This window comes from Triturus cristatus, chromosome 1_1 (assembly GCF_964204655.1).
Source record: "Triturus cristatus chromosome 1_1, aTriCri1.1, whole genome shotgun sequence".
NCBI lineage: Eukaryota > Metazoa > Chordata > Amphibia > Caudata > Salamandridae > Triturus > Triturus cristatus.
The window spans coordinates 263,625,347-263,697,435 of record NC_140579.1 but is presented as its reverse complement, the minus strand read 5'-3'; positions in this window follow the sequence as shown (position 1 = coordinate 263,697,435).

Sequence of the window (72,089 nt, the reverse complement as noted above, 5' to 3'; positions counted from 1 at the left end):
ACGCGCGCCACGCTCCGCCGGGCTTGTCTTGTTTAGGTCGAGCCTATCTCTTCCTCCGCATCGCTGGCCATTAGTTTCACTTTCCAAAAAGCATCACTGTGTCACACAGTTCACGTGACTTGCGCCACAAGTTCCAGTTTGTGGAATCTAATTCCTATATTAAGCAGGGCACGGAATCTTTGCAAAGCGTTTTCGGCTGCATAGTGCAATCCGATTGAGAAAAATCTTGGAAAGATTTCACTTCGGTGCTACATTTATGAACCACCCAAAATATGGGCGCGCGCCTGCTTCGGAAAGCGACACTGCGGTCTTCCTAGCAGGCCCTTAATTGCGCAAGCTCTAACCTATTGCAAATTAGACAGCGAAATCGATTTCCTTTCAGAGAGCACTCGGCCCATCAAAGAGAACATGTTATCACCGAATATAATGGCGGGTTCAGCGCGAGGCTTCTTTTCTCATTTCCAATTATGTGGATTTAGTTGCTTGTTTTACAAGGCAATCCGTGGGCATGAGAGCACGGCGATGGGCGTCAGGAATAATTAGGGTTTCGAGAAATGCAAACCTGAGGGACATGAAGGGTTGCGCGTTACTAACGGTGTACATTACCGACTGCCAAACTACATCTCCGATCTCAGGACAGATTAATCCGTTTGTGTCAAGCACAGGCCTGCAAGCACTCGACAAGCACGGCAGACTCAGTTGACTCGCAGTGTCATGGCACTTTCTGATTCCATGAAATAGACAGGTACGTAGTAAAATTGACAGTCTAGTGATTTAAATGCTCACTGGTCATGCATGTTGATACAGGGATGTACCAACTTTGAATCCTCTTAAGGGATAACTCAAACTTTCACACTCCCCCAACTCGCAAATTGCATTCTGTCAAAGGGTGCTATTAACACCTGTTATTTCGTGTGCTTGGAGATGCCAATCCTGTATTGGTTTTTGCCAAATGCTCCTGTCATCCGAAATGTCTGTTTTTCCAGGTCTGGTTTCTCTCCCTTGCCTTCTGTTCACCCCTTGTTTAGCTTAGCATCTTTGTATTCCTTTCTAAAAACAGACACACCAAAGGTTTCAATCAAAATGTAAGAGTTTAACAATGGATGTGTGTGTTTTTTTTCCCCTCCCTCACCCACTCCCTCTTTCTTTTAAAGGTTTTGTGCTGGCTAGAGCTATTGTCATCACACACACTAGGCATGCACAAAGGCACGTACAGGAAAGGGCTATTAGAGAGCTCTTTTCAGCTGTCTGTGCAGCTGGTTTTATGCAGGGGCTAAACGGCTTGACTGTCGGCACTGGTATAAACCCAAACCATATTGTGGATGTAACTATCTATACATGTATATCTTGTGCTCTGCCTGTTACCAACATCCTAAACTATAGTGACATTAACAAAGCCACTTTTACCATTTGTTTGAGATTACAGGAGACTCGTCTAGTGGCGTCTTGTTTTGCACAGCTAACATCCAAGAAGCTTCTAGCAGGCGACTGTGAAGCCCATACACCCCCCCTTTCAGTGTGAACACAAGGGATTGTAAACATCAAGGGGCCTTCATGCGGAGCTCAAAGACCTCATAAATCAGGTGCTTATCTCTGGGAAGCTCATTCCTTAGCTGCCCTCTAAGCATGGACAGGAAGGCAGGATTACGGTTCCAGCAACAAACAAGCATTTGCAATGCAATAGGTCTCGTATTTACGCGAGTTTAAGCTATAGGCATTGTAAATGACAATGCCTTTTATTTAGGTTTAAAATACAAAAATAAAAGGCATTGTCATATGCAATGTCAATACCTCAAACTCGCGTAAATGCGAGACCTATTGCATTGCAAATGCTTGTTTTAAAGGTAGACAGTCATAATTGTGATGCAGTGGGTCCCCCAAATCCCTGGGCCCCAGTCCTGCTGCATCTGCTCCTTTATGATAACCAGCAGTAGCGACTTACCCACTTGGCAGCAGTACCAGCTTCACAAATGAATGACCCTTTTAAAAAAAAAAACACTTATATTGTCCCCTTCTTTGGGGTATCTCTCTGAAGAAGCAGTCTCTGGCCATTTGTAAATATAAAAATGAGTCCGCATACAGTGCTCCCTATTCTGGGCCTTCTCTTTGACAATATCTATGAATCTCGCTCCTTTCCTCTGTCTCCTAGACCATTACTGTGAGGCCCCAGGAATACAGAGGATTAGAGCTCTGCATCTGAATGCAACCCTGCTGGCCTTCTACCTGCCACCCCATGGACTCAGCTTTCACAAAAAAACTGCCCCTGAATGGTTAATACTGACTTTGAGATGCCTCTGCCTGAAATCAAAGTGTGGGTGGTAGTGCAGAAAATTAAAAAATAAACCATGAAATTATGAGTTTCTGCAGCAGCGTTTTCCACATGATTATCAGTGTACTGCATTTGCTACATAATCTGCAGATTTCAACAAAAAAATCTTGATTCTAGCTCAAACGGAACAAAATGTACTTAAAGCGTGACAAAATGTTCCGGAGCAGTGGAAGGCCCTTTGCAAAGATTGACTGGTAATCTTGTAGTTGCTGACTGCTATATTTGGGTGCTACACTGGTACTAATGAGGTGAAATATTTCCCCTAACAGAGTTACCGTGAGTTAAAATGACAAAATAATGAAGTAATGCTAACCACAAAATGTGGCGCATTGTGCCGCATAATTTACCTTTTCTTGCTGCATAATTTAGTCAAACCTGCTGCATAATGTTGTCCTCTTCTGCTGAATAATTCCAGTGGATCTGCTTAAAGCTTTATGGTGGCAAAGATCTATTCTTTTTAAGATGTAATGTAAGGGAGTTATCAGCTGGGATCTGAAATAGTGGATACACTTACAAAAATGTCTGCATTAGATACAGTAGGATTACTTATTACTAAAAAGTATGTTTCGTAAGAACTTGTTTTGTCTCAATCACTGCATCATTTTGCAGCAGCCTCGCTTAGAGAATGTAAATACTGTTTTAAAATAATGACTTACATATTCACAGTGCTTTCTGCCACAGGCTGGGACCTCATAGCACTATAAACAGGGCCATTGGAATTATGCGGCAGGAGAAGGCAAAATTATGCAGCATGGTTGACTAAATTCTGCAGCAAGCAAAGGCGAATTATGCTGCATATTTTGTGATAGCATTACTGCACTATTTTGCTATTTTTACACTTGTTAACATTTTCCTGGCCTTTATTGCCCTTCATAAGTACCACATTAACACCCACATATAGCAATAAGCAACAGAAAGGTGACCAGTCAACCTTTAGAAAGGGCCTTCCACTGTGAGGTAACGTGTTGCTGCATTTTTTAATCTGCAAATTATGCAGCAGACGATGGATTATGTGGTAAATGCGGGAAAACCATAACTATGCGCTGAGAGTGCAGGGTGAGCGTGAAAGTGAAGGGTGAGAATGAGGAGTGAGTTGTCTGAATGCAGGGTGAATTCCCAGACACTTTAAGTTAATCAGCATGTTATTGACGGGGTGTAGGGTTTCAGATATAAGTTAAACTATTGCTATTATGGAATTAATCAGGGAATCGAGGGTGAAGGAAATAAATAATGTGCTGATCCTGCAACAAACTTTCAGTCTAATCATTAGGGTTGCAAGCTCATTATTTTGATGTTGCAGACGGTACAAAAATAAACAGTCACCTAAAGCCCTATTTTCAGCACTTATCTGAGCGTACTTCGAAAAGCAAATATAAAGCACTTTTAAATGTGTTCTAGGGCTGCCTGAATGTTTCATGACTGAAAATAAAAGGAACAGACAGAAAATCCAATTACAAATTAATGGATACGTTTTTATTTAAGCCCCTATTTAGTGTCAAAGCAAGGTCTTTGCAGGCTCTTTAAACATACATATTCAAAATCACAAGAGCAACCCTTATGTCCCTGCGAACCGGGTAAGTACAACGTACTGAAAAACAATGTTCACAAGGAACTCATTTGGAATTCATTTCCTATCACAAACAACAACAATAGTCGTCTTTGAATGAATCTTTCACCAAGTTAACAAAAAGTTAACAAATCTTACAATAAGCCTACACACAGTAATTATTTTACAAAGCCTCAGCCGAGGTCTTTTATTGGACTAGAAAATTGTCAAAACACATATAAAAACATATCATATATACAATATTCCTCTCTTATTCTATTGTATTTACAGTGCAAAGTGACCCCAGTGAAACCATAACCATACAGACACCAATATACAAAATAGCAAAAGAAGGTTATTGGAGAAATTTAAACAAGGACAGTTTTGTAAATGTTATAATGATGCAGTCAGAACTGTCTCTTATTGTGTTTGTCGACGACGTTTCGACCCACTTCTAGATACCGGGTCTCATCAGGACTGTTAATATGGGGACTAGTGAAAGAAAAAGAGAAGGAAGTGTATGACTATATTGGGACAGAATAAAAATGTTTTCAATTAAGCACTATGAGTGTTTTATGTATAGTTGTAGGCTTACCTAGTTTATGGCATACACATGTCCATGTTGGATCCGGTATGCAAATTAAATAATAGTATCCGCACCTATAGATAATGAATATATATTTATTATGGGTCAGAGTTCACAAAGAAATTTAGACAATTTCTTATCAGTACACCACAGAGTGCGATAGTCAAATATACTCACTTAACCAATAGAGCGTCTATTTTTAGCTTCCACTGATATGGATAAATTGGTCGGAGTAGGACAGAATTCCTATTGTATGGGGAATAGGGACAGTTAATTAAGGTTAAATGATCTTTCACATTAGCACCATGGTGTCAAATATCCCGGTAAAACACTTACTTGGGATTCTATGTTATGAGTATCCCTTATTTTCGTGAAGCCCCATCATTCTAAGGAAATGCGACCCGTTCTTTTGGCGCTTTAGCTGTGATGTGTTAAAAACAAAATCATTATGATGTTCTATACATCATTTTCACAACCTTTTGCCTCTGCCACTCGATTGCAGATACTCACATAATGCTGAGTTGTAATGTCACAGCAAAAAGGGGGGTTCCGTGATAATAATGGCAAATAAATTGCACCTTCAACACGCTGTTAATTCATGTTGTATCTGCAACGGACCGAATCACGCTGGCTCCTAGACTCGCAGGGCGCGCCCCGCTCTCTATTTATGTCCGATTCAATGAAGGAGTTGATGGCGGCCATCTTATAACGGCTAAAAATAGCGCGAAGTCTCTTCGTGATATGGTTCCAATAACCCATCCTTACCTTCCAATATACAATCGATATTATGCCTCAGTGTTAAATAATCTATGACAATCTGTGTCACTACATGTGTTAGATCGAAAAAGGACTGTTAATATGGGGACTAGTGAAAGAAAAAGAGAAGGAAGTGTATGACTATATTGGGACAGAATAAAAATGTTTTCAATTAAGCACTATGAGTGTTTTATGTATAACTTTTTGTTAACTTGGTGAAAGATTCATTCAAAGACGACTATTGTTGTTGTTTGTGATAGGAAATGAATTCCAAATGAATTCCTTGTGAACATTGTTTTTCAGTACGCTTTAAACATACATGGCTGGCATTTTTTCTATTGGCAACCCCTTTTTATATTCCATTTTATGAAATGCATTTTCACACTACAGCAGTAAATTTACAATGCAAATGTAAGGAATAGGCAGAGTCAGGGCCCAGGGGGTACTGGAAAAAGAAAAAAAACTAAGCCTCTGTAACCAGTTTCCAAAGGTATGCAAATGGTCTTTAATGACCTGTGAAAAACTCGGGCGTGCTGGAGTCTTAATAAGACTACAGACACTGCCCATCCGAGCCTTCAGCAGCACACCCAATGACCTCTGGCCCCACGGCACTCTGAGGGCTTCCGAGTAAATGAAGAGAGCCTGGAAATGCAGCAAATAAACATCGCTGCACTTCCAGGCGTCTTCATTTACATGTGCTTGCAGAGGCCTTTGCGCCACCTGGGAGGGCGCGCCCCACAGTTTGAAGACCTGTGGTGTAGAGTGTAGCCCCGGCCGCACCTATGCAGCAGCCCACGTCCTGGCAGTGGATAGGAGGGGGCCAAGACAGGGAGGCTACCCTGCACTACGCAGCGTACTTCCTTGAACTTGGAGAGCACACGTACACTCCACTTACTTCATATATCAAAAGGCAAGGCTACTTGCCAACTTCTCCCGGACGTGGTGGCTAGTAAGTAGAAACCACATCAGCCCACCATGAACGACATCACACTAGAGACCCTACTGAACAAACTTACTTCTATTAAATCGACCATTGCATTTATCAGTGATGACATGGAATTTACCTCCAGCTACATCTAATCTATGCACTTTCCAAATACGCCTGGATGCAACTGAATGAAAGTTGGGGCACTAGAGGATAGACTGGCAATGTTCGAGGTCCAACCGGATAGGGGGGCACAGAACTGTGGTCCTTGAAGAAGAAATTGGTGTACATGAGAAACCTAATTAGAAGGAAAAACGTCTGCTTTATAGGTATACCTGAGGGAGTGGCGTCCAACGGAGTGGCTACCTTACTTATGTCTTTTCTAACTGAGCTTACTGACCTTATGCTTGATCCACCCTTGGAGGTCCGTGTCCACTGTCTTCATATGCATGTGAATTGGAACCAGCAGGCACCACGTCCAATCATACCTTGTTTCCTTTCCCACCAACAGGCCAGGCAACTGGTGATGGCAGCTAAGCATTGGAATGGTCCTTTTGCCTATAAGGGAATGATTGTCTTCATCACAGCGGATTTTTTGCAAGACATCATGGTCTGCTGGAAGAAACTCCCGGCAATGAGAACCCTACTTAGAAAATTGGGGATCTGATATGGGCTGCTGAAAGCGTTCACAATGTTTAACATCAATGGTGCTCATGGGTAGTTTAAAAACCTGTCGGAGCTCCAACTGTTTCTGGACTTGTTGGAAGCCCCAGACATGGTTACCTCTCCTTGAAAGGGCACACCTGAAACTTCACATCTGTCAGCAATGACCGGTACCCCGATCACAGATGACCCACTCCCCCTTCCGCCTTCCGGGAACTCCCCCCTCAGAACGTCAAACTGGAATCCGTGCTGAAACACATGGGAGATGAATATATGAAGGACTCCTATATGTAGACCGGCAGGGGGAGAGACCAGTTGTACTCTCCACTGAAACTTAGACACTAGTCTGGCAGACCCAAATGAGTGGATATGAGGAGGTACTTGCTGTGTATTACTTTATTTTGGCCAATACATAACCATTAAAGTACAATAAAATGACAAATCATCAAACATCAATCTTATAAAGTGACTAGTGCAACAGTCCTGTAAGAATCACAATTAGCAAACAAAATCAAATTTGGAAGAAGCAGCCAGACAGTTATGAAGTTACTAGTGCAACAATCATGCAGACACAGCATAAGCAAGCAAGCCACATATGAAAATCCTCTGTCAGCAGATAAAATATTCTCTAAAATAAACTAAGCCAAAGATTGTGTCACACGATTGACTTTTTCCACACACTTTTGCGTCGATCACCATGCCGGCACCAATGTCCTACTACTCGGCATTCACCTTGTTCTCCCGAGTAAAATGATACCTCACTTGTGTGGGTGTATCAAAAGCCTGTGACTGGGACGGGCCAAAAACATAGGGATTTAAGGGTATTGCACCGCAAATTCTAAGCGATGCATTTAAAAAATAAAATACGTTTTTAGCTGGTTCTGCGTTAGACAGCCACACAAGTGAGGTATCATTTTACGCGGGAGACCAAGGGGAACGCTGGGTGGTAGGACATTTGTGCTGGCACAGTAGTCCCACTCACAAATGTGTGAAAAAAGTGACTTTTACAGCTACATTTGAGGTTTGCAGGGGATTTTGGGTAGGAAAACTGGGGATCCACGCTAGCCATACCTTCCTGTACTCCCCAGGATGTCTAGTTTCAGAAATGTGTGGGTTTGGTAGGTTTCCCTAGATGGCCGCAAGTCCTGACCAAAAAACCAGGTGCCCACCCCGCAAAACCAGGTAGTTCTATGATAGGTAATTTTGAAGTCACCACAGTACGATTTGGGCCATTTCCAGTTGCAGCCATTATGCCTACCCACACAAGTGCGGTACCATTTTTATCGGGAGACCTGGGGGAACGCTAGGTGGTAGGAAATTTGTGTCAGCCCAGTGATCCCTCGTCTTTTCCCTTCAGAAAAGTGAGGAAAATGTGTGTTTTCCAGCTAAATTTAAGGGTTGCAGGCTATTCTGGGCAGGGAAACATTGGGGGATCCACACAAACTATGTACCGGCAGACCTAGGGTTAAAAATCCACAGCTAGGCGCTTTAGAAAAAAAATTGGTGTTTTTTTTGTAAAAATGTGGTGTCCACAGTGCGTTTTGGGCCGTTTCCTGTCACGGGCACTAGGCTTACCCACACAAGTGAGGTGCCATTTTTATCGGGAGTCTTAGGGAAACAAAGAATTGTAGAGCAACTGTTCTTACCTATTGACTTTCGATGCATTTCTGCCTTTGTCCTCCTCTGATCTTGCACAGGTACACAGGAGTGTTCTAAAGTGGGTGCCTAGAGATGTCACATTAATGCCTAGCACGAGCTAGTGTGTAGGAATGGCCACTGGCGACACCCAAACCAGTGGAATAGACATTCCTGGGGCTGGCCATACCCACAATGGACACTTTCAAGATGCTCTAAGTTTTCAGCCTCACTAAACTTGGGCTATGATGGCTGGGGGAGTGTATGAGGAGTGTGCTATTGTAAACCTAGTGTCCTCCCACATTTAAGAGGCAAATCCAGTTTTATTCATTGTGTCCCCAACAACCAACTAAGGGCCATATGTAGGTAAATTACAGTTACCGATTCTTAAATACCGAATTTTACCGATTCGGTATTTATGAATCGGTAAATGTAATGTAGGTAAAAAAATACCGATTCGATAAGTGTCGGTATTTTAGAATCGGTATTTACCGATTCGGTAATGGTAACTTGTATCCCATTGATTCCTATGGGCCAGGAGGCCCATAGGAATCAATGGGAAGCCAGTTACCATTACCGAATCGGTAAATACCGATTCGGTAATGGGGGGAGCACAATCAAGGGTGGCAGGGTGTCACAGTGACACCCTGTTGCACCCCTGATTCCTGCATGTGTGCACATGTGGCACACATACATGCCTTAAGGGCATGTTTGTCTGCCACATTGCACACATCTAAGGGCCAAATAATGCATTAACTAAGACATTTGTCATTTACCACCAACTTTCAGTTGGTGGTAAATAACGAATCCACACTACACCCACACACTCCCCCTACATCTCATTTCAGGAATCGGTATTTACCGAATCGCTAAAATTACCGATTCGGTAATTTTACCGATTCCGTAAATTACCGAATCCTGAAATGTCCCCCCTACATACCGAAAGCCTGAATACCGGTCGGTAACGTGATTTTTACCGAAAATCGGCCGTTACCGACCGGTATTGGGCTACCTACATATGGCCCCAAGTCTGGTAAAACAAAGCTGAGTTTTCAGGAACCAGACAGCAGATCTAGACAAATGGTTTTGGTGTTCTGTTTCCCTCCTTTGAAGTGCTTCCCAAATGCTTTATGTAAGCCGGGGCCCTGGAATTATGCAGCAGGAGAGTGCAAAATTATTGAATAATTGTGTTTTCAGAAACTGCAAGTTATGCGGCATAATGCAGCACATTATATATTAGTATTACTTCATTAGTAATTTTTAAACTATGTAACACTGTCTGTGCATTGGCTGCACCTCGTTAGTACCAGTTGAACCCTCAAATATAGCAAAATGCAACAGAAAGATGACCAGTCCAGCTTTGAAAAGGACATTCCACTGCGCTGCAACACAACGCTGCATTTTCTGTATGTTTTGAACCGTTTGAGCCAGAAACTTCTTTTTGTTAAAATCTGCAGATTGTGACTGATGATGTATTATGTGGCAAATCTTTAATTATACGAAAATCGCCACAGCAGCACAATCTAATAATTTCAGATTCTAATGTAAGCCCAGCAGACCTGTCAAACAGTGTGTGTGTATGTAAGTAAAAGGGAGTCCACTGTGGTTTGGGGCCTGACTGGTTGGGGAGGACAAAAGAAGGGCCCTGACCAAGTGTTGGGTAACGTTTGCCTGTGACAGAGAAGGCATCTGAAGTCTGCCCCAAAGTCATGAAATACAGGGGGCGTGGGGGGATGGAGGGTATGTGGGGCAAAGGAAATCATCTAAAAGCTACTTTTCCACTACTTTTTAAAATAAATAATAAAAATAGTTTCATTTTTAGGTCGAGGACTACCGGTCTGCCGAAAGGCAGAACCGGAAGTCGGAGATTTAATGACTTGGAGAAGAGGGGCTTGAACCAGCCCCTCTTCTCCCCTGTTCTCCATTGGCTGGCCTCGTAAATGCTGGCCAGCCACTGGAGAAGAGGTCAGTCACTCTGATTAGGCCCTGTCCTTTTCGGATCGGGGGGCGTGTTTTTTGCGAGAAGTCTCAAGGAGGAGACAACAGCAAAAACACGCCCCCGAATCCGAAAAGGACGCTGCGTTTCTCCGAGGCATTTCTGCTCTGCCTCGGAGAAAGGCGGTGGTGTCTTCCGGTGCCTTCGGCTTGTTTCCACATGTACGCGCGCTGATCAGCTGTAAATTTTGCGCTGATCAGATCCGAGCAAGTGTCTGCGTCGGCAATTTGCACACATGTAAATGATACGAGTGCCGCCATTGGATGTTGAGCGCTAGCCGGGCACCTGCCTATTAAAGCATGAATGATATCACCTCTGCACCTATAGCGCTTCTTTCTAAAGCATCGCCCCTTCCCCTCGACCCCAGCCCACGCACCCCCTTTCCCCACTGGCTGCTGAGGGTCCATGTCAGGGAAAGGCTCCACCCGTATTCTTACCCTTTGCCAGACGCCACTAATGACCCTACTACCTCCTTCCCGACAGTTTTCAAACCCAATCTTGCGACAGACATTGTGGCATGACTGCACGGGATACTTGGAGAGTTGGAATGAATCCCCGTGCTCCTTCTCTGCCCCCCCGCCCGCGCCTTGGGGCCACCCCACCAAATAAAAAAACACAAGAATGCTACGTTCTTCAGTATTCTTAACACCACCCGGCCGCATCGACACCGCCTGGACTGAGTGGAAATAAACTACCAGGTGCACGAAACGCAACTACGCACGACGCACCCATGCAGGGAACGCGCGTCCTAAGCATCTGAAGAATCAGATTCTTTCCATTTCTACACCCAGCCCTCCACAGCGCCCTGAGTTTAAAGCATGCCCTTTGATGCGCCTCCTTTGGCGTGAAATCGCCCTTTACTAAAGCAGCGCGCTGACGGCAAGGCGCGCAGTTACAGGCGCTATACCTGATGTATACCTGAAGTTTCCTTTAGGAGCACCGAGTGCGTGAGGTGTCCGTAGAGGGCTGCGCGGCTCTCTCAGCCGTCTCCGACTGATAAGATGGGCTAAGAGCCCTCACCGACCCATAGCCGCGAGCGGTAACACCCTGCCTGCTACTGCTAGTGTATACACGGTCCGGAGTGTGTGGGCGGCCTTGGACCTCAACAAGACAGGCTCAACGATGTGCAGATTATGGGTGCCTAAATTAGCAGGTCCTTGACGTTGTTTTTGTTGCCGAGAGATGGGTCGCATTTAATGTTACACGTAGACTGTTGCATTTTACTCCCACACCATTTGTGTGATTGTATTGTGGACCCCGAGATACTCATCGTTTTGTGTATCTCCAAATTAGGCAGACAAGTCAGTTTATTTCATACAAGAATCTTCATTTTCACTCCCTCCACCGCCGTGTTTGTTTGGCAGGTGTCTACTACGTTAGATGCTCAGTTTACCTCTTGATTTTAGGTTTAGTCAGTCGGGGTGTGGAGTGAGATTGGTGCAAGCACACGGTTTCATTTTTCTCCGTGGTTGATGGAAGCGTGTGCTTTTTGTTTTGCTTCGCAGTGGGCTGGCTGGCTCGCCAGACGTGGTTTGCAGGCCAGCAGTGCGTCGTGTTTATTGATCGCCCCACCCCTAGTGTTCAGTGAAGGGGGCTCTGCAGACCAGGTCTGCAGCTTGCTACCTGAATTTTTGGTAATTGTGCTTGGGGAGGGAGTGGGGGCGCACATATATCCCCCGGGGTGTGGCGTTTCTCGCCCGTGCCCTTTTATTCTGTGTATTTGCTGTTACGAATGCAGCGAAATCGAGGAGCACCCTGTTCTAACGTTTTGTATAAACGATGATGCGGGCATCTGGGAGCCAGTGTTTTCTCTCCCAGACCGACAGTTCAGGTGCACGCTGGAGTGCTGGCCATAAATGCCGTAGTGTCCCGAGCAGTGGGACGCCAGACAGGGCGTGAGCAATGCCAATAGCTCTAACTTTAACAATGCCGAGACCGTTGCATTGTAAATGCTTGTTGTAGTTAGTACCATTCCTGAGATACAGTATTAGTATTTAATATTGCACCCCAGTGCTTTCCTATGGAACAGCAAACCCTACTATAGGGCAGATAGTTTTTAGGGCCTTTTCACTGTAAGACATGTTTATCATTAGAAAAATGTCTGTCAAAGTTTTTTCCCCCCTGAAAGGTCAAATTTGCAGTTAAAACACCCACATCCAGGCTGCTAGTGGCCACCCTGGGGTCATGTTTACATTATCAATGTACTGGATGGCATAATGGGTACTGCAGTCCACTGGTAACATTTAATTTACAGGCCCGGAGTACACCTTGGTACCATTTAGCAGGGACTGATAATCAAGTTAAATTTGTCTGAGGGGCGTATACCAGTTTCTTTATGTTTAAAGGATAATCACAAGCACTTTACCTCTGTTTAGCAGGGGTAAAGTTCAGAGAATTCTATAGGCAGCAAAAGAATTCAGGGTGACACTGCAGAAAGGTCAGATTTCAAAGATAGTATACTACACTGTACATTTTGGACGTGAGAAAGAGCCAATTGAATTATATCATCAGTAATTGCTCAAGACCAATGGGTACTAAAAAATAATCAAGATGAGGGCGTATGCGCTGAAGCCTCCTTCAATTCATCCTTCATGCCCTCCAAGATTTCTTAAGTCTTCGTCATAACATATGGAAGACATTCAAAAACATCTGTCTCTAGGAGCAGTTGAGCTAGTGCAGGAGAACCTGGGGATTTTCTGCGGTTACAATGGTGCGCCCTAGAAGTCACAGGGCTTCAGATCAAATCTCAGTCTTGACAAATTGAGCAGTTTTCCTTTGTAGAAACCTTTAATATGGTCATACTAGGCCAGCTCTTGAAGGCCATGTGGATTAGAAACTACATCCCTTCGATGGATCTTAAATATGTATGCAGTGTATTTCCATCAGGGACAACAAGCAAACCTGTTTTCTGAGATTAGGACTAGAACGCCAGTGCACTCTTCAGCACTCCACTCTATGCCAGTGCATTCTGCAGCACTCCACTCTATGCCACTGCACTCTGCAGCACTCCACGCGACTCTATGCCGCATCACTCTATGCCACTGCACTCTATGCCACTCCATGCTACTATGCACCACTGCACTCTGTGCCGCTCCATGCTACTATGCACCACTGCACTGTATGCCACTGCACTCTAGTATGCTCCACTCTAACCTACACCACTGCATTCTACTATGCTGCATTTTACGCCACCATACTCTGCAAGACTCTATGCCAATGCAGTCTACACCACTCTGCGCTGCTTTGCTCTACACTGCTATACTCTGTTATGTGCCACTGCACTCTGCCATGCCAGCTTGCCCCTGCACTCTGCCACGCCAGCTTGCCCCTGCACTCCATGCCACGCCAGCTTGCCCCTGCACTCCATGCCACGCCAGCTTGCCCCTGCACTCCATGCCACGCCAGCTTGCCCCTGCACTCCATGCCACGCCAGCTTGCCCCTGCACTCCATGCCACGGTGGGCGCCCCTGCACTCCATGCCTCGCTGGGCGCCCCTGCACTCCATGCCTCGCTGGGCGCCCCTGCACTCCATGCCTCGCTGGGCGCCCCTGCACTCCATGCCTCGCTGGGCGCCCCTGCACTCCATGCCTCGCTGGGCACCCCTGCACTCCATGCCTCGCTGGGCGCCCCTGCAAACCATGCCTCGCTCTGCGCCCCTGCAAACCATGCCTCGCTCTGCGCCCCTGCAAACCATGCCTCGCTCTGCGCCCCTGCAATCCATGCCGCGCTCGGCGCCCCTGCAATCAAAAACATTCCACTCTACTCTGTGCCATGCTGAGCAGCTGTCCATATATAAAAAAAACAAATTATTAATATCCTTCTACTTTAATGTAATTCTTTTGCCTCTGCTGTAAACAAGAGTTCCTCAACTCCATATGGACAATGTGGTGTATCTTGATTTGAGGTATCTGATAGAGACATCTAGCCGCAGATTCCTTAACTTAGAATGTCCCCAGGCGTCCGACTGGATCCGGAAAAACTTTGCAGCAGCACCTCTGCGCGCCGGGGGACGGTGCCACACGACCCCGCCCTGACGTCGTCCACGCACGTGACATCAGCGAGGTCATATAAGTCCCTCCCGGCGCGCTGACGTCAGTTTCCTCCTTTTTCACGTGCAACTCTGATCCGGAGTGAGCGGTTCCTCTGGCCTGTTTATAGGCCTTGACGCTTCGCGTCGGGGAACAGTGTGTGATGCCTTTGGGCTTTAAAAGTTGTAATTCCTGTTCGCGACAGATGTCCGCGACTGACCCGCATCTTATTTGTATGTGGTGTCTGGGCGAGCACCATGACTCCACGGACTGCGAAGCGTGCCAACACCTGAAACCGAAGTCTCGGCGCGAGCGCCGTATGAAGCTTTTCTCGGCACGGCTGTCCAGGTCGGAGCCGTCTCGCCCCCCCCGGCTTCTTCTTCAATGGCAGGTCCCTCTACTGTCCGGTCCCGCCGTCGTTCAGCCTCCAGGGTCTGGGGCTGCCGTTCGCCACATGGTAAGTCGAGGCGCTTGTCGCCAAGGTCTTCGACCTCCCCTTCTTCTGTGGTCAGGAGCACTGGTTCTCGGACGTACGCTCCAGACAGTTGCCCTACCCACCCTTTCCGGGTGTGGGGGCTACTCGGGCCCAAATGGATGCATATGCCGCAGCTCTGCAAGCCTCACTTGGGCCTTCACCCGTTCCTGGGGCGTCCTCGGGGGCCTTCGCTTCTTGTGGGATCTCTGACGGGCTCGCTGGCGGGTTTGCCCCTGGTGCAAATTGAGCTTTTGCCTCCCAGGGACGTCGGAGATGTGGTGCCATTAGGGCGCGGCCCGGTTGGGTCCCCCTCTACGACATCCCCCCCATCCCCGCTGAGCTCCCTGCGGCACCGCAGGTGGTTGCCGGTGCTCATAGCCCTGCTTTGAGCACACCCCGGGCTCCTGGTCAGGCGGTCGCCTTTCCGGAGCCTGGTCGGTGCCGTACTGGCGCCAGAGGCTCGCCTCCTCGGCTCCAACTTCGTTCCTTTCTCCGAGTCGGAGCCTGTCCGGGGTCGGCGTAGTACCGGTGCCGGAGGCTCGCCTCCTCTGCTCCGCCTCCGCTCCTTTCTCCGGAGTCGGAGCCTGTCATGGATAAGGTAGAGTCGGCGCCGGGGCGGCACCGAAAGCTTGCCTCGCCGGCTCCGGAGCCTGCTCCTTCCTTGGAATGGGAGCTTATCATAGTCTCGGCACTGGATGCAGCCGAGTTGGCGAATGAAGACGCGGGGTTGGCGCTGACGCTTGTCGCTTCGGCGCCGTGTCACCGCAGATTTATGGACTCTTTTCCAGAGGCCTCTGGAGAGAGTTCGGCGCCGTCCGCTCGCCCAGCGTCACTGGATGTACTGTTGCCAGTGCCCCCCTTGGAATTTGTTGAGCTTCCTCAGGAGCTCCCAGATCCGGCAGGCTCTTCGCCTCCCCAGGAGCCACGTCAGGATCCTCATTCTTCAATGGGACTCCCTTCTGTGGAACATTGGTCGCACCCTCAGTGTCTTGGGAGGGTCAGCTTACAACCCTCCAACACTGACAAATTGTTGTCCCCTCCGCGGAGGGCTACCGAGGCAGGTGCAGCTTTATTTAGGGTGGTCTCATTGGCCAACCACATTTTAAACATGCAACCCCCTTCTGCCCCCTTGTCTGTGGACCCCTTGCTTGAGGTCCTTCATCGGGGTCTGGGACTGTGGAGCCGCTTCTACCCTTTGAGGCTTCCATTTATGATACCCTTTTAGGTACCTGGGTCTGGCCTGCTTCAGGTGACCCGTTCAGTTTTGCACCGCCACCGTCCAGCTCCGCATGATCCTGTTTGTCTTTTTGTACACCCGGATGTCCAAGGGTTTGTGTTGCAGACTGCTTTCCCCTCCCTGCCTCCTCTAATGCTTCCTCCCTCTCAGGAGTCTAGGTGGCTAGAGTCACGGGGAAGGAACATCTTTGCCTCCACTAGTGCGGCCCTACGGTCCTTGAATACAATGTATGTTTTAGCGTGGGCTACTTCTGCCCTGTGGGACTCTGCTGAGTCTTTGCTTTCAGCCACCTCTGAAGGTGCTCGGGTTGATCTCCTTCGGGATGGCCGTGACTTTGCGGAATTCACAATCCGCTCAGCCTTAGATACTGCAGATTCTTTGGGACGTGCTATGGCATGCTCTGTTGCCTTAAGGCGTCTCGCTTGGTTGCACGATACTGTCTTCCCCGAAAATATCCGGGAGCGACTGGTTGACTTACCCTTTGGTGGGGTTTTGCTGTTTGATGCTCACGCCGAGTCGGCGGTTCACCGGCTCCTTGCGGGCCTTCGTCCTCCCACTTAGGTCTTCTTAGGCCTTTCTTCCGTGGTGGTACTTTTTCATTTTGCATCCTTTAGCTGCGCTCTGTATTTTACATGGGCGTCTTCTTTTTCTGTGGTCAAGGGTGATTACCCTTTTATTGGCATCCCTTGGATGCGTTTTGCTCTGAGCTGCCTGTTGGCCTGCTGTGGCCGTGTTCCACAGATTGCTGTGTCTGGTCCTCTGACTGTGGTATTGAGCCAGTGGCTCTGCTCGGTAATGTCATACGGCTCGGAACTCATGTTCACGGGTTCAGTTCGTTACTGCGCTCTTTTAACTTGGCTTTTGCCCTAAAAGGTGTTGCCCGTTGTTTGGGGTATGCATACTCCATGTGGGGTACTTTTATGCTATTATATAGCTTTGCTTATCTCACCTGGGCCTGGATAGCCTGTGGGCTCCATGTGTCGCTTGGTGGTCCGTTTACGGTGTTCTATGTTTTTCCTTGGTGCTATCTTCTCACTCCATGGTCATCCTGCCTGCTGTCTGTTCCGCCTCCTTGGGAGGTTTCTTGGTATTTTCTTCAAAAACTGCTCCTGCCTGCCCTTACTGTACTAGGTATGCTCTGGTATGGACATGTTCATGTTCCTGGCTTGTTCTGTCCCTACATATTTATATGTTTATACATTTATGTATACGTGCCGGTTGCTTTGGTATTCCTCTTCCTACGTCGCCACCTCTTTTCGGGACTGCGATGTGTGGAGGAGCTCTGAGTTGTTGCAAGTTGCCCATAGGTTCCTCCTTGCTTCCGCTTACTGGGGGTGATTTCCCAATTTGACAAATAATCCCTTTTTGGTGTTCGACACTGTACGTGTCTTTTCTGGAGTGTTTGGTCTCGGATTCTGAGGCTCTTTCCAATTGTTAACGCTATGCCTGCGGGCCAGCTCTTCTGATGACAGTGGTTCTTGACTACTGCCTGCAAGTCTATTGTGGGTTGTTTCTCCCTTTGGCTTCATACTGTTTCTTAAGCTTCTTAAGGACTCTGTGGCCGTTTGCCTGCTGCATGTTTCTACCTGCTTCAGCGGGTTTAAAATTGATGCTATTTGCCCCTATTTCCCCTTTTTGGGATTGGGTGTGCACTTGGTGTGATTCTTGTCCCGCCGGCTATTCCAAACGCATTGCTCATGTTCTACCTCTTGCCTTTGGGCTCTTGGCACCGGCTCCTTCAGCCTTCCTTCTATGGGCTAGTCTTTTGGGCTCTGGTTGCATCTCTTCAGGTTCTTTTGAGCTTGGGTCGGTGCCCTCATCGTGCACCATTAAGCAGAGAGTGGTTCTCTCTCTCTCTCTCTTTCTCTTTTTTTCCTTGCTCTGGTATATGGTTCAAGCCGTTCTACCTGCCCCTTTTTAATACGGGTATGATGTGGTGCCATTCTGGCATTTTTAGGATGTCTACCATCCTGTTATTTCTGCTCTTCCGAGCTGCTTGGGTTGCTGTTGGGCTGTTCTGCCACAGCCATCCTCCCCGCCCCCCCTTTATCCGTCACTCTGTTGCCGGATCGGATGCTTGGCGCTGTCTGTTCTGTCGCAGATGCACCTCCCCTTTGGGGTATGGCTGTGGTATCTATTCTAAGTTAAGGAATCTGCGGCTAGATGTCTCTATCAGATGTAAGAGTTGCTTACCTTCAGTAACGATGTATCTGATAGAGACGTTGTCTAGCTGCAGATTCCTTAACGCCCACCCAGCCTCCCCGTTCTGCGAGGACCTTGCCAGGTGGGGTTCTCCGCTGGCCCCCCATTACAGTTGGCATAGATTTTTTCTCTCATGGGTGCTCACATTGTTGCGTCCCTTTGAGATTTGCCATAATACCACTGACAACCTCTCATGGGTTTCTGTCACATTAATACCGTTGCCTCCCTCTCAAGGGTTTCTTACCTGTAAAATGAGGCCCTTTTGATTGTCCTTCACCAGGAGATTCCTCTTCATTTTCTTCTTCTCCTGCTGTCTTTCCGCCTTCTCTGTTGGCTCAAGGTTGTGGGCTCCTCTACGGTACCCTTCTTTGGGGCTCTGTTCGCCTTTGTTTCAGACCTCCGTTATTATAGGGGCAGTGCCAGCCTTTTCATTCCTGCGGTGGACTGTTCTCTCTGTGCTCCGTTCTTGCTGAACGGCACAGTTCTACATGGTGCTGACAGTCTATTTTTGTCTGTTTTTCTGCATGATACAAACAGTCTATTTCTGTCTTTTGAGATGTTCTTCCCTTCTTACACTAGGGAAGGGTCTTCACTTAGCTTGCGAGGTTCTTTCTCACAGCTTTTTCACCTATATGTAGGTAGTGTCTACTTCTTTTTTTACGATGGTGTCTTGCACCATCCTCCTTATTTCTTCACGGATTTTCATCCATTACACACTGTTCCCATACTTTCGCAGTTTTTTTATTGGTGGCTCCGCTTTGTCACGGAAAGGTTTCTCTGAAGGAAACTGACGTCAGAGCGCCGGGAGGGACTTGTATGACCTCGCTGACGTCACGTACGTGGATGACGTCAGGGCGGGGTCATGTGGCGCCGTCCACCGACGCGCAGAGGTGCTGCTGCAAAGTTTTTTCCGAATCCAGTCTGACGCCTGGGGATATTACAAGTTAAGGAATCTGCGGCTAGACAACGTCTCTACCAAATACAACGTTACCGAAGGTAAGTAACTCGTACTATAAGAAATTAGTTCCAAGTCAAGTGTTTGGGTCCCTTCAGTTTAATCTTCTTCATGAGACTCCTTTCATGCATGACAACTAAGTATACTCTGACCACAGACTCCTTTCATTATGAAGTTGGGGAGGAAGGGATTTACTGTGGGGGCCATTGTACTGATGTCTTGTGAATGCACACTCCAGGACAGACCTAAGGGCAGTTCTCTAAGCCAACTATTTCTTTTTGCTGCTCCATGAGAAGTTGTCTTGGCTTATGCGGCTGTAGATACACATTCTCTGCATACTTTTGCCATTTTTTTTTTTCTCTCCACCATCTGGGTCAGACTTTCACCGTGGGGGCTAGGAGTAAATTGTGTACTTAACATGTATTTCAGACCCACATCATTTGTTTTTGATTCTGACACATCAGGATAACCAGTCATCTTCTCGTGACCATTCATAATGCCTCCTTCTCATGTACCTCCAAAGACACCAACAACCAATGCACAATGTTTTGGATCCCGTGGGTGAGGAAACAGATGCCCTTCCAGCATTGCCTTCTGTGCAATTCCAAATATCTGTGGTCTTCCCATCATGATGTCTGTAACTTATGTCTCTCCCCGACCATGACTACTGAGAGTTCTGCCTCTCCTTCTGTTCAAATAATACCGTAAGGCATCAAAGGAATATGGACTTGGGCTCATTGCAAGATGAAGCGGCAGGTGGCGTCCTAAACTCAAGATATAGGGATAAGTTCCTTTTGGTGCTGAGGAGGGTGGAGATGCCGTCTCATCAGTAATCCTGGCAGTGCAGGCGACTCCCAGTCCCAAATCTAGATCTTTGAGTTCATCACACTACAAGGTTTGAACTGGAACTGAAGACCACTGGCACCCGTACAAAGACCAGGGCCATAAGTACACATCTGGCCCTGTAACCCATGCCTTCAAGAGCAAACAGACCCATGCCGAGGTAGAGCACTGGGCCAGCGTGAGTCGGGCATCAAGCCCTGAGCTTTGACACAAAGGATTGCTCCTTTCAGGGCCACCACCGCCTTATGGCTCTTGACACCTAGACAAGGCTTCATAATCTGTCATGGGCTTGTACCCCTATCAGTCCTTGGGTCCTACTTGCACAAACAACTTTATGAACCTGCTCAGTAGCATACATAGTCAGCTAGCGGGAACTCCACCTGCAAGTCCTATAAAGGTACTTCCAGCACAGTGGTACCTTACAAAGAGACTAGTTCGCCACCCCTAACAATGAAAAATGCCCAAACTTCACCTCCATATACCTTTACCCACAATCCATGGGCAATATACTATGGATGATTTGGTCAGGTATCTTTGCCTTTGCTTTGATTTTTTTCCTTTTGGCCCTCCTCCTGTTGAGGAAGATGAAACAATCTGACACTCATCTTGTTGGCTCCCACCTGGGCCAGACAACCATGGTACTCCTTACTTCTGGATTTCACCCCCTTCCCCGCCATAGGAATTACTGCTCTGGCTGCATTGTCACACACACAGCCAAGATCAGATCAGGCATTCAAACCCCAAGCAGCGCAACTTAGAGATCTGGCACCTGGGGTCTTCCAATAGTTAAGGCCTTTATGGATGGAAAGTCTTAAAGGTTATACCTCCTACCCCTGTATGGAACCTTAGCATAGTCTTCAGGAGACTTATGGGGCTACCCTTTGAACGTTTATGTTCATGCCCCTTCCAGTTCCTTTCCTGGAAGGTACCTTTCCTTATGGGTATTACTTCCCTCAAATTCATTAGTAAACTACAGGCTTTCTTAGGCCACTTACCACTAGCTAACATCTGCAAAGGGGCCACCTGATGCACCCCAACACATTGACACTGTTGTGTGGACATATTAGCCGTCAACAGACTGTGGTTGGTCAAATGGTCTTAAGGACTTTATTTCAGACATCTTCATAGAAAACATGCTAGCCACTTCTTTTAAGGTGCTCCTTTTCAGTCTATGAAGAACATGTTTATCGCCAGTCACACATGCTACAAATGGATAATGTTACTTAACATGTAAGCATCTATTCATAGCATGTAGTGCTGTAGATTAACGTGCGCCCACCCTCCTATGGAGCCTGTGTTCATCACAGATCTCTTTTATTATTAACTAGTTTACTTTGGACAATGCGCATAGTCACCATGCTTTGCTCACTTAATGCTCCATACGCGTTCTTATCTGCTGTGCAAAACAAAATCTAACAAGGAGTCTGTGCCCATGCACATTTCGCATTGAGAGAAGTCACAGCACTTGTTATTCAAAATACTTCTTTGAAGAAAAACAACTTGCAAACGTCTGAACCCAACACTAGATGGCAGCAGTATGCAGGGCATCTGAATCTACAGCACTGCACACTACAAGCAGATGCTTATAAGTTAAGTAAGACTGTTCTTATATTCTTTACAACAATGCCATAGTTTTTAGGTCTCGCGCCTAGCGTTGCAGTGTGCAGCGCGAGACCTCTTGTAAAGGGGTTCTGAAAGCTGCTCACACGCTCGTGCGTGTGAGCAGGCTTTCGCCGCCCGCCATTGGCTTTAGCGTGTTTTTTTTGTTGTTTCTTTTAAATAGCACAGGATTGGGCAAAGGTGGGCGCATGTCCTGCCTTTGCTCCGCCCATTCCCACCGGTGGCCAGCACGCACAGCAGGGCGCGTTCTGGCCACCGGTGGGAATGGGCGTGCTTTTACCCCCGCTCCTCTGTGGTGCGCGCTCACCACTGTTTTTTGTTTGACAATAGCGATCGCGACGGTATATTCGCAGCACCCGCGCTTTACTTTTAATGTTATAAGTAAAGCGCGGGTGCCGCGATGATATCAAAAGTTTTTTTTTCATTTCACTCTGCTCATGTATCAGAAAAGTAATTTATATTATTCCTGCCTTATCTTTCCCTTCCGTCGCTGCCTCTTTGTTTTTGGCTTTCGCCCTCCCTCCTCGCGTTAGGAGCCCCCCATCCTCCTAACACAAATGCAGCTGTGGGTTTCTTAGTATATAGCGAGAGCCAACACCAAGACCTCTGATTACGCACCTCTCCCAACACCAGCACCCAACCTTTGCCTTTCTACATTTACTTGGGTGGATGCATGTGCAGGTCCGGTAACCATTACCCCCTCTGCTGATACTTTCGACAGTGTGCAGTTAAATGTAGCGTGCTGCCGCTTAAAGTTTTCCCTGCATCTAGTTAGCTGACTTTCTGCTGTTTCCAGACCACCTGACATTCGATAGACTAACAAAAACTAGCAATATGGCATAAACTAGCAATATGGCAAATCCATGTATTCGAATTTGCACACTGACTTTGTGAAGCAACAGAGACGTAGGTGAAATGCGGGGTGTCAAGCCTACTTCCACCCGTTCCCACCCAGACTCTCGGTCACTGATTCGGTAGCACACTAATCCGAAGGGAGCCACAAAACTGACCTTGATGTATACATTCCAAAGGCTTCTCAAGAAGGAGACATACAAACTTTATTCCACGGTACTCAGAATTTAATGTTCGAGGCATATGAGCTGCAGATTATACACTGTGCATAGATCGCCATCTGGTGTTGGGCCCGGATGTTTGCAGTTTGTTTTTCCTCTTGGAAAGTCTTTGGAAGTCACGAGTTCGGTGACTCCTCCTTTGGTTCGTGTTGCGCATGGGCTTCGGCTCCATCCTCAGATTGTTTTTTTCTGCCATCGGGCTCGGATGTAATACTTCGCGCTCCGGTTCTGAACTTTTCCAGTTCAACGATCGACGAAAAAATCCTCGCTCATCTAGCTCCTTCAGATAATAAATCATCTTAATCACCTTCTCTTCGACACTTCTTCGATTCCGGTCGACGGCGGCCTTCGGGCCTATTCCGGCTCCGGTCTCGGCTGATCGAAAGAACTCCCTTCAAGAAGTGCCCTCGATGTGGGTCCAAGTTTCCCCACACCGATCTTCATGAGGTGTGCAACCTCTGCCTCTCCCCTGAACACGAGGCCCGAGACTGTCCCGCCTGCAAGTCTTTTCGCTCTAAAAAGACTATTCGAGATCGAAGGGCTAGACGCAACATGGCGCACTCCTCGACCTCCGCTCCAGTCGACATCTTCGGGGACGACGTCGAAGCTCCGGGACAGCAGAACATCGAAGAAGAGGACGACGACCTCGTCAGTGCTTCCGAGGCCGACGACTCAGATGTGGAGGACATCACCCCGGCGCAGAGGGTCGAGAGTACAATACCCCCTCCCACACCCACGCCGATACCCAAAAAGGCTTCGGTCACACCTTTGCCTTCGGGCCTAGGCAAGACCAAGGATACTGCTTCTCACACCCCACCTTCGGGCCCGGTAAAGAAGCCTATTAAGCCTTCCGGCAGCTCGGGCTCGAGCCAGCCTACCAGCGGTACCGAAAAACACCCTTCGGCACTGAAGAAAAGATCGGCCTCCATCTCCACACCAAACCCAGTACCAAAGCCTTCGGTGTCGAAACCTGCCCTTCTGGTGCCGACCAAACATCACAAGGCCCTCAGCACCGACACTCCCGTGCCGAAGCCTTCTGTGGCACCCACCAAAAAATCGGAGGTCCCAAAGAAGCACGGCTTAGACAAGCCTAAAAAGCCGTCGGCCCCGAAAACTTCAGCGCCGACCGAACAACCAGTGTCGCAAGAACTTTTTACACCGGATCCTCTCCAAAAGACACTCACCAAGGATCCAAAAACTGGACATTTGACATTGTCTTCAAAAAAGAGACACTTGGACAAACCAGCTCCACCTCCACCTCCAAAGAGGAAAGACACTGCTACCTCCCCTTTCAGAGTGCCTTCCCCACCTCCTCCACCTCCTCCACCCTCCCCACCTCCACCCTCTCCACCCCTGCCTCATCGTTCCCCAACCATGTCTCCTGTCCCAGACGATTTAGGAGATCCTTATTATGATCCAGCAGATGTGCCACAAGACCCCACCCCTTCTGGATCTCCAGACCCATGGGACGACTATAACAATCCGGACATCCCAGATGTCCCACAGGATGACCTTTACCCATCTAGGCCATCCCCACCTGAAGATTCCTTAGGCTTTCACCACCTATTACAAAGGGCGGCACACTACCACGGGGTGGAGTTACATACTGACCCAGTGGAGGAAGATTTCCTCCTAGACACCTTTGACAATGCACATAGGTCTACTGCCATTCTACCTATGTTAACTGCACCGGAGGTTTTTAAAGACACAGTCTGGGCCAGGGTCCTAAACCCCCGTATAGAGAAAAAATACAAAGCCGCCCCCACAGACCCTTCATACATTAAAGGCCCTGCACCATTGGATTCCCTAGTGGTATCTACAGCTAGGAAGCGCTCAAATTCTCAGGCGTCAGGCGAAGCACCACCACCTGACAAAGAGTCCAAGCTCCTAGACGCGTCAGGGAAGCGCACTGCGTCACAAGCCGCCAACATATGGCGTATTGCCAACACGCAAGCGCTCTTGGCCAGATACGACAGGGCGCATTATGATGAGTTGGAGACCATCATGCACCATCTCCCTGAAAAATACAAGAACAGGGCTAATGAATTGATCCAAGAGGGAAAAATAATAACTAATACCTCTATACGCTGTGCCCTAGATGCAGCGGATACAGCCTCCAGGGCCATAAACACCAGTGGCCTTCTCCTTCGCCATGCCTGGCTCAGAGTTTCAGGTTTTAAACCTGAGGTCCAAGCCTTTATATTGAACCACCCATTCGACCAAGATCATCTATTTGGCCCAAAAGTTGATCAAGCCCTCGAAAAGATGAAAAAAGATACTGACACAGCGAAATCCATGGGAGCCCTACAGTCACACACTCCTAGGCGCTCCTTTCGCCGCTCTTCCTTTCGGGGCACGGGCAGAGGCTACTCCTCGGATAGTGCATCCACGTCCTACAAATCCCCTCCTCAATCTACCTTCACAAAGGGTTATCAAAGAGGCGGATATAGAGGCAATAATAATAAGGGCAGAGGCAAAACACATACCGCCCGCTCTGCCACACCTACTACCCAATGACTTTCCCCCGCTCTCTCCAGACCATTCCACTCCGGTCGGGGGCAGAATACAACATTTCCTTCACGTCTGGGAGACAATCACCTCAGACAAATGGGTGACCCAAATTATTCTGTCAGGGTATTGCCTAGAATTAACATCTACCCCCCAAACATTCCACCCAGGCAACACGCTATGTCTCAAGAACATACTACGCTACTGAAACAGGAGGTGATCTCCCTCCTGCAAAAAGAAGCCATAGAGCAGGTCCCCATAAATCAACAAAATTGAGGGGTCTACTCCCTGTACTTTCTGATTCCAAAGAGAGACGAGACTCTACGACCTATCCTAGATCTCAGACCTCTAAACACTTACATACATTCAGACCATTTTCTCATGATAACCCTTCAACAGGTTCTTCCACTCCTCTCCCAGAACGATTTTCTCACCACTCTGGACTTGGAAGACGCATACTTTCACATCCCAGTACACCAGTCTCACAAAAAGTACCTCAGATTTGTGGTGGACGGGCAACACTACCAGTTCAAGGTGCTCCCGTTCGGGGTAACAGCACCAAGGGTATTCACCAAGTGCCTAGCAGTAGTGGCTGCACACCTCAGAAGACAGCACATTCACGTCTTCCCGTATCTGGACGAGTGGCTAATAAAAGCCACGTCCTACGAACAATGTGTGCAACATACCGCCGCTACAGTCCAACTACTTCACCAGCTAGGTTTCACGGTGAACCATCAAAAATCCCACCTGGTACCATCACACACAAAACAATACCTCAGTGCCACCATACACACCTCAAAAGCCATAGCCTATCCCAATCCTGCCAGGATTGCAAATATACAGGCTCTGCGTCAAAAATTCATATGTCAACACTCTCTCCCAGCAAGAGTGTTTATGCAACTGATACGGATGATGGCCTCTTGCATCTTCATAGTGCCCCAGCAAGACTCCAGATGTGTCCACTCCAAGAGTGCTTAGCACGCCAGTGGAACCAGGCCCAGGGACAACTGACAGATCTGGTAATGGTAGACAGTCGCACCCATCGCTCTCTGCAGTGGTGGAACACCACAAACCTTTCCAGAGGTCAACCGTTCCTGGACCCGGTCCCACAAATAATCCTAACAGACGCATCGCTCTCCGGCTGGGGAGCTCATCTGTTACATCTCACAGCACAGGGCACATGGACGCCGCAACAGAAGTTACTCCACATCAACTATCTGGAGTTACTGGCACTCTTCCTCGCCCTAAAATCCTTCCAGACGCAGATTTCAGGCAAGGCAGTCCTCATTCGTACAGACAACATGACTGCCATGTACTACATTCAAAAACAGGGGGGCACACACTCTCCACAGCTCTCTCAATTAGCACAGAGCATATGGAGATGGGCAATTCCGCAAAAAAACTTTCTCCTGGCCCAACACGTCCCAGGAGTCCAAAACACCGTGGCAGATCTGCTCAGCAGACAAACGCAGCAGATCCAGGAGTGGGAACTTCACCCACAGATTCTTCACCCGTTCTTTCAGAAGTGGGGCATCCACACATAGACCTATTCGCCACCCACGAAAACAAAAAATGCAGATATCCACACCCATTGTCCAAAGGCAATGCGATATGGATGAACTGGTCAAACAAATTTGCATACGCTTTTCCACCTCTCCCACTAATTCCATTAGTGGTGCGAAAGCTACAACCGCATTCCCTAACACTGATTCTAGTAGTTCCAACATGGGCCAGACAACCGTGGTACACCACACTGCTGGAACTCTCAGTAGTACCACACCAAAAGCTACACCTCTCACCATGCCTACTAACCCAGAACCATGGAGAGATCAGGCACCCGGACCCAGCTCAACTCAACCTTGCGATCTGGCTCCTGAGGTCCTAGAATTTGGATACCTTAACCTTCCCCCTGATTGCATGAACACTATCAGGGAAGCTAGACGCCCTACTACTAGGGCGTGCTATGCATCAAAGTGGAAAAGATTTGTTATTTACTGCCACAGCAACACAATCAATCCTTTAAATATGTCCATACAGCACATTATATGTTACTTACTCCATCTACAAAGGTGTAACCTAGCATATACTTCCATTCGGTTACACCTCGCTGCAATTGCCGCTTATTTACAGAACGGGCAGCACCTATTACTTTTCAGAGTGCCTGCCATCAAGGCCTTTATGGAAGGCCTCAAAAGAGTAATTCCACCCAGAGTACCACCCTCACCTGTCTGGAACTTGAATATAGTTCTCACAAGGTTAATGGGACCCCCTTTCGAACCATTACATAAATTTGAGCTCCAATTTCTCACATGGAAAACAGCTTTTCTAGTGGCCATCACTTCCCTCAGAAGGGTTAGTGAAATACAAGCACTCACTATACAGGCACCTTTTTCTCCAAATGCATCAGAACAAGGTTGTATTCCGCACCAACCCAAAATTTCTACCCAAAGTCATTTCTCCATTCCATCTAAACCAGTCGGTAGAATTACCACTCTTTTTCTCACAACCTCAAACCGTTGCGGAAAGGGCTTTACACACACTGGATGTTAAAAGGGCTTTACTTTACTACATCCAAAGGACACAACCTTTCAGGAAAACCAAACAGCTATTTGTCTCCTTCTCTCCACCACATAAAGGCAACCCTATTTTTAAATCAGGGATAGCTAGGTGGATTGTAAAATGCATACAGATTTGCTACCACAAAGCAAAACGAACGCTATCTGTTCCCCCTAAAGCCCACTCTACAAGGAAGATAGGGGCTTCTATGGCTTTTCTAGGAAACTTACCACTAGATGACATCTGCAAAGCAGCGACATGGTCAACACCGCACACTTTCACAAAACATTACTGTGTAGATGTGCAAACCATGCAACAAGCTAGTGTGGGCCAGGCTGTACTAAAAACACTGTTCCAAACAACTGCAATGGATGCCGGTGGTCGCCGCTAGGGTTGGGTACTGCTATATAATCTATGCACAGTGTATAATATGCAGCTCATATGCCTCGAACGGAATATGCTACCTACCAGTATCCATCTGTTCTTGGCATGTAGAGCTGCAGATCTATACACGCCCACCCGCCTCCCTGTATCCGTTCCAGTTTATCTTATTTAGATACAACACACATGGGTTTCTTTACTGTTACTACTACGCCCCATCTTTCCCTGCTGGCAAAAAACAATATGAGGATGGAGCTGAAGCCCATGTGCAATACGAACCAAAGGAGGAGTCACCGAACTCGTGACTTCCAAAGACTTTCCAAGAGGAAAAACAAACTGCAAACATCCGGGCCCAACACCAGATGGCGATCTATGCACAGTGTATAGATCTGCAGCTCTACATGCCAAGAACAGATGCATACTGGTAAGTAGCATATTCCTTACTAATGGTTAACAATTCCGCTTTCCATTGGTGCACTTGCATAACTTCTCTGTTCTGTCCTTCTTGCTCTCATCTTCCAGGTATCTGTTTACAGCTTTGTGTGCTGGGTAGGGTTTGGGAAGATCCGGTAGCTAGTCGAGTTACATAGCGTTTTATGGTTGAAGTGCCAATGAATAGTATGATGTATTGCTGAATGCTGTGATTTTAGTAAGATGGTGTGATATGGCTGGAGGGTTACATTCTTTTAAATGATATGCTATGGCTTTGTGTGGCACGAGGTGGTGTGCATGTTATTCTACTTTCTGGTGTTATATGATGTGGTATAATGTTCTGTGGTGCAGTATGGTATGATGTGAAGTTTGGTATGATTAAGTGTGATTTGGGGACGTTTTGTATGGTGCGATATTAAGTTATGTTGTATGGTATAAGGTGGTATATGCCGTAGAGTAGTGTGATGTAGTGTGTTTTGTTAAGCAGGATGATATGATTTTGGATAGTGGTATGTCGTTCTATGATGAGACAGTGTAGTTTTGTGTGGGGTATCTTAGATGCTTTGATTGCTTATGGTCAGGTATAGAATGAGGTGATATTAAGTGTTGCGGTGTTATGTGCTTTTGAATGGTGTCTTATGCATTGAATGGTATTACATGTGTAAGGTGTAAGTTTGCTGGTTAAATATGATGTGCTGTGGTGGGGTATGTTACTGTATGGTATGTGTTGCGATGTACAATGACATGATGGAGTGGTGTATGAGATAATGTGGCATGACCTGTTGCATGAAGTATTCTGTATGTTCTGGTGTTCTAAAGTGAGACTGGTGTGGTGAGAGACAGCTTGAAATTTTGGATGTTGCAGTATGGCCTGGTGTAGAATTGTATGTTGTATGGGTGGCGTAATATGATGACGTTTTGTAATGTGTGACATGAAGTGTTGCATAGTCTGGTATGATGTGATGAAGTATTGAATTGTGTTGTATGGTATAATGTGGTATAGTACCTGTAATTTGACTTACTATGATGTTGTGCGGTGCTGGATGGTATAACATGGTGTGAATAATTTGTTGTGTGGCAATATAATAAATGATGATACACACTCTTGTATATATGTGTGACTTTTGTGGCACTCCCAACATGTGCTCAACATGCCCAGAAGGTGTCCTACATCCCACATAAGTTTTGTCATGTCACAAACTGCATTTCATTAATTTTGCATGCAGATTACAAGATGTTTTGCACAGCATGGGTTAAAATGTTTTGGGAAGATTGCCTCTTTTTTTGTGAAACTTATGTACAATGTTTTGGACAGCTTTGTAAGTTGTCTGAAGGTTGCCAATGTTTTTGGGAAGAGCTTGGTTCAGTCGCAGAACTCTCTACCTGCAGCGCCACACAAGTGCCACGCAATCCCACACAAATGGACATAGCATAATTCCATTACACAACACATTTCAACACCTCATAATTCCACACCACACAATGCAATTCCACATCATTCCACTCCATGCCATATAATCGCAATCCATCAAATTCACTCCAAACATTTCCACTCCGCTCCATGCCACATAATTCCACTTCACATAATACCACTTCATGCGGCTTAATTTCATTACACTCCACACAACACAATTCAACTCCAGATAATTCTACTACACATAATTACACTCTAACCTACATAGTTACAATTCATATCACATATTTACACTCCACATAGATCCACTCAGCTCCAAAACACATAATTGCACTCTCAATAAAATTCAACTCCACAATATACCCCATATTTACACTTCACCACACCATGCCAAACAATGCCACACCACACAATTCAGTGCCACCCAATTACATCCACACAACATAATTACACTCCATAGCACACTATCACACTAATTTCTCTCAACATAATTCCTCTCAATGTCACACATTTCCATGCAACACAATTCAACTCCACATAGTTTCATTCCATGACACAAAATTCCACTCCACAACACATATTCCACTACACACTGCATACATCCAATCTACACCACAGAATTCAACACCACACCACATACATCCACTCAATACATGCTCTCCATGACTCACAATACCACTTAAACATAAGTCCACTACACTTAATACCGCATAATTACAATCCACATAATTCCATTGCACAAGCATGCACTGAACCAAATTTTCTCATATTGGTTCACTTCAGGTCTTTCAGCACAGTTTCTTTACAATAACTTTTCAAAAAATCCAAACCACACACAGTCTCCTCCATTTCTTCTGGTGTCGTTTAGGTACACAAACACAGCCGCTTTATACGTCTATAACCTTCTCTCCCCTTCATTCTCTATCTCACACACACTTTCTCCTATCTAGATTTCATTCACCACTTCATACACAAACTACCTATTATCTCAATCTTACTTTCTACCCATTTTGTACAGCTCTCACTCCGTATCTATTCACTATGCCACACCATTACACTACACACACCACACAATTCCATCCCACACAATTTCACTACTAACAATTCCAATTTAAACCACATAATTCTACTACAAACATACATTCACTCCACTCCTAACAAAAAACATAAGTAAAAAACAAAATCATTTACAATGCCAATAGCTGAAACTCATGTAAATGCGAGACCTATTGCATTGCAAATTCTTGTTATCTTTACAGGTTTTTATCTTTACAAGAGATGTAATGGGAACCTGATCTCTATGTATGTATCTCTCCTTGTTGTTGCTTTGTTCTGGACCCGTTACATTAGCTGTGTAAGCTGAATCAGCTCCCCGTTTTTCATTGTTGAATATGAGGGCCTACGTTTTGAAAAATTAGCTTAGGCACACTTTGTAATTTTATAAGGGGGCATAACCATCCTGTGTGCTGCTAGAAAGGATTCTTCTAGGACACAGTTCAAAAGCAAATGACTGTAATGTAGATTTCTTAAAATGATTTGTCTTTTATTATGGCTTACAGAAGCATACCTTCTGTCAATTTGTAAGAAATTAGATTGTACGGAACCAATTGGTAGAATTCAGTATAATTTGGGCACCACTCATGCAGAAGGCATTTGAGACCAAAGCTTCTTGCATTATTGATCTACTGACTAAGATTTCAGCTTCTTTGGTTGTGAATCCTATGTAAAGCAGATTACCATGCTTCAGTCTGTATTTTTTGTTTTTTTTACATTTTTTTTATTAAAGTGTTACACTGTCTTCCTTCAAGGACAAGGTTTTCCTATGGCTAGCCCCTTTTCCCAATGCATATAAACATAAATTTGTTTGTGCTAATAAATTATCATTTGGTCTTTCTTTGTAGAACCCATCCAGCTGATGACTCTTCACAATCTGAATTCATGTAAATTCTGACGTATCTGAAAGGAGCAAAATCATCAAACTTTCTAAGCATGTTCCCTATGTATATGGTCTTATTATTGGTAACAGAAAAGTTAAAACTGCTCTCTCCAGGCCGGACATATATTGCATTTGCAGTTCATGCGTCCTAAAGAGTTTAGTTTCATACTGCGCAATTTCAGCATTGATCGACTTCAAAAGACTTTTCTCCATCTCAAACACTTGTAAAGCAGCATGACCATTGTGCATGCTTTTATGCAAGCATTACTTTCCAGAAACACACTCTAGAAAAGATGCAGCTTTCGGCTCGGTAGTTCTGGACAGCATGTTTGCTTGAATCCTAGCTGGATTCCCACACTTTGTTCTACGTATTGAAATCCGTTTTTCCACCAACTGACACTATATGTTTCTTCAGTTGCTCTGAGTCTGTGCTTCATCTTGTTAACAACATCCCATCATCCATCCCTTCGGATTGAATATGCTATTCCATAGCTTTGGATGTAAGAAACCGTGTGAGTGTGGCAGTTAATGATCGGAGTACAAGGGAATGGAGTTCAAATACACGTAGGAATGTTTGCCCATGAGGGCTCAAAGTTACATTTACAATGAATGTTATCTTTAGAAAAAAAAAATCTTTGCTGGTTCACCCTGACTGCACAGGCATTTAACAAGTTACAGAGGAACATGAAATAAGTACATTGGGTTTCCCGTTAACATAATTTTTCCTGTTTCACTCCTTCGCCATCAGATTGTCAAATGTTATATGCTTTGCCAAGCTTTTCTTTTCTGTCCCTGTACTTAATACTCTTTTCACTCGACTATTCACCTGAGGGGGACCACACATATCATACTATATTTGGTGCATGGCTACAGGATTGAAAAGGTGGACATGGTGGTCAACATGCAGACCATTCATTCACTTTTACTTTTCTGCACTTACCATCATGCACATGTTTTGTACACATAAATGTTCATGTGAGGAGCTGAAAAACATAAGCTGTAAGTTCATTCCCACCTGCTCTAAAAATGGATATGCCTAATTTTTTGATAAGCACATAGTACAGTGAAATATAAGATTTTGGTACATTGTTACTTGTTTGTAATTAATTGCTAATAGTGACGTGCAAAAGTAAAATCTTATAACATTTTAATATTTTTTCTATCATTTAATGGATTGTATAGTAGTGATATTATTACAGTGCGTTCAGTAAAATAAGTAGCTACGTCGGTTGTATCACATATATAGTTCTTTATACCCGTGACGAGATTGTGAAAATCTGATTGGTGCCTGATTCCTTTGTTCCTTTTGGGGTGCTTTAAAGAGTGCAGGTTGAAGTGTGGCCTGTATGGGATATCTTTTTTTTGGTGGGTGAGGTTTAAAGACATGTGAACATGGTGAGTTAAGCATTGTTGCGCAAGTGCTTGCAGAGAGTGTGATAATTGACACAGTATTAACATATTTTGGAGTCCTTCTGTAGTGGATGTCCTGCAGCTCATAGATGTGGTAGTTAATTAGGGATATGAAGTATTTAAGCTGTAATTGTGTGGAGAATGTTTATTAGACTTAAGAAAAGCATAAGAGGTGAAGATTCATGGAAACGTAGGACAGACCTGAAGGGTTCTAACCGAGCACCCTACCTGGCCCTAATAAAAGGGTTCCCTCTCCACCCCGGCGGATGCCATGTGAGTAGAGATTAAGTGGCAGTAAGGATGAGAGTGATGGGACAAGGTTAGGCCCTTGTGATGAGTTCAGTAGGCTGGTGCCATCACACCAGTAGCTGCTGGAATGGAGGCAGCGGGGCTCATCAACCAAAGCAACACCTGCAAGGAACAGTAATAATGAGAAAACCGGCTTATAAAACTTTAACATTCATTTTTATTTTATGTTTTTAAGGTCTTGATAACAGAACATGGCGATCTGGGCAATGGTAGATTTTTGGATCCAAGAAACAAAATATCCTTTAAATTTGATCATTTGAGGAAGGAACCCAGTGAACCCCAACCAGACGATGTAGATGCTGCATTAAACCCTGGAGAGATGCCTGTGACAACGCACTACGGACATATGTGAAAGATCACTATCATAATGGCGTTTGCACAGTTGAGTAATCAATTTATATTCAGTGTGTTTGAAATCCATGTCTATTGCAGCTTGATCTAACAAAACATTGCTTCACCGTCTCATTACTCCAGACTGTAAAATATTGATAATTTGCTTGCACGGCATGGGGCAATTTCACTCATTTTGGCCACTGAGCTTTATCTAGTATGGAGGCATGAAAAGTTTTTACACCTTATAAATCCTTAAGCATAGTATCGGTACGGTTATGGGTTTCCACCGATCAGAAACTTTATTGCAGCAACTCTTGGTAACAAGCTCTTCATTCTTTTGTTTCTTTTAAATACACTGCCCCATTGTTAGACCTGTCAGCCCTTTGGGTGGTCCCTCCTCATCATTATTTATTTTGTCCCACTTTTGCCTCAAACCCTGTTTGAATTTTTCCTTTTTGGGAACCACCAGACTTTTTAGTGTTGCTACAGATTCAGGGAGCCATTTTAGCTACCCCTGAAACTTCTGTCTGAGGGCCTGAAGCACAAAATGGTGGCCTCCTGTGACATCACCAGCATCCACTGGAACCTACCAGCACCTTCCAGAACATTCCAGGAGGTTCCAGAACTCTGTGACAGTTGGAGGCGGTTTAGAATGTTGGGAGGTTAAGAGAGAGAGTTGGCAGTTGGAGCTGGCAGTTGGCACCTGACTGGTGAAGAGAGAGGAGCACAAGAGTGAAGGAGGAAGGAGTGAAGCAGCAGGGGTGGAAACTTGTGCCTGGAGTGGGGTCCATAAACCCACCCTTGATACTTGTCCCTACTGATGGATCCCAGCCTATAGCCCTGTGTGGGAAGAAGACAGCAGAAAACCATCCTAAGGACCTGGACAGCAGGAACAGGCCTTAGAACCAATAAAGCAGCAAGATTCTGACCTGAGAACTGGTTTCCCTGGAGCCTGGCGTCGAGTAGCCGAAGACCTGGAGCCCGAGGTGGAGAAGCGGCGCTGACTGAGGTAGCAGACGTCGTACCCGGAGCCGCCTGAGGTCGTAAGAGGGCGCCGACGGAGGTCGAGAGGAATACCAAGGGTCGAGAAGGAAGTGAACCGAGGTCGAGCGAGCGGCGTCATCGGAGGAGTGAAGTCCGCCCTCCGGAGTCGTCGGAGACCGAGGTAGAGGAGCACCGGAGGTCGGGAGTGAGGATCGCACTCCGGAGTCGCCCGGAACCTGTGAGGAGGAGTATCGGAGGTCGGGGGTGAGGATCGCACCCCGGAGTCGCCGGAAGTCGACATCGAGGCCAGGCCGGCCGACGTCATCGGAGCCGAGAGCGCCATCAGACCGGAGCCGCCCGAAGTCGACATCGTGAAGAGACTGCCCGAAGCCGTCGAATTGGAGGTCGAGATCGAACCGAGGCCGCCGACATCGGACCGGAACCGCCTACCGGCGTCGTCAAAGAACTGACATTGTGCCGAGGCCGCCGAGACCGAACCGGAACCGCCTCACGGCGTCGACACGACTCCAGCGGCGTCGGAACATCAGAAAAGGGCAGTAAGTGGAGTAGAGGGCGCCTTAGGCCCTGTGGAGACCTGAGAGACTACTCTAAGGGGCTAGGGAGGTGCTGAAACCCACCTGACTGTGCCTGGGGTGAACTGGGACTAACCTAGAGAGGTTGTGTGGAGAAGGAAAGCCAGGGCATTGGTATTCCCCCCCCTTTTGATCTACCTCAGTTTAGGCCTCAGCCTTTGCCTCAGCCAGGGAGTAGAACCCCCCCAAGCCTTCCACAACCCTACAAGCTGTGCCTGGGCCAAATCAGCCCTTAAGAAGTGAAGTGTCATCTGATTACAGGAGTGTGGCTGTATACTTCTAATTACTTATTGGGGATACTGTATTTATTAAGTTCTTATCTATTTATTGCTGCACTATATTTATAGGTCCACAGGACTTGTTGGTGTACAGTATTTATTGGTACAGTATTTATTGGTACAGTATTTATTACCTCAAAGTATTTAATTGTCTGTATATATTGCACTTGTATTTATGCCCTGTTATTTATGATCACCCCTATTTATTTCATCAAACAGCCAATATTTATTTGACCTGCACTAATTGAAACTTGTATATTGTGATTGACCTATTTATTTTTCCAATCAGCAACTAAGAGAAAAAGATAAAGAAGAATATTTTCATAATTTTTACGGTGTAGAGTCGTTTTTGGAACGGATGCACGCATGGTTATTGTATGGGTATATTGTATGCGTAGCACTGTGCCTGTTTCCTGACCACTCGAGCCAAGCTACCACAGTGTGTTCGGGGAGTCCACCACCACCCTGCGGAGTGGGAGTGGGCTGTTTCCAACATAAATTGGTGTTCAGTGGTGGGATAGAGCTGTGCCTACGCATACTCAACAATAACTGTGGGTAGTCCATAGGCCTACACCGGGAGTTTTCTCAAGAGCGGCCTTCCTAATTGTGGGTTTTTGTTTTTTCCAAATTTACTCTGGTGGTGGGAGGAGGTATTATTAAAGGTACCCCCCTGCATAGTTACTGCACAAAAACCTGTCCTCTAACCTGAGTGGGCAAGATGGAGTTTGTACTAGAAGATTTAGAAACGTACACTGTGGCCCAACTCAGGGAGTTTTGCCAGCGGGAGGGGGTGTACTGTCCCCCAGGAGCAAAGAAGGGTGCACTCCAAACCAGCTTAAGGGCTTGGGGGGAGGCACGCCGAGAAAGCAAGGCTGAGGAGGAAGACAGGGATGGAGAGCCTGACCCCGAGGGGGCTGAGATGTACCAACCTGAGGTGGGGAACCTGTCAGCAGGGCCCAGGACACTTTCTAGGAAGGGCAGCACTGTCTCTAGCGGGGGCTTATCCAGCGTGGAGTTAGCAGATCGGAGAGAGAAAAGACAGCTCACATGGGATTTAGCAAAGCTGGAGAAGGAGAAGGAGGAACAGAGGTTGGCTCATGAGACGGAGAAAGAGAGGATGGCTCATGAGATAAGACTGAAAGAGATAGAGCTTCAGATCCTAAGAATTGGGGCACCAACTGTTCCTAATGGTGGCAGCAAAGACCAAGAAATCACCAGGGAATCCAAACCTTACCTGCCAAAGGACATAGTAGCTAGCTATGGGGCGGGTGACGACATCGCCAAGTGGCTAGCAGCCTATGAGGTCTCGTTGAGGGCCCATGGGGTTCCAGTGAAGTATTGGGGAGGAGGATTGTATAAGTACATGCCTCCCGCTGGTAGGGATGCTTTATTGGCCCTCGAAGAGGATGAGCAGACCCACTACCCCGCCATGAAACTGGCGCTCCTCATGAAGTTTGGACTAACACCTGAAAAGTACAGACAGAAGTTCAGGGGTAGTCACAAACTGGGCACACAGAATTGGGTGGACTTCCTGGACTATGCAAAGAAGGCACTGGAAGGTTGGATTCAGGGCAGTGAAGTAAGGAACTACGAGGAGCTGTTTGACCTAGTACTGAAGGAACACCTACTCGAGAAATGTTTCCCTGAACTGCGGCAACACCTGGTGGATAGCAAGCTGACCAGCCCCCGGAAGCTTGCTGAGGAGGCGGACATTTGGGCCAGTACCCGGGTGTCCACAAGGGGGACTGGAGGGGATACTCAAAAGGCCGGACAGGGCGCCCCCCAGAAGAAAGAAGGAGGGGAAAAGAAAAAGGAGTTCTCCAAAGGCCCCCAAAATAACTTCCAAGGGAAGGGAACAGGATTCACCTCTAAGGCTAACCCACCCAGAAACCCTAATCCTGGCCAGAGTCAGCAGCCAAGGGTTGTCCATTGCTACGAGTGCGGTGGCGTTGGACACTATAAAGGAGATCCGAAGTGTCAGAAACGATCACCCCCTCCCACTGGAGGAAAGCCCCCCGGAGTAGCTAGTGTAGTGCTCGGGGAGGAGATGCCCTTAACTAAGGGAAGGGAGTGGGCGGGTGTCACTTTAGTGTCCCTGGGAGAACGGGAGATGGTTCCTAAGATCCAGGTGCCCGCAAATACCGCAAAGTATGGGCAATGGATCACCATCAACGGCCAAAGAGGGGAGGCTCTGAGAGACACAGGAGCCAGTATGACTATGGTGCGTAGCCAACTGGTGTCTCCAGAGCAGGTAATTCCCGATGTACTCCACCCAGCCGCGATGGCTGACGGCAGAACCGGTCACTATCCAGTGGCCGAGGTTCCCTTTGAATGGGGGGGGGTTGCAGGTTCACTTCGAGTTGCCGTAAGCCCTGCCGTGCCAGTCGATTGTCTGCTGGGCAATGACATGGAGCACAACGCTTGGAAGGAGGTGGAATACCGGACTCACACCGAGATGCTGGGTACACCTGACTGGGCCTGTGTTAGCACAAGGTCCGAGACTACCCGAAGAGGGAGTTCATTCCGGCTGGAGCCTGGAACAAAGGCCCAGCCAGCTGCCAGTCAAGGGAAGAACCGAGGACAGGAGGAGCCTGCCTCGGCGTCTCCACCCCGTAGGACGGATAGGCCACCGGAGGTGGTGGACCAGGAGTCTGCGGAGGGGGACGTTACCAACCTGGAGGACTTACCCATCCCGGCCGAGTGGCACGTGGAGGGAGGCCCGTCCAGGGAGGAATTCTGCCAGGGCCAGAGGGAGTGCCCTACCCTTGAGGGGCTGAGGCGACAGGCCGAAGCCCAGGCAGCAGGGAACGTTGAAGGGAACTACAGTGTTTACTGGGAGGATGGCCTCCTCTACAGTGAACCCAAGGCACCCCTACATGGATCGTCACGAGCCTTGGTAGTTCCTCAACGTTATCGAGCCTTCCTTTTAGAGTTGGCTCACGAGATACCATTGGCAGGACACCTGGGGCAAGACAAGACCTTCGCCCGTCTTGTCCCACACTTTTATTGGCCTCAGATGAAAGTGTCGTCCGATACCTACTGCCGGACATGTGTGTCTTGCCAAGCCAGTGGGAAAACAGGGGTGAAGCTGAAAGCTCCCCTGGAACCACTTCCTGTCGTTAGCACCCCCTTTGAAAGGGTGGGCATCGACATTGTGGGTCCATTAGATCCACCGACTACAGCTGGTCACAGGTTTATCCTGGTTCTGGTGGATCATGCCACACGGTACCCAGAGGCAATACCTCTGAGGACCATAACAGCACCTGTTGTGGCTAGGGCCCTGATGGGAATCTTTACCCGAGTGGGTTTTCCCAAGGAAGTTGTGTCCGACAGGGGGACCAACTTCATGTCAGCATATATGCGGGCAATGTGGAAGGAGTGCGGAGTGACCTACCGGTTCACAACTCCTTACCACCCCCAGACCAATGGTCTGGTGGAAAGGTTTAACAAAACCTTAAAAGGCATGATCAGGAGTCTGCCTGAAAGCCTGCGGAGGAAATGGGACGTCCTCCTACCCTGTTTGCTCTTTTCTTACAGGGAAGTGCCGCAGAAGGGAGTGGGCTTCAGCCCCTTCGAGCTTCTGTATGGGCACCCTGTACGTGGACCTCTTAACCTGGTGAGAGACGGATGGGAAAGAACTCCCAGAAAGCTCCCCCAGGATGTGGTGAGCTACATGCTGGCCTTCCGGAGCCAAATGGCTAAGTTGTGGAAGCAAGCTTCTGACAACTTGGAAGCCAGCCAAGCAGTGATGAAGGCGTGGTATGACCACAACGCTCACCCGGTGGAGTTGGAGCCTGGCCAGAAGGTGTGGGTGATCGAACCAGGAGAGCTTAGTGCCCTCCAGGATCGCTGGTCAGGACCCTTTGAGGTGTTGGAGAAGAAGGGTAAGGCTACCTACTTGGTGGACCTGAAGACCCCTCGTCAGCCCCTGCGGGTGCTGCATGCCAACCGCCTCAAACCCCACCACGAGAGGCCCGAAGTCATCTTGATGATGGTGACTGACGGAGGAGAGGACGTGGAAAGCGAGCCTCTCCCTGATCTGTTTGCGTCTCAAGAAAAGGATGGGTCGGTGGAGGGAGTGATTCTCTCCCCATCTCTAACTCCTGAACAGCAGGAGGACTGTCGCCAGGTCCTGGGGCAGTACTCTTCGTTGTTCTCCCTTGTCCCGGGTAGGACTCACCTGTGCGTCCATGACGTGGACACAGGAGACAGCCCACCTGTGAAGTCCAAGATCTACCGGATGTCAGACAAGGTGAAGGCCAGCATTCATAGTGAAGTCACTAAGATGCTGGAGCTAGGAGTGATTGAACCTTCTAGCAGCCCCTGGTCCAGTCCGGTGGTGTTAGTACCAAAAGCTGCACCACCGGGTGCCCAACCAGAACTGAGGTTCTGTGTGGACTACCGGGGACTGAATTCAGTGACAAAAACTGATGCTCATCCGATCCCTAGGGCGGATGAATTGATTGACCGGCTGGGAGCTGCCCAATATCTAAGTACCTTTGACCTTACTTCGGGGTACTGGCAGATCTCTTTGACAGATGGAGCAAGGGAAAGGTCAGCCTTCTCCACGCCCAATGGCCACTACCAGTTCTGTGTGATGCCCTTTGGGCTCAAGAACGCACCTGCCACGTTTCAGCGCCTGGTAAACCAGATCCTCACCGGAATGGAGAGTTTCTCTGCTGCTTATCTGGATGACATAGCCGTCTTCAGTAACAGCTGGGAGGATCACTTGCGTCACCTGCAAGCTGTTCTCCAGGCCCTGAGACAAGCTGGATTGACGATCAAGGCCAGCAAGTGCCAGATCGGGCAGGGGTCGGTAGTGTACCTTGGACACTTGGTGGGTAGGGGAGCGGTGCAACCCCTCCAGGCGAAGATCGAGGCCATCATGGCCTGGGAACCCCCCAAGACACAGACTGAGGTCCGAGCATTTTTGGGCCTCACGGGATACTACCGCCGCTTCGTGAAGGGGTACGGTACCATCGTAGCCCCCCTCACGGAGCTCACGTCCAAGAAACAACCTCGACGGGTAGTCTGGACGGAGGCTTGTCAGCAAGCCTTTGAGAAATTGAAGAAAGCCATGTGCGAGGCCCCGGTCTTAAGGGCCCCAGACTTTTCCAAGAAGTTCATTGTCCAGACAGATGCATCAGAACATGGCATTGGGGCAGTGTTATCGCAACTCAACGAAGAGGGTCTGGATCAACCCGTGGTCTTCCTATCCAGGAGACTACTTCCCAGGGAACAGAAGTGGAGTGCAATAGAGCGTGAAGCCTTTGCAGTGGTATGGGCTCTGAAGAAGTTGCGGCCATACCTGTTTGGCTCGCACTTCCTGGTTCAGACCGACCACCGACCCCTTCGTTGGCTGATGCAAATGAAGGGGGAGAATCCCAAGTTGTTGAGGTGGTCTATTTCCCTACAGGGGATGGACTTTCAGGTGGAACATCGGCCTGGAGTGGACCACGCCAATGCAGACGGTCTCTCAAGGTACTTCCGCCTTAGTGATGAGAACTCCCAAGGGGTTGGGTAGCTCTCCCCACTTTCAGCTGGGGGGGACGCGTGTTAGACCTGTCAGCCCTTTGGGTGGTCCCTCCTCATCATTATTTATTTTGTCCCACTTTTGCCTCAAACCCTGTTTGAATTTTTCCTTTTTGGGAACCACCAGACTTTTTAGTGTTGCTACAGATTCAGGGAGCCATTTTAGCTACCCCTGAAACTTCTGTCTGAGGGCCTGAAGCACAAAATGGTGGCCTCCTGTGACATCACCAGCATCCACTGGAACCTACCAGCACCTTCCAGAACATTCCAGGAGGTTCCAGAACTCTGTGACAGTTGGAGGCGGTTTAGAATGTTGGGAGGTTAAGAGAGAGAGTTGGCAGTTGGAGCTGGCAGTTGGCACCTGACTGGTGAAGAGAGAGGAGCACAAGAGTGAAGGAGGAAGGAGTGAAGCAGCAGGGGTGGAAACTTGTGCCTGGAGTGGGGTCCATAAACCCACCCTTGATACTTGTCCCTACTGATGGATCCCAGCCTATAGCCCTGTGTGGGAAGAAGACAGCAGAAAACCATCCTAAGGACCTGGACAGCAGGAACAGGCCTTAGAACCAATAAAGCAGCAAGATTCTGACCTGAGAACTGGTTTCCCTGGAGCCTGGCGTCGAGTAGCCGAAGACCTGGAGCCCGAGGTGGAGAAGCGGCGCTGACTGAGGTAGCAGACGTCGTACCCGGAGCCGCCTGAGGTCGTAAGAGGGCGCCGACGGAGGTCGAGAGGAATACCAAGGGTCGAGAAGGAAGTGAACCGAGGTCGAGCGAGCGGCGTCATCGGAGGAGTGAAGTCCGCCCTCCGGAGTCGTCGGAGACCGAGGTAGAGGAGCACCGGAGGTCGGGAGTGAGGATCGCACTCCGGAGTCGCCCGGAACCTGTGAGGAGGAGTATCGGAGGTCGGGGGTGAGGATCGCACCCCGGAGTCGCCGGAAGTCGACATCGAGGCCAGGCCGGCCGACGTCATCGGAGCCGAGAGCGCCATCAGACCGGAGCCGCCCGAAGTCGACATCGTGAAGAGACTGCCCGAAGCCGTCGAATTGGAGGTCGAGATCGAACCGAGGCCGCCGACATCGGACCGGAACCGCCTACCGGCGTCGTCAAAGAACTGACATTGTGCCGAGGCCGCCGAGACCGAACCGGAACCGCCTCACGGCGTCGACACGACTCCAGCGGCGTCGGAACATCAGAAAAGGGCAGTAAGTGGAGTAGAGGGCGCCTTAGGCCCTGTGGAGACCTGAGAGACTACTCTAAGGGGCTAGGGAGGTGCTGAAACCCACCTGACTGTGCCTGGGGTGAACTGGGACTAACCTAGAGAGGTTGTGTGGAGAAGGAAAGCCAGGGCATTGGTATTCCCCCCCCTTTTGATCTACCTCAGTTTAGGCCTCAGCCTTTGCCTCAGCCAGGGAGTAGAACCCCCCCAAGCCTTCCACAACCCTACAAGCTGTGCCTGGGCCAAATCAGCCCTTAAGAAGTGAAGTGTCATCTGATTACAGGAGTGTGGCTGTATACTTCTAATTACTTATTGGGGATACTGTATTTATTAAGTTCTTATCTATTTATTGCTGCACTATATTTATAGGTCCACAGGACTTGTTGGTGTACAGTATTTATTGGTACAGTATTTATTGGTACAGTATTTATTACCTCAAAGTATTTAATTGTCTGTATATATTGCACTTGTATTTATGCCCTGTTATTTATGATCACCCCTATTTATTTCATCAAACAGCCAATATTTATTTGACCTGCACTAATTGAAACTTGTATATTGTGATTGACCTATTTATTTTTCCAATCAGCAACTAAGAGAAAAAGATAAAGAAGAATATTTTCATAATTTTTACGGTGTAGAGTCGTTTTTGGAACGGATGCACGCATGGTTATTGTATGGGTATATTGTATGCGTAGCACTGTGCCTGTTTCCTGACCACTCGAGCCAAGCTACCACAGTGTGTTCGGGGAGTCCACCACCACCCTGCGGAGTGGGAGTGGGCTGTTTCCAACACCCATCAAATATGTTTCACTCGATAAAACACCTACCTTACTAAGAATTATTTTCAGGCACAATTCTTCCCTGTTGACTGAACTAAAATCTGGGTAATTTTAGGATTAGTGAAGTAGGGTGATAGGGATTTTCACATAGCCAGTTTATTTTGCTAATATACCTGTGCAGAAATCTAATGTTGGTAGTGGGTTTTTTGTTTGTGGTTTCACTGCATTTGGACCGAGACCCACAGGCTAGTTTGCGAATTAGAGTTTTCGTTTAGGTAGGTAAGGTGATCCTGTAGTATACAGTTCTGGTTTTCTGATGGTTAACTGCTCCTGCATCGTGACCCTGCTGCAATTATAGGAAACGATTCAGTCTGGTAGAATTATATTTCACACTGACGTGTCTCCCCATCTAATCGTCCAGGAAGGAAAATATCTCTTTTGTTGGACCCCTTCTGAGGGCTCCGCTACAGAATTACGTTTGTTTCTTACTTTAGTATGTAGAAGAATGGCAAGTTTTTATTGAACTAACTTATTTAAATCTAACAGATCTGTTTGAGGTATGCTCAAGTATAACATTTTCATGTCTTGCGTGACATTTGGAGTGCCACTTAAGAAACACAAAATGTCTTTAGGGACATCGGACACGTCACTCGTCACTTTTAGGATACCACCCTGAAGTCCCTTTAGAGACTTCAATTTTAATTTCATGATGCCCCTAGCATAGAAAGCTTAATTGGAAAACCTTTAAAGTCCCTTACTGCTTAGTAGAGGAAGGTTTTCCATCTATCCTGCCCACAGTAACCACACAAGCCTCTCAGAAAAGAAAAATTCATTGTGACCCCATAGATAAATATTAGTAACACCAGATGATAAAAAGCATTAAAGTACCCAGACAGTATGTGCATAAATGGCCCCATGTGGTAATTGCATGACACTGAGTCCCACGAACTGTCAATCAGCCCCTCTCTCTTCTAACCCTTACTTTGCTCCTAACCCCTCTGCCCTTGATGTAATCTACTACTGTTAAATCACTCTCTACCTTTCAATTTACTCCTAATCTGTTTCTGTTCTTAAACCTTCACAGGAACCCTACTTCTTCACTCTGCCTGTTCCTGCAAAACAGTCAACTTTTACTCACTTTGCTCCTATCATATTGCTCAACTCTTAATTTCTCACTATGACCATACTCCTAGACTAGTCTCATTCTGCCCTGTCCTTACTCCACCCTGTCCTCACTCCGCATATCCATGTTCTCTCTGCCTCAACAGGTATTTTGTAATCTTCTATTACTGGCTCAGTCTGCACTTAAACATACGCTCTACCCCGGCTCAGTCAGTCCTGCCAGACAGTAGACTGTTTTGACTGTTCTGCATTCCGTCCATCAATTGTGTGTATTTTGCTTTCTTGCCCTAAGTGTACCAGGTATGCCCAGACATGGGTCCTGGGCTCACTGTGCCACTGGAATCAAGCTATCCTGTCTGAAGAGGGGTGAAACCCAGAAACCGGTCCTAGGATGCTTGTTTTTGGTCCAGGGAGGACCTGGCTTGGCAGTTCGGCCTGGACTGTTTCCATGAGGCACAGGGTCAAGACTGATTTGCATATGGCCAGGTCTAAACTGGGGTGGCATGGTGAGCAAAAGAATGATGGATTTAACCCAAATCTCTTGACTGGGGGTGAATGTTTTGATTTGTTCTACATTCCGTCCATCAATTGTGTCTTTTTATTCTTCTTAAGGAAGCAAGAAAGCCTACCACCAGAGCATGTTATGAAGCAAAATGGAAAAGATTTGTAGTATATTGTAACAACAACAATATTGATCCACTAGATGCCTCCATCCAAAATATTATTTGTCAACTTTTGCATCTACAGCATGCTGGTCTATCCTAGACATCCATTCGATTGCATCTTGCATCAGTAGCTGCATATTTGCAAAACAGACATTTATCTTTGTTTAAAGTTCCAGTAATTAAAGCCTTTATGGAGGTCCTTAATAGAGTAATACCACCCATGGTACCTCCTGCATCAGTTTGGAATCTGAACATTGTGCTCACAAGACTCCTGGATCCAACTTTTGATCCATTACACAATTGTCAGTTACAGTTTCTTTCATGGAAGGTAGCCTACTTCATTGATATCACTTCATTAAGGAGAATTGTTGAGCTACAAGCATTAACCTTCGAATAACCCTTCTTTCAGCTTCATGAAGGTAGAGTAGTTTTTCGCACCAACCCAAAATTACTTCCAAAAGTGGTTTCTGCTTTTTGATATTAACCAATCAGTTGCGTTACCTGTGTTCTTCCTCAACCTGATTCAGTAGCAGAAAGAGCTCTTTACACAATTGATGTCAGGAGAGCGTTGTTGTACTATATTGAAAGGACAAAAGATTTTCGTAAAACGAAAGAACTGTTTGTTGCGTTTTCTACACCCCACAAAGACAATCATATCTCTAGATCTAGTATTTGAAGATGGATTGCTAAATGCATTCAAACTTGCTATGCTAAAGCTAAAAGAACTTTATACCTCCTAGAGCACATTCCACTTGTAAAATAGGAGCTTCTATGGCCTTTCTAGGTAACATTCCTATAGCTGACATTTGTAAGGCAGCAACATTGTCCACACCCCACACACTTACCAATCACTATTGTGTGGATGTGTTAGCATGTCAACAAGCCAATGTACGGCAAGCAGTGCTAAAGACACTTTTTCAAACAAGTGCATCACCTGCCGGTTAGTCACTGCTTTGGGAGAATACTGCTATGGTCTATACAAACCATGTGTATCTACAGCACACATGCCTCAAACGGATTACGTTACCCAGTAAGCATCTGTTCTTGGCATGTAGAGCTGTAGATTTGCAGGCACTCTCCCACCTTCCCGGGCACCTGTAGTTGTTGCAGTTCTCATTATTTACATTACATACACATGGACACCTCTGTACTACACCTATTTACTCCATTGTCACCCTCTTGCGGGAAAACAATCTAACAATGGAGTTGATGCCCATGCACACTATAACCGAAAGGAGGAGTCACCTTACCTCGTGACTGGGAAAGACTTCTTAGAAGAAAAACTGGCAAACATCCGGCCCCAACACTAGATGGCAGGAGTATGCAAAGCATATGAATCTGTCAAGAACGGATGCTTTCTGAGTAAGTAACTTAATCCATCTGATGAATACTCAATTTTTCTGCAGATTCTTCAACTCGTCCCCCTTTCTGCTTCCCAGTTAAGATGGTGTTGATTCATAACAGGATCCCTAGTAAGGCCACAATATCTGTCGGACACAGTTTGTGAAGAAACAGGGAAGATGAGCTGCTGGGCCACAACCATGGTTGCCACTGGTGTTCGGTGATCCATCCTACTGCAGAACGGCAAACGTGGACAACTACACCCTTTCCTTACTTAACACTCAGGAGAACGAAGAAGAGAAGTCAAATGCTTCTCAGGGAGGTTGTGTGGTCAGACTTCAATAGTCCGCCAACACTAAAGTATTTTTCAGCCCTGTGCGCACCTTAGAAACCTCCTAATAAAACAAAATGCTGTGCAGTTCAAATAGGAATACAGTTCCTGGGTTTTAACCCATTCTGTGAATCTCAGTTAAGCATTAGTCTGCTTATGATGCCCTTGCCCAGCACTAATGGTTCTCCTAAGTTCGACACTCATGGTGAAGTATGTTCATGAGCATTGATGAGGCACTGCTGCAGTTCACTCCGAGTGGCCTTACTGGCTAATGCATAGTTACTTTCAGCCGTTTGTGCCACTAGGAGTTCACACGGACCAGTTCAAGGTTCTTGTGGCAGATTTGTCTCTTTTGCAATCAGTCTGTCTTTTCACAGATATGCAGTTTTATCTGGTATATGAAGGTGCGCTTTGTGTGGCGTTGGTGGGTGCGTTCTGCTCCTGCAGCAGCAACTTTGATGATGCTGGTTCTTGGCACCAGCTTCTCTTGGTACCCAGGCCTCTGGGCATGAATCAGCGTGGCAGGCCAGTAAGGCAGATGCTCTTTCTGTGTTTTAAGCCCCCCACTCTAGCTAAGCAGTTGCAGCATCTGTGTCAGCTTTCCAGTGGGTGTTCATCTTCAGCAGTGTGGATTCCCAGTCCAGATCAGTGCTTCTGCATTGATGGTGAAAGCTGCTGTTGTAGAATGGCAGGCCTAATATCTGCTAGTGGCAGTTTCAGTCTCTCACCCCATGCAGGGATGTCAGATGACCCAGGGTTGCTCTTCAGTTGAGGCTTGGCACACTTCATTGCAAGAATCGCTACAGGAGACCCCCTCACAACAAGGGTCAACTCCTGGCTTCAATTCCCACCAGTTAGCTTCTTCTGTGTGTTCCTCGTACTGGAAACAAACTCCTCCTTTTGAATAGTCTTTCCTCCTGCAAGTTTAGGCACTCTGCTTTGCTCACTGAACAGGCAGGCAGGATTCTGGGCACTTCAGCATCTTTATTGAGAAGTGAAGTGCAAACCTGTGCTTATTCTCTTTCACATGAAATATTATGGCTGTAGTTCAGACAAAGCTTATTTGCAATGTAGAACTTTTTGCTCTCAATTTTCTCTCAGCTACTGAGTAGCTTATAAATAGGTGTGAAAAAGGTGCGCAATGCCTCCCCAGGGTAAACAATTGACTAACCTGAATAACGGGCAGAGAGGACTCCTCTGAATGTCACAATTTGCAGATTGGGGACTCTGAGCATCCTTTTTGATGTCAAATTCTGCTGGAGTGGCAAATCATGCTTGACAGGATGCAGAGACAGTTCTTCTGTATCCATCGTTGAGTTGCTGGAAAACCCTGCTTTTGTCCCCCCGGACATCTGTTTCTGGGTTGATTGGGAGTACAGTGGCTGGTTAAAACTGGATTTAGGTACTAAATGTGAGAGAACATGAGGATTACCATAGTACATTCTCTGCAAATGCTCCCAGATCTCCGTGCCCATGTTAAGTGTGGCTGAAGATCATGGGACCCTTTACCCCATTGGTTGGGGTATTTCCAGGAGTTATTCCCACCCACTAGCTTGCGCCAGGCATAAATGTGGCATCTCCAAGCACTCACTTCAGGAACACTTCCTAGGTCCCGTGGAACATCAGAAAATGACTGTGCTGAAAGACTGGACCTGTTCTGCTCCCTCTTGTACCTGGGACAAAGAAGTGGACTCCAAGGTCAACTTGGCTTGACCTCCTGTGTGGCTACATGAGGACAGCAAGCTAAAGATGTCGTTCATGCAATGCCCAGTGGCAACTGGATGTGGTCTGGACCCTGCTGGTGGCCTCTGCATGACACCCTGACCTTCCTAAGTACCTTTAAGTCCCAATCCACCACAGGAGTAAACTTCTAAAGCCCCTCAAGCAACTTAGGGGAGGCACTTGGAGACTAAGTCAGAAGTTAAGATCTTTGACCAGAATGAACCTGATTGGTGTATCTCACCCCCCTCCATTGCAGCCAGCCACAAATTGCACCTAGGTCATCTCCTACGGCCCTAGACTATCACTGGTACTTTATTCTTCTTGGTGCTTTCCCTTTTTAAAACTTCCAAAATTCATACCTCTTGTTCTTGTTGGATTTTCTTTTTTTTCTTGTTCAGTGTTTTGTGCTTATTTTTGTTTTGCATTTTGTCTTTGTTACTGTTTTGGTACTGCATAAACACTTTGCCCTAAGTTAGGCCTGTCTGCTCTGTGTCACAGCTACTAGGGAGGGTTGAACTCAAGTTAATTTAGTGACATTGAGGGTTCACACTGACAAGGGTTGTGATTATTTCTTGAGGTGGGTATTCACCCACCCTAAATAAGAACACACTTACCATGTTCTCTACAAGACACTTTATGAGATGACTGTACATACCATTAGAATACAGGCTCTCCATTCAATCGGGAAAGAATACATCTAAGGTGGATTTAATGATTTTACTTTGAGATTCAGGTTAACATAGTGCTGGGACGTTTCAGTTACTCTAGGCAGCATCATCTAAAGCAAACATTGACACTATTTATATTTAACCGCAGTATTGCATGACAAAATTAGTATACCTTATGAAGCTACAGCATTTTTTAGATTGGTGTTGGTCGTCATGCTTTTAATAGATGACAAAGCTTGTTTTTTATTCTGTAATAACAGGTCAAATACTTGCACGTAAATATTTCATGACTTATAACTCAAGTTAGTTTTCCATCATGGGAACATTTACTGCACATCCCCCACTTCCACAGGAAGCCTGGGAGAGGTAACTTTGTTAGGGTGCTCTGATTCAATATGTAATATTCAAAATAGATTGCTTGTCCATTAATAAAGTAGTGGCATTTTGAATTGCAGGATAAATCTGCTAACCTAAGTACAGTTCAGTTTTTCTCTATAGATCTGTACTACCTCTCTGCCAGTGTTTTTGTAGATTGTAGCATTAAGAATTAGGTTAGACACTGGTCTCTCAACCGTATCAGTCCAGTTTTATAGTTAAATTGAGGTCTTGGTTTCCCAAAACGGAAAGAAAATGTGCCTTGAGCCATGCATTGAAAAAGTGATCTCCACACATCGGTGAAGCTGTTCAGTGTTTGTGAATTCGTTGAAGATTTACATGTAGGCGAATAAAGATATTTATTGTTGATCTGTTTAGTCGCTTGTCTGTAGCACAACATATTTAAAAAACCTCATAGAGGTCTATCGCAGCTACAGGTTATATTTGCAAGAACCTCCTCATAGAGGGATCAGTTTTTCTTTTGATTTAGCCAGAAAGGTAACTTTAATTGCATTGTGCTGATCAGTGACTGATGCTTCCAACTACTACCTGATAATTGTAGTGGGACACAGCTGGCTAACATATGGCTAGCTCCGAATTGGTGTCAAATAGGTGCCATGCAATAATCTGGAATGCATTTTGTGTGGATGGATCCAGTGCAAAATCAACAGTTACTGCAAGGTAAATTATAATCTTGATTTGGAAGACAATTTCCAACAAGCATTGGCATAGCTAATTGGGACCTTATAAGTGATGTTGTTGCACGAAGGCTATTGTGCTGGATAACTAAGCACTTATAAGGTCCCAAAGGTGAGACCTATTGGCTATGCCAATGCTTGTTGCTTGCTTGCATTAAGGCTCATGGTATCCTTGCTAAACTACTGAATAATGAATGCTATGGTAACACTGGGACGAGTCCCACAGCGCTTACATTTAATGAGGCAGTAGGACGTTGTTGATTTTAGCTCATGCGAGTAAGTTATGGGTAACGTCGGTTTGGCCTCAGGGCACTTTAGGGGGTAAAGGTCGATTGCCTGGCAGTCATTCATTTGCAGAATGCTGACCCTTTATAACTGGTGGGAAAGCTAAAGTATTTGCCTGTCTCAGGCACTGCAAACAGGCCGAAGCTGTCGAGCTCGAGCCCTTTTCACTGCTAATGGAGACAATGAGACAAGCAGGAAGTGGGATAAGGGAGGGGGGTAGGGCAGTCGCGCGCACTAAGGGGAGAGGGGAACGCAGGCAGGCAAATGGTGTGCACTTTCGCGGCCGCTTTGATCTTCTCTGGCCGCGCGGCTCACTGAGAACATCAAAGCGGCCGTGAAAGTGATCACGCAGGGTGACAAATGGTGCGTGCGCCCGGCTCACATGCACTGTAGCTGGTGGCCTGAAAAGCCACTAGTTTGCACTTCCAAAACCCGCTTACTAAAACTCTCGCCAGAGCAGCGCTAAAGCCTAAAAACAGAGTACAGATTTCTAGCCATTGAATTTGGTTTTTGCTCTTTGCTCACTGTTCTACCCATATCCCTTATGATGATTATTTTTTCGAAATCTATTGGATTTACACAATCTAAACATGCAAACCGTTAGCCCTGGCTTAGATAGGCTGATTTTTCTTATAACCCATTAACGGCTATGTATTTGGTTAAGGTTAAAGTTGACTAAGGCATCTGGTAGTAGATGTGCAAGCTTTGTGCAAGCTGATGTAACAAATTTTTCTACAAAGGAAAAGTTAGGACAATCCAGGCTTCAAATCTTGCTTCATGTAGAGGACATTATAGGCCAATGCGGAGTAATTATACATGAGCAGTACCCAATATCCTGTTCTCTACTTCAAGAATCTGATTAAAACATAAATGGTTATTTATCATGTTTTTTGAAGGGCTTGGTATTATGAGCTACTTCTTAAATGTAACCTAAACAACACTTTGCGCTGGTCTATTCACTGAAAGATGGACAGTTTAGAGGTTATAGCTCTGCAAACCCATGCAGACGTTCTGTCAGGGTTGTGCATAAACCTATCTTAGCTATTGGTTTTTACATAGACTCGAGATTTTTTATTTTTTATTTAAACAATTGTAATGAAGGTATGCAATGATTCCCAAGCTCCAGTTATATTTGATGCTTTGGTGTGCTTTTCAACCCCTTTCATAAAACGACCTATTACATTATTTCACTTGCTTTAAGCTTTTACCTTAACATAATATTGATTTTGCTCAACCAGCAGAATTAACTGCTTTTTTTCACTTTCGTCTAGTTAGACACTAGATACTTATGAGGATAGTTTTTCATAATGTAGTTTACCCTGGCTGCTTGTACTGAAGTGTTGACTGGGCTTACGTGCAGCATCATTAATTCAACTTCTATTTTGTTCGAGCAAGTGTTAAGAGTCTAATGCATGCACAACCATGTTTCGCTTTCATAGAAGCAGAGCTGTCCCTCCTATTGTCACCACACAGAAAAGTATTGAAATCAACATTAGAATAGACTATTTGGGGGCATGTGGGTATGACGATCCACCAAGACGTGTGCTTTCTGAGCTCTGGTCAAGAATCTCTGCTGCATGATCTCTCCTGGTAAGTACGGCAAGGTAGAGGAAGTTGGTCCTCACAATTGACACATGCTAAACAGCTGGTGAGCAATACTGACGGAGAATGCTCTGAAGGAAGTGTGGAGCTGCTTTGCAGTGATTCCACAAGAAGATGCCTTCCGATGATGACTTGGCTCTGCTTTGAGTGAATCACATCAATAGACTCAAAGATATACTTAAGGAGTGGTTGCATGAGAACTGCTGAGCCTGCAAGCAACTGAGTTAGCAACTGATTATACCCCTCTGCTCTTTAATAATGGGAGGAGATATCAGGGCTATTCTCAATAAAAAACAAAATAGATCGGTTTCAAAACATGGCACCTATTGTACCCCATTACCACTGATTTATTGCATTGAGGCTCTGGGCCTACTAGAGTCTTCAAACATCCCCTGGTCGAAACATAGGAGTCTGCATATTATCAGACCATTCTGCTTTGGTATGTGGCTCTGGGTGTCTAACACCTATGCCCACTTGTGAACATGATGCCTAAATGAAGTACACTTTAGAGACATCTCTCCTAAACACAATAACTGACCGTATCCATTATTACTTCTAAGAGAATGTTGCATGTGAACTGCCACTTGGAACAATCTTAGATGTGGCAAAAGCTATTTTAAGACGGCAGTTAATCTTCCATACATCCATGTTACAAAAATGCCAAGAGCTGAAAACAAGAATTAGAATATCAAATCCCCTCCTTGGAACAGCAGCACAAGATGGACTGCCAACTCAGAATTTATTGAGCCTCCTGCAACACCCATGGGTAATTGGGACAGTTCTTAATCAGTGAAACAACCTAAAAATGCTTCATACAAGTCAAAAGTATTACAGAAAGTGAGGAGGGCAGATCATATCTTAGCATTTAAGTGAAAGGCCTTTGAAGCACGTATTCAAGTACAGAAAATACAGATTGACAAAGGTACAGTTCTAAGCCATACACAAGATATGTTGACTGCGTTCTCAGGCTTTTATACTACTTCATACCAGGCCAGACTATACATTCAAACGTACAAGATGCTTATTGTGGCATTAAAGCCCTCCCGTATTTGACCTGGGGCCACACAATAACGAGAAGTACCAATTTCTCCTTTAAAAATTAAAATTGCCATCCAGGTGATAACTTGGAATGGAGCCTCTGGTTCTGATGGCTTATTATGAATGTATGGTTATGAACTGCGTGATGGAGGCAGTAAATATGGTCCTCCTGAAACCTGATGAGTGTTGTTTGCACTGTGGCTCCAGTCGAGCTGCCACTAGATCCTACCCACGTCTATAGTTGGGCTTCCCAAAAGAGGATAGAAAATACACCATGTATTCCTATATGGGAAAACCAGTCACACATTTTCTTTTAGAAGGTAGGTTGAGTCTGGCCCAGTGCTGGAAGCAACATACTCCACCCCCATTGGTGGGCTAATATTTGACATAACTACTCCATAGAAAAATTGAATGCTATCTTAGCGGACAAAATGCACCATTTCAGAAGCCATAGAAACCCTTTAACATACACTGAGAAACAGTTGAGGTAATGGAGAATGGCACTGCATGTTTCTTGCTTAGCAGAAAATAGGCGATAGATTACACAGAATGTCTGATTCTTAAGCTACAGAAACAGAAGCTGTAGCAGTCTTGGGGGATTAACTTGCATAGTAGCGATGTATTCTTCACCGTTTACTACATTCTCAGACGATTTTTGTACTTTTTATTCTTGTAATGTGAAGACTTCTTCAATTGCACAACCTTGTTATGCTGATATTTTCCCTCCTCAATATTGAAATTCCCTTTTTATCTATTCTCGCCTCTGCTAACTGCATCTTAATTTCTTTGGTCTTAGTTGTTTTTTTATTTTTTTATTTTATTTTTTACGATGTCCACTATGCCTAAATAAAGTGTTAAAAAGACCATTTTTCATTTTATAGTGTGCATGTTCCTCATTCACTTAAATTTGAATCTCATTTGTTTCATTATTTAGGTTTATGGTAAAACCATAGATGGGCAGCAGACCATTATAGCATGTATAGAGAGCCACCAGTTTCAACCCAAGAACTTTTGGTAAGATCTTTGTCCTTAGAATGTGATTGTATTTTTTTTTTTTTAGTTTCGTCTTTTATGTTGGCTGCATCAACACGTGCTCCTACTCTTTGCTGTTTTGTCACTGTATTCCTTGCTGGTCTCATTTGGTTACATCGAAAGTCTTTTTTTTGTCTTTAGGAATGGCCGCTTTCGATCTGAGTGGAAGTTTACAGTCTCGCACGCTACACCTCAACTTATAGGTGTGCTTAAAATTCAGGTCAGTGAAAACCTTCAGGTGAGCGGAGGGAAATGTCTTAAATGTCACTGGTTGTTTTTTTGTTTTATGGAGAAGAAAGGCTTACATAGAAATGTGAGCCTGATGCAACCTTTAATTGCTTATAGGAATGTAATGCTTTTTTGTTTATGGCTACTCTTAAACAATGTGTTTTATTGCTTGCAGTCCTCTGTTATAAGGTAAGTTTCTGCTAGATATAATTCTAGAGATTGTTTGACCTGCTGATGAGTGTGAAAAAGCAGGTTTTACCCAATACTATTAATTGATTTTGCTTCTCACCTGTGACTAACAATCATTGGCACTAAAATGAGACTAATAATAATAATCCACATTTGTAAAGCGCGAACAATCACCCGTAAGGGTCTCTAGGCGCTGGGGTCCGTCGGGAAGATAAAGGTAGCTATTGCCCAGAGTCACATGGTGCTGGGCTAATCTGCTGCCGGCGCCGGGGATCGAACCGTGATCCCCAGATTCCGGAGTCAGTCGCCCTGGCCGCAGCGCCACACCTCTTCCCTCTTAAATCAAACATTGAAGGAATGGGTTTTGAATTCACCCCACTCTACTATGTCCTGCAGGACGTGACTTGAGTCACAGGAGCAGAGCTTCATGTTATGGATGCTGAGAATGCTATTGATACATTGCAGAGTAGACCTTGTTGTAGTAGACGTGGAAACTTTGAGTACCAGAGTATTGGCCACACAGTATTAAAATTGTTGCACAACATTAAAAGTGGCTGAAGGCTCCATTCTGTAAAGCTCAAGATATTATACCGGCAAATCAGCAGACAAGTAATTAAATGTGAAATATGAGTGGGAGAAAGCAGGGTACCTCAAACTGAGTTGCGTGTTCTGTTACTGTGCTTCGGAAAATACTATGCTATAGAGCAGAAGTATGGTTATGGGACTGACTAATTCCAGACTTCTATAAAGATCTGACAAATTAGCCCCAAAAAGGATATTGTGTGGGTCGCAGTGAAGGGATTATGGACTTTTTAAGGCCTATTGTAAGTTCATATGAATCTATCACTCACCAAACAAGCCGGGGAAAATTGGAAGGATTAATGCACATGGATAGAGAATGTGAAGACTGACGTACCTGCGCCAGTAGAAATGTAGCTTATGAATATATTAAGCTGGTCTTCTCTAATCCCCATTCAAGTGTTTCATAAAGCCCTGCAGGGGTCACCTTGGTTGCTTGAGAGTGTTTGCATGCAGTTTATTGATAAGGTTAGAGTCCAGTTAGGCAGGGTAAATGAACTGTGTCCAATTGTTTTTGTGCAATCTCTTTTCTGTGGTGGAGTTGGATAAAGGCCAGTCTGTCAAATTGACTTCTAAATTTTACTTAACAGCAGATAATCAGGCTCAGATCTCTCATGTGGATCAAAGGTGTCCAAAGACTAGATCATTGCCAACCCAACAATCTTTTTTTTTTTTTTCTTCTTTGCTCTTGGAGCAAGCATTTTATTCATTATTTATTTATTTATTTAGAAACTTATATAGTGTGCAGCTACCCCCAACGGGGTGTACCGGCGCTGCGAACAGTAAGCAGTTGAGTGTCCCTGTGCGACATGGGGTTGGTAAACAGCCAGGTTTTTAAATTGCGTCGAAATAAGCATTTCGATTCTGTCATACGGAGAGACAGTGGCAAATTGTTCCAAGATCAATCAGTGATAACTGCGAATGCTCTGCCCCCCCATTCTAGAACGGCAAAATCGGGGAGTACTTAAGAGGCAAAGATGATTTTATCTGAGAGATCGGTTGGACTGAGCATGCTTCAGTCTGGCTCTAAGATAGGCCGGCCCCTGACCCTGCATTGCTCTATATGCCAGGACCAGAGATTTAAACTGAATGCGGCTAGTCACAGGCAGCCAGTGTAACTTTTGTAAGTGAGGAGAGATTGAGTGACGATATGGGATGTTACAGATCAATCTTGCCGCCGCATTCTGCAAAATCTGCAGACATTTGACCTGATAGGCTGGTGCTCCGGCATACAGGCCATTTGCGTGATCCAGGTGTGATGTAATAAGGGCATGAATAATGGTTCAGCGAGCATCCAAAGGAAGAAAAGTGAGAATTTTCCGGATCATGCGAAGTTTACCAAAACATGCAGATGTGACCTTATTTATTTGAGCCTTGCAGGATAGCTCATTATCAAATAGGAATCCCAAATTCCTGGCAGAAACCACCGGTGCTGGGGGGGGGGGGGGGGGGGGGAGGAAAGAGTTCAATTCAGTTGGCCACCAGAGAAGGGGTAGAGGAGGATTTTTTTGATTAAAAAAAACAACACCTCGGTTTTATCTGAGTTAAGCCTGAGTGTTGTGACATCAAGATAGAGATGTTGCCGAGGCAACGTCTGAAGTTCGAAAAACTTGCGTCGGAGTGATCTTTAAATGAAAACACTAATTGTGTCATCAGTGTATGAGATCACTCTTACCCCACAGGATTCTGCCACCGTGGCCAGCGGCGATACGTAGACATTAAAAAGCAGTGGACTCAGGGCAGAGCCCTGCAGAACACCACAACTAAGTGGTTTCTTTTCCGAGATAAAAGGTTGAAGGTAGACCTGTTGGGTACGATCACTTTAAAAAGATCTAATCCAAGCCATAGGGGTGCCCGGAATCCCAAGACTATACAGTCTTTCAATCAGTATGGCATGGGAGACCGTATCAAATGCCGCAGACGGGTCGAGGAGCTCTAACATTGCTGCCTCGCCTGCATCCACATATTCGCAAATAGTCTGACACCTCCAGAAGTGCAGTCTCTGTACTATAGCCGGATCTAAAACCGGACTGCGACTCGTGGAGAAGTTGCCTGGACTCAAGGTAGTTAGAGAGTTGTTCTTGCACTACTTTCTCCAGGATTTTGGCTGTTTTAGGTAAAAGGGAAATGGGCTTGTAGTTGCTAAACACCGATGGGTCGGCTTCAGGTTTTTTTAGGATGGGGATTAGCATGGCCTGTTTCCAGGATACGGGGAAATGACCAGTTTGTAAGGAGGTGTTCCAAAGCAAGTTCAGCAGAGAGATAAGAGCGAGTGCACTGAATAATTGTGCCGGACAAGGGTCCAAAGGGGAGCCTGATTACATGCCATCAGTGAAAGCCTCCTCCTTGGTTACCCTGGAGTCCAGAACTGGGATATCCACGGACTGGTTGAACGTAGAAAAAACGTCTAGGATTTTTTCGTGAAAAAAGTTAGATAAACCATCGCAGAGTCCTTGGCTAGGGGAGATCGAACTAGATAATGCAGATGGTTTAGAAAACTCTTTCACTATTTTAAACAGCGTTTTTGAGGAATTATCAGCAGAGCTGACTTTCTCAATGTAATTCTCTTTCATTATGGTACGTTTCAATTTATGTAATTTCTTAATGGCAGCTCTGCAAGTAGCTTTTGCCTCAGGATCATAGGATTTTCTCCAGTTCCTCAAGTTTTTTACAGAGGCACTTCTCAGCACGCAAGGCGGTGGAGAACCAAGGAGCTGAGGGTTTTAATCTGGAACAATGTATCGATTTGCCAAGGGGCAATCGCGTTTATGGCTGAGGAAAGCCAGCCATTAAACTTTGAAACATCAGTGTCTGAGTCCCCTTCTGACTGCCACAAACTGTGGGAAAGTGCAGGGGCCAGCGATGAACAGGTAATTTTTCACCACTTCCTGCCAAAATCCCTGGCCATAACAGAAATGTCAGAGCGAGGGGTAGTAGCCAGACTAAATGGGATAAGAAAATGGTCTGACCAAGTGAGAGGGAGGGGTAGTGAAGTGGTCAGATTGGGATGGTTGGTGAACAAGAAGTCCAGCGTATGGCCAGCCAGATGAGTGGGGCCACTAACCCGCTGTGTCAAATTGAGGCCCATCATGGTATCGAGGAGCAGTCCTGCTTTGATACAGGAGGCGTCATCCACATGCAGGTTAAAATCACCTAAAATAGTGAAGTGGAGGTGTTTGAGCGATAGATCAGCAGCCATAGTATAAAAATCCATGAGGGGTTGGGGGAGAGAACAGGGAGGTCTGTATAGGCGAATACCTGCCAGAATTGAATGCAAGGCTTCAGAAATACTAAAATGCATGGCTTCTAAATGGCCAATATTAGAGAGCTTCCAAGAGAAGATCTTCCAGCCCGAGCGTAAGATCACCGCAACCCCACCACCCACCTTGGAACTGGTACGATTAATCCCCACAGAACGATAGTCGGGGGGGGGGTGGAGAAGAGATAGCCAGGTTAAGGTCAGGATTTGAGGAATCTTTTACTAACGTTTCGGTAAGAAAGAAACATTAAGTCCCAAGCATGAGTAGCGAGGGATAGCCAAATATCTCCCAAATGACAAGGTAGCGATCGACAATTGAGCAAGCATGCCTTGATGTTTGGAGAGGCTTGTGCGCTCAGCTACAGGTCTAGCGGGAGAGGGGGAATAGTCTAGATAAAGTGAAAATGAACAGGTAGCACAATTAAAATGGGTGGTGAAAGACCCAGAGAATTTACATAGCGTCGGAGCATTACACCCTTCATCATCAACTTCCATTAGTTGGGACCTGGTCCAATTTATTCGTGCTCCGGCGGGGTAGCCGGCAGCATGGCTGGCGCTGGCCGCAGAACAGGCGTGGATGGGTGCAGACGGGCTTGCCGAAGGAGCGGCAGCGGTGCGTCTCAACTGGCATGGTCTTAAGTAGCACCTGGGCGGATTAGCGATAGAACGTTAACCCCTGACTCCTCCCCTCAGCGTGACCGGAAGCAAGAGCCCGGCAGCCTGCTCTACCCTCCACAACAATGGGGCACGTCCGTGGTGGACCGGGGTAGGGGCTGTAACACAGCAATAAAAGGGTGAGTGAGCGTGTGGACAAATACAGAGCGTAAAATGCAAAGTGCAGAATCAAATTAAAGTTTTTAAAAACAAGCAAAGTCTTTAAAAGCGGCAATGCAGCTAGCTCGAAGAACTCGCAACTGCGCGCGTCCGCATTGGTTGATAGTTTGAACTCAATAATCTAGTGGTGAATTACTGAAGTGCCAGTTTTTGCAGTTGTTAGGTCTTCTGTGCGCATCATAAATGATACACAGAACTGTGGATTTATTAAAACAATTTATTGGGAGCGAATGGAGTGCTGTCAGTTTGGGTTTGATGTGGCCCCGCTAATGCAGGTTAAGGCATTCTATGGCAGCTTGGTTCTGCCAGAATTGAGTTTGTTGGGAATGCCAAAGTACTATATATTATTATTATTATTATTATCATTGAAACTTGTAGAGCGCACAGCTACCCAACAAGGGTCTCCCGGTGCTGGACAAGGCAGCAAGCAGAGGCTCAGCCGGCAGCTAACAACAACCCTGTATAGCAGAAAATCAGACATGACATCTAAAGAGCAATGTCTTAAGGTTCTTACGAAAGGTAAGAAGGGAGTGACAGTTCCTAAGAGCAACCAGGAGAGAATTCCAAAGTTTTGGGCCCAGGTAGGAAAACGAGCAACCCTTCATGCAAGCAGGACGAAACCTGGGCATTGTGAACAGTGAGAGGTTGGATGATCTCAACTGTCGAGTGGGTACATAGGGTTTCACCAAGCCTTGAATGTATGAAGGGGCCAAGCCATGTCTGGCCCGGAACATATAGCATAAGGCCTTAAATTCTATAAGCTTATCAACCCTAAGCCAGTGTAGTTTGTGAAGCAGCGGTGAAACTGAAGCAGGTCTAGGCAACCCAAAAAGAAGACTAGCAGCCGCGTTCTGAATGATCTGTAAGCGATGGATCGAGGATTTGGAGTGGTGTGGCTCACTGGTTAGAGGCAGCAGACCCGGAAGCAGAGGACGGCCGGGGACCAGGGTTCAATTCCCGACGCGGCAGGGTCGTGGACCAGGGCCAGCGGACTCGATAATTCTCGCCTCGGTGCTTACTCTAACCAGGGATCACACTCGGCAACTCTGGGCATTAGCTTGCCTCATCTCCACAACGGCCCCCCACATTCGCCGGGGATGCCTGGTTTCACCTTGGAGATACCCAGGAGGGACCATCTCACAGGGATAGCCAGGACGGGTTCCCCAGCGGTCTACAGCGCCATGACGCCTCAGGGCAGCAGTGCGCTTTACAAGAACACATACATTTACATTTACATTTACATTTGTCTGTGCCCAGGTATGGTACATTGCCGTAGTCCAATCTGGATGTCACCATAGCCTGCATCACTGTTTCTGGGCGGCCGGAGAAATTAGCCAGAGAATCTTCATGAGGCATTTGAGAACAGAGAAGCAGGTGGCCCTGACCTTAGACACCTGAGGCTTAAGGGAGAGGTTGTTATCGATGATGAAGCAGTAGTATCAATAATTGAGGAGTGCCAGGGTGAGTACTTCAGTTTGACTCTGTTGTCCGCTTTAAGGAGAGGGATGTATTGTCACTGCTGACAAGGTTAGAGGTCCCCATTCTGCCACTTGTGGTTTGAAGGTGAGGTCGGTGTCAGACTCCAAAAGTTCCTTTATATTGATACCAGTTAAGGGGGGGGGGGGGTCCTAGAAAGAGAGGGAGGGGATGTTTGGTTAGTGAGGTTCCCAGACCCGAGAATAAGACACAGGGTAGTGAGACAAGCTGATAGTGTTAGATTCCCAGAATTTTTCTTGGCACCATTCATGCCTATGTAACCAACTCTGCTTCATGTAGTGCCTGTGAAACACACGGTCTAAGCATACTATAATGTTGTTTGGGTTTCTTCGACTCGTTTCAGAGTAGTATACATTTGTGCATCATTTGTATACCATGGACAATAAATGATTGTTGAAAAAAGTGAGGGGGAAGACCCTTGAGGAACATCACAGAATACGGGTTGTGCAGACATTTAAAAATAACTTATGGCATTTTTGCTGTGGTTTATGTGAAACAATCAGGACTTGTTTTGTCTTGCTTGATATACTAGCCCAGTTTTCTTGCCTTTCCAGCATAGTAGTTTGGTTGATGGCGTGGTAGCCTTGTTAACTTCAAGCAAGGGTATCAGCATCTCTTTTCTCATCTAGGCCACGGCTGTTAGGATAACCCTTGCTGCGTGGAATAAACACTGGCGGTCGATGGATGGTAATGGTGGGAGGTGTTGTGTATTCCGCAAAGCTCAGGTTTCAATTTCTAAAACCATGAAAAGTTTTCCATTAAGTTTTTAAAAACAGTTTTATTGCTTTTGTGGAGGACGTGCCTTTGTTCCATGTCCAGGATCTTGCTGGGAAAGTAGAGTTTGGAGATGGGCCAGTTGGTGTCCAGTGTTTGTGTTAGGAGATACTTGGTTACAGAAGAGGGGCGATGATGGTGTTTTTCAATGTGTCCAAAACATTGCCAGAGAGAATTGAGATATTTATAATGTTGGTTGATTCTGCCACGAGGTAAAGCAGGTCTAGGAGGTGGGAAATAACCGATTGAGGCATGCTGCTGAGAAGGGCTTCTCAAGCAATTTGGACACATTACTTTTGATGATGAAGTCTAGAGCTGCCACTGTTTTCAGTGGCTTGTTAGAGATGACTACGGATTGCAATTGGTTAGGAAAATTGGGGGCCATTTTTGGGGTGTTGATGGATTTGAAGTTTTCATTTGTCTCATAGGACACCATGATAGTGCATTTGGTGAGGTTCATCTTTTTCTTGCTTGATTGATTGATTTTTGATAGGCTTGCCCATGTTATTTGTGGCTCATTTTGTCCATGTCAGCCAATTATTTAGTCTAGCCCTTCTAGGTTTTAAGAGTGCTTTTCTTCATCTGATCTCTGTTGAACCTTAGGTTTTCTAGTTTTGTATAGAGAAAGTGTAGTGCAGGGAGAAATCAGTAGTCACCCAAAGTGTCTGGATCAGTTGATGGCATTGATTTTGATAGAGCTATAGGTCATGCATGTTTTTTTAAATGTCCAATATTGAAGGGGCGGTGGGGTTTCTGAAAGGGGTGGTGTTTGTAGTCCAAATTTGGAGGGTATGTGGTGGAGTGGTCTATCCATACATGTGATTGGACTGAAATTTCACAGTTATTTATGCACATGGAGTCTAATGTGTGCCTGGCTCCGAGTGACCACTCGCCATTTTGTTATAATTTGAAGCTAATGACTTGCATATTGTTGAACAGGTTTAGCATCTACCCTGTGTACCTAAAGATTGAAATCTTCTATGATCTGTGTTTTGTTTGCTTAGATCTGTAGGCAAAGGGGAGAGTTCGAGATCATCCAGGAAGATGAGTTCTTTCTAGGGAATGGGGTGGGGAAGTGGACATTTGCTAAGATGAACTAGGTGGTAGAATAAATGGTGCAGCTGCCTGCTATGCAGAAAGAGGATGAGCCGATAGTGTTAGGAATTTAAGGATAGTGCTTAATGCTACTCCTCACTAGTCTTCATGATGATTTTGTGGCCTGGGGAAGGAGATCATTAAACACTTAGCTACTGCTCAAAGGACCCCCACGCCCCCGCCAATGCTGAGCCATTGTTTAGCTTTCTGGGGTATTTTGCTCTTAGGGTTCCATAACTTTTTTCCACACAAGGTATTCATGCCAAATTAACGTCCTTTTTGTCCAGCATCAAGCGGATTCTAAAGGTACCCAGGGTTTGTGGATTCCTTGGAGGAGACCGAGAAAGTTGGCAAAATATAGCAACATTTTGAGTTAAAGAATAAAAAAAAAAACACAAATAGGGAAAAAGTACTCCAGATACATTTCAGTTTTTTTTCCTAAAAACATTAAAGAACATTTTGCTATACTAAAGTAACCATCGCCCAGCTTTCAGGAACTTGCAGAGCTGAATCCAAAAACCTAATTTTGTACTACACTTTTGGCACTTTTCAAAGCTGAAGCCCATTTTTCCCATTTTTTGTGCTCTCACCCTCTTTCCAGTTTGTGCTTGAAAGCAGTGTGAAACCCCTGGGTGATCCAGTAATGCTCTACGTTTCTGAAAAGTAGACAACATTCCGAACTCAACAAGGGGTCATGTGTGTAGATCTCTCCATGTTTTCCCAAGGAAATTAACTGTTGAAATAAAGAAATACTGAAAATGAGTAGGAAAAACATCCATTTATGACATTTTATCTGTAACTTTGTCACGAAAGACTACTACAAAAGCAATATACCATCACGTCTTCTAGACTCGTCTGGCTGCGGGGACTATATAGGGTTTGTAGATTCTCCAAGAACCCAAGGTACCCGGAGCCAACAACCTAAGTGCACCGTACACTAGTTTTTCATTGAATACCAAGTATAGACCAATTCATATAGTGAAATAGGTAGAGTGGAAAATGTGTATCAAGGAAACCTATGTATTTCTGAAATGGGCATGGAGTTTAGGAGCTATGGTTATTTGTACATCTCTAAATTTGTGGTACCGGTACTCGCTTATCATTTAAAGCGTATTTTTTAAAACGTCTTCTTTCTTATACACTAGCTTACATTTGACAGGCACAAATGCAGAGAAATCCAATTGATAATACCAAATGTTCTACTATTCTGTGCTCCTGCAAGTCTTCTGATAAAAATGATGCCTTACTTGTGAGTAGGCTTGGTGCATGCAACAGGAAACTGTCCAAAAACACAACATGGATGCATATAATTTTTCCATTGAAAACTGGCCCTTTTTCTTGCCCAAGGTAACTGTATATTTTGGACCCTAGCTTAGCCAGCACCTAGGGAAACCTAGTAAACTTGTAATTGTTTTCAAACTAGACACCTAGGGTATCCAGGATGGGCTGATTTGATTGGCTCTCACCCGTTTTTTTTTTATCACCCAGACTCCTTTGCAAACCTTTAACATTGACCAAAAACATATTTTTCCTCACATTTCTGTGATGGAAAAGTTCTGGAATCTGTTGGGAGCTGCAAACATCCATCCAGCTGACATTCTGCCGAGTCGTCAATGAAAATGGCCCCTCACTTGTGAGAGTAGGCCTTGTGCATGCGACAGGAAACGGCCCTAAAGGCTTGGACGCATTGAATTTTTTCACTGAAAAGTCACCCATTTTTTTCAGTGCGTGTAGCTGTCATTTTAGACCCCAGCACAGCCGGCACCTAGGAAAACCTAGCAGAGCTGTACATTTTTTAAAGCTAGACACCTATGGATATTCAGGGTGGGGTGACTTGCGTGGCTCTCAGCGGGTTTTTCTTACCCTGAATCCCTTTCAAATCCTAAACTTAGACAAAAAAAACAATTTTCTGATAAAAATGGTACCTCATGTGTGGCCTAGTGCCGTGACAGAAATGGATCAAACCACGGTCAATGGAAGTCCCCTGGTGAGGGCTCCCATTGACCTTGGTTTGAACTGGTACTGTAACGGGTACTAGGCCCAGCCACACCTGTGGGAAGCATTTTTTATAGCATAAGTGAAGTAATGTAGTGTGGGAGGAATTTTGTGGATTCCTGCGATTTCCGGAAGTTTCCATCACAGAAATGGAGGTAAAATGTGGGATTTCAGTCTGAGTTTGAGGTTTGCAGGGCATTATGGATAAGACCTCATGGGATCCACGCAAGGCACACCACTGTGGATACTCCTGGTTGTCTAGTCTTTAGAAATGTCTGTAGTTTGTAGTTTTTTTTCTGTTTAAATTCGATTTCCTAACTATAATCTCCCTGTAACCTTTGTTTTTTTTCAGTGAATAAACCCCAACGGGAAACACATATACCCTCCTCCCCCCCCTTCCCGAAAGGGCCCAACAGGGGGTCTGCCCATTTGTCAGGAGTGCTGACTCCCTGACAATGTAATTATTTTTAAAAAAATATTTTAGCTCCCCTGGGGGCGTGATGGGGGAAAAATATTCTCCCAAACAAACAATCCGTGCCCAACAATGGGTCAGCCAGCCAGGCAACCCCCTGACAATTTCATAATCCTTTAATAGAAAAATAAATAAATGATTAGATTAATTTTAAAACCCACCTGGATGCTCAATCGACCAAAAAGTCTGTTTTGTCTTTGGGTTAGTGTAGATATTAAACATTGTTGGTTTCTGTGTTTGATCTCAAGGTGGCCTTTATCAGTCTGTTTCTGATGTATTTACATAGTGAGGTTGGAAGCGACAAGCGGGAGAAACTGTGAAGGCCTGCTCAGTATTGTCATCTTGCGCCTCATGCTGCTGATGGACACTATCAACAAGTATTTGGGGAGGTGCGGAGTGGTGTAAGTGTGGGATGGTTGGCAAATAAAGTGGCTCAAAAGGCTGTCCGAAGTTTGGCTGTTAGAATTATATTAGTCTTGTGGATAGAGATCCTGTAAGTTTGTCTGAAATCATACTGAGAAGGAACCAGATATGTTGTGGCTTATCACTTTTGAAGTTCAACATAGCATAAATGGCAATTTAATTACCTAGTGCATCCTCTTGCGAGAAGGAGACAAATGTAATATGCAAGACTTGGCATACAAGTAAACAATTTGGAGTTGTCTATAATAGCAATTGAGTAGGTTGTAAAGAATTCCTCTCCTGTGCCACTGTTCAAACAAATCTCAAGAACTTAATGTATGGTATCTTCTAGGTTACTTTTTATTTTTTATTTTTTGGTCCTCATTCTGCCAATTAACTTGTTGGCAATACTCACTTTCCCTTACTGGGACCGGATGGGAAATAGTCTTTCCACACAAGAAATCTAGCTGTTTCCACTCCAACCCCTCTTACGCATGACATAAAAAAGATGCCAAAGAAGGGGACCAGAACCGACAGCTATTTATTGGCTTAATCATTGGACCCCATTCCTCTGGCACCAATCGACCAACATGGCCCACATCTTTTTCCGGCTTCTAGAATCGCATGCCATGTCTTGTTGGCTTATATGTATGATACTGTTTTTACACTCAGAAAAAAGGGGTGGAACAGCCGATTTCCAGGCTTTACAGATCTCTCGTCTTCCCAATAAAATAACATAGAAAATTAATCTTGCCGCATTTTTGTTTGAAGCCAAAATACTATCCTGGCCTAATCCAAAAAATGAGTACAGGGGTCACTTCAATCTGGATTCCTGTTACCTCCGTCAAGAATTCACATAGATCAATCCAAAATTTAGTGATTGCAGGGCAAGTTAAAAACATATGACAGCCATTCGCTGAAGGATCTCGACATCTCGAACAGGCATACTGATTTCCTAAAAAATTTTGTCCGTTTCGCCGGAGACCAATAGACCCGATAAAGGGTAAAGAGATGATTTTGCTTAAGATATGCGGGCATAACAGTCTTGTGAAGCAGTGTAAAGGAGCTCGACCAAGCATCACTCAGATTAATATTTTCTACGTCATTACTCCATAGCTTTTGAAAATGCAGATTTATATCATCATCTGCTTCAATCAGAGTTCGATACAACAAAGCCACCTCTTTGTTAATACTCCCAATTTTCATAGCTTGAATTAACCAGGCATCATCCGTCTGATCCTCCCAGTGTTGCCCAGCCCACCAAGCAGACAATTGATTGTATTTGAATCTGGTTAATTGTCCACGAGTGCATAATGTCAAGGTTTCCCAAGTAATCAAATCCATACCGGTTTTTAAATCTCCCCAGCGAGAGATACCCGCCTGCTTCAGTGGTAGGCTGAGTAGATCTAAACATGCTGGAGTGCCTGGAGAACCCCAAATTGGTGAGTAATCTGAGTAATAAGGTATTCCCAATTTTTTTTGTATGTAGACCCAGTTCTTAACAGCCTGCAACAAGATTTTTAATCTTACTTTTTTTAATTTTTTTTAATCTCCATACTTAAAAAGGAGTTGCTCCTGTTCATCGCCCAAATCACTAAGTAATGCCCCAAACATAATACCTAATGCCGAATCATCTAGTAACATCCGAAAGTTCTTAAAATGAAAAACGTGTGCGTAGACCCATAGATCTGGAAGTGCAAGTCCCCCCTTCTCTGACTTTCTCCTCAGCCTTTTCCAGGATATGCGTGAGCCATTTGAGGCCCAAACAAAACTTCCAATCTTGCCCTGCAATTTTGCTACCTCATTTTTGTCAAATGGGAGGGGTATATTATTAAAAAGAAAGGTAATTTTGGGGAGTATGATCATTTTGATCAAATTTACCCTGCCGTATAAATTGAGAGGGAGATTGGCCCATCTAATCAGTAATCTTCCAACCTCCTGACTAGTCTTCCTCCAATTGACCACAGGAACATCGGCTAACCTCTGGGTGATTATGATGCTGAAATATTGCATTGTGGTTTTTACCCCCAGAGTCTAAGAGGGCTGGTTCCACTCCATAACTTCAGTTTTGTCTCTGTTAACACTATATCCGGAAACCTTCCCAAACAAATCTGCTTTAGTCCACAACCTAGGAATAGCCTTCTTGGGATTCTGCATATAAAGATCATCCGCATATAGAGCTAATTTGACCTTGAAGTTTTTATATCTAAATGGAAGGATGGAGAGAGCTTGTCTAATTAGGGCTGCAAAAGGTTCGATATAGGTATTAAATAGCAAAGGGGACAACGGGCATCACTGCCTTGTTCCCCGCATAATGCCTAACCAGTCAGTTAACTCCCCATTAACTAAGACACTAGCTCTAGGTGCACTATAAAGTGACTGTACCACTTTTATTAGATTCATGGGGAAACCAAAAGTTCTTAGAGACTCCCAGAGGTATCGCCAATGGACCTGGTCGAACGCTTTAGCAGTGTCTGCTGCCACCAAAGTCACAGGAAGGTTAAAAGATTCTGCCAAATCTACTAAACCCAGCATTGTAAAGGTAAGTTCATTGAGCTGCCTTCCAGGAATAAAGCCCCTCTGATCTCTATGGACTACACTCTTTATGATTTTAGCAACTCTAGCTTCCAATATCCCGTGAACACTTTATAATCGGTGTTCAACAGGGATATAGGCTTAGAAGACTCAGCTGCCAGCGGGTCCTTATTTGGTTTTAAAATTAAGACTATCGTTGCCTCAGCCCAAGATATCGGGGGTCCTCCCCTTCTATCAAGATCTTATCGAAGAGCTCTTTAAACACTGGTATTAAGTAGTCCTCAAGAAATCGATACATTTCTATCGGGAGGCCATCTGGCCCGGCCGCCTTCCCGCTTGTCATCCTTCTCATCTGTACTCTAATCTCTTCCTCACTTATTCTAGAGGCCAGTACCCTCTTTGATGTTCATTAGGAGAAGGGAGCTCCATTTTACCCAGAAATTCTTTGATCTTTTCCAACCCGGGCACAGTATCCTCTTTATATAACTTGGCCATACACCCACGAACTTCAGCCCCTATTTTTGTGTTAGTGTCCAATATCTGACCAGTAGAACTCTCTCTTAGGCTGCATATATGATTACGAACTTTATCAGTTTTAACTTTCCAGGCCAGAAGCCGGCCGCTCTTCTCACCATAAGAACATTTTTGAAGTTTGCTGACCTTCCATCTATCTATTAAGATCTTATCTAAAACACCCTGGTATTCTAGTTGAAGGTTCTCCAACTCCTTAGTGAGAAGCGGCACTTTATTAAAAGACTCTAGGAAAGCCTTCTGCATTTCTAACTCCTTAATTTGAATCTTTTCCAAAAGGTCGTTCTCTCGCTGCCTAAAGCTACGCTTCTTCCCAACCATAATCGATGTACCCAAGGCTCTAAGAAATGCCTTAAACGCATCCCAAATGACCTGAATTTTCGCTGACCCATTATTATCTTTAAAAAACGTCATGACCTCTTCCCGCATCTTAAATTGGACAGCCTCATCTAATAAGATTGTCCGGTCAGGAGTCCATCTTGTTATGCCCCTTTTATCCTGAAATCTCAGGATAAAAGGGACCCTTTCTGATCACTCTTACCACAGAGTGATCAGAAAGGGTAGCCGGAAGATGCTTAACCCTTTCAACTCCCTCGAGTAAACATTGATCTATTAAGAAATAATCAATGCGGGAGTGATGGCCATATTTTTTACTAAAAAAAAGTATATCCCTTCTTATCCCCATTTTGATTCTCCATACGTAAACTAAGTTTAGCTCTTGAAACAGTATTCTAAGTGTAGCCATTGAATGTAAAGGGGTAATATATTTTATTTTAGAGGTTCTATCTAAATCGGGTCTTAGAACTAAATTAAAATCACCTCCACTAATCACTGGGCTATTAGTTAACAAAAGGGCGGCCTCCAATTTAATTAACGGATCCGGGCTGTCCTGATTTGGACCATAATAACTAACACTAACGCCCTGTTCTGAATTTTAATGTTTGCTAATATCCATCTCCCCGAAGAATCTGTAAGATGACTTTCCATTTTGATTCCACTGTTTGATCTTATTATCGCTACACCTCTTCTACTACCCCCCTGATTAGAGCTAACTACATCCTGAACCCAGGACCATTTTTTAAGCATGGTCACACATTCGCTATTTTCTAAATGGGTCTCCTGTAGGAGAATGACATTCACCTCGCATTTCTTGAGACTCCATAATACGGGCCAGTTTTCTCATAGATCTCACCCCATTCACATTCCATGAGGTGAGATGCACCAGATTCGTACTCATTTTTTAATAATGAAGGGCCCCTCCCTCCCAATCTATAACATGAAATGATGATTAACTCAACATTCATGAGAAAGACCAGGAAAAACAAGAAATTTAATGAAAAAATACCAATAGTGAATGGCAGATTAAGAACACTCGTTTTTTTCTTTTTTCTCCCAAATGCTCCCAACACCCAGTGACCCTACCTACCCCAGGGAACCCCCCTAGTTATCTCTTGGGGACGCAAACACCTTCGTGATATCCCAATGCTGACGAGGCAAGTCCAGGTACTGAACCAAAAAGAAAATTTTAACATTAGCGCCTATGTTCGGAAATATTAACAGTTCTGCTGTGCTTGTCAAATTGTCCTGGAAGAGCCCATTCAAACCACATATCAGATTTGACATAACATATGAATGTATCATCCACTCCGAGCTATTTACAAATTATTTACACATTTTATATCTTCATCCTGAACTGCGATAGGGCTACAGTGTATTCTGATCCTCCCATCTAGGTTACTCTATTGAGTTCAGAGAAAAGAAGCTAGCTGTCTTGATTAGCGTGATTTTTGGGCTCAGTGTGGGGTTAACATTTTACTGACTTAGGATCCCCATCAAAACCTGCTGTCCCTTTAATGCTTCCCCAAACCCTGCCCTCATTGTGTGAGGCATCTGGTGCTCAGCAGTAGTGACCTTTGGGGTGAGGGTGGGGGAAGCCATGCTTTGCAGAGCTCCCAATAGTTCTAGGGCGTTAAACTACAGACAGGTGGTGGTGGGAATTTCTACAACATTCATGATACATGAAGATGACAGTTGTCTACTTCTGCTGGCTCTCGCAAATCCTCAACGTGCTTCCCTTGGTGCTGAGATGGGTTTGCTAGCTAGAACTCACAAGGTGGATAACCATTTTGGATTCTGGGCATAAGCTATCTAGCCCAGGTATTTAGTTCTTTTAATACTGCTAACTAACGTTTGAAAAGACAGCTAAATAAACTGTTTATATCCATATATTTGATGATAAAAAGCTTAACATCCTGACCAAGGAAACGTTTTTTTTTTTCGTGGAGTTTTATATAGCACTTACTAGACCCGGAGGTATCAGAGCTCTTTACATGAGCACCAGTTACGTTATAGACTGACACATTCATTTTTTGTTAGGCACGGGGAGATTACGTGATTTGCCCAGAATCAGAGAATGTTGAGCTTCCCTGCCGAGAATCGAACCCGGTTCACCAGCTCTGAGGCCGACCGTCCTAGCCGTTAGGCCACATTCTCTTCCCAACATTGCAGCATTACCAATCTCTCCCTGGATATTGCAGCACAGGTGTTCCTAAAGTGACTGCCGTCTACTGCTTCCTTTGGTTAGCTCCTCTTTGTCCAAGCAGCTTTTCGGGAATCTCCTTCAGGCAGTGCCCTTCTACAAAGGGACCTCCAGTATTTCTACTTCAAAACAGTAAAGGCAGCTCTCCTTCTTGTGGCAGGTCTAAAGCACTTCCAGCAAGATTCCTTGGACTTTAGGTTATATTCCCTGGCTAGGCTAGGGATCTAGAAGTTGGGGTGGTATTTATGTAGTGCAAACCTTGCAAGGAACGCAACACAACATGGGCTGTGATTGGAGACAATGCACTTCAGGTGGGGATTACACAAATACATTTCACACATTACATTTCACAACATTTAGGCACATGAAGATTAAGTGATTTGCCCAGAATCACACAATGTCGAGTCCAGCTCAAGGCTGGGATTCGAACCTCAGTTCCCAGGTTCCAAAGTCGGGACCTTTAGCAACTAAGCCCCATGTCCTAGTGTCACCATAATGTACGTGTGGATTGGGAGCTCTGTCGGAGAAAGCCAAATCAAAGGTGAAAAAGAGGGGTAGGATTCCTCACTCAGCTACCTCATAATCTGTTGGAGAAAACATCTTTGGGGAAGAATGGAGCAGGAATCTATCAAGACCTGGCCCTGTATTTCAAAGGGTTCCTCTGTCTCCTATGCCGTACACCAGAGCCCAGCTCGTAGGTCCTCAAAATTGTATTGGAGGACTTCTGTAATTTAGATTGCTGTCCATTTGT